Here is a 72,089-nt window from a genome sequence, read left to right as displayed (position 1 = left end):
GGGAGCTAAGGCTCGGGCTTCGGTCGGAGCGCCGGGAGAGGACTGGGGTTGGCGGCGTGAACACAGCCTGAAGGGGGCTAGTGCACCACAGCTAGCCGGGAGGGAGTCTGGGAAAAAGTATGGAGCTGCCAAAGAGGCAAGAGACCATTGTTTCAGGGTGCACGAGGAGACAGGTTTCCTTCCCCGTCTGCCCACACAAGGCAGAGCACCACCTAAGGGAGCTCCAGAGATGGGCATGAGATGCTAAGGCTGCTGCTGCCGCCACAAAGAATCCTGTGTGCGAGCACTGGTTACTACCCACAGCCTGCAGCCCGCTACTGCCAGGGTCCCGAGATGTGGGCACAACATCCCTAGAAGAACGCACAGCGCACCTCAGGCTGATGCTGGCCTCTGCCGCTGCAGGCTCGCCCCGCATTCCAATTAAGACTACCGTACCCCTCCCTCTCCCCAGCCTGAGAAAGCAAGAGAGCCCTAATCAGTCACTGCTTTAACCCCATCCTCTCTGGGTGGGGAACAGATGCCTGAGGGTGACCTACACGCAGAGGCGGGTCCAAATCCAAAGCTGAACCCCAGGAGCTGTGCAAACAAGGAAGAGAAAGGGAAATCTCTCCCAGCAGCCCCAGGAGCAGCGGATTAAATCCCAACAGCCAACTTGATGAACCCTACATCTGTGGAATACCTGAATAGACAATGAATGTTTGCAAAATCGAGGCAGTATGTAAAGCAATTATACTCTAATAAAGATGTAAAAAAAAACAATGAGGCAGTGGACTTTGGGAGCAACTGTAGATTTGTGGTTTGCTATCTGTAACTGATTTGTTTCTGACTTTTATGTTTATCTTAGTATAGTTTTTAGCACTTGTTATCATTGGTGGATTGTTTAATGGTTTGGTTGTTCTCTTTTTAAATTTTTTATTATTTTTTTATTTTATTATTATATTTCTTATTTTATTTTATTTTATTCTTCTTTTTTTTCTTCCTTTTTTTCTGAGCTGTGTGGCTTGACAGTGTCTTGGTGCTCTGGCCGAGTGTCAGGCCTGAACCTCCGAGGTGGGAGAGCCGAGTCCAGGACGTTGGATGACCAGAGACCTCCTGGCCACATGTAATATCAATCGGCGAGAGCTCTCCCAGAGATCTCCGTCTGAACACTAAGATGCAGCCCCACCCAACAGCCAGCAAGCTCCCATGCTGAATGCCCCAGGTCAAACAACTAGCAAGACAGGAACACAACCCCACCTATTAGCAGAGAGTCTCCCTAAAATCATACTAAGTTTGCAGACACCCCAAAACACACCACTGAACATGGTCCTCCCCAGCAGAAAGACAAGATCCCACACAGCAGAAACAGGCACCAGGCCCCTGCACCAGGAAGGCTACATAAGCCACTGAACCAACCTAATCCACTGGGGGCAGACACAAAAAACAATGGGAACTATGAACCTGCAGCCTACGAAAAGGAGACCCCAAACACTAAGTTAAACAAAATGAGAAGACAGAGAAATACGCAGCAGTTGAAGGAGCAAGGTAAAAACCCACCAGACCAAACAAATGAAAAGGAAATAGGCAGTCTACCTGAAAAAGAATTCAGAGTAACAATAGTAAAGATGATCCAAAATCTTGGAAATAGAATGGAGAAAATACAAGAAACGTTTAACAAGGTCCTAGAAGAACTAAAGAGCAAACAAACAATGATGATCAACACAATAAATGAAATTTAAAATTCTCTAGAAGGAATCAATAGCTGAGGCAGAAGAACGGACAAGTCACCAGGAAGATAAAATAATGGAAATAACTGCCTAAGAGTAGAATGAAGAAAAAAAAGAATGAAAAGAATTGAGGACAGTGTCAGAGACCTCTGGGACAACAATGAATGCACCAACATTCGAATTACAGGGGTCTCAGAAGAAGAAGAGTAAAAGAAAGGGTCTGAAAAATATTTGAAGGGATTATAGTTGAAAACTTCCCTAACATGGGAGAGGAAATAGTCAATCAAGCCAAGGAAGTGCAAAGAATCCCATACAGGATAAATCCAAGGAGAAACACACCAAGACACATATTAATCAAACTATCAAAATTTAAATACAATCAAAAAATATTAAAAGCAGCAATGGAAAAGCAGCAAATAACATACTGATAAGGTTAACAGCTAATCTTTCAGCAGAAACTCTGCAAGCCAGAAGACAGTGGCAGGACAAATTTAAAATGATGAAAGGGAAAAACCTACAACCAAGATTACTCTACCCAGCAAGGATCTCATTCAGATTTGACAGAGAAATTAAAACCATTACAGACAAGCAAAAGTTAAGAGAATCTAGCACCACCAAACCAGCTTTACAACAAATGTTAAAGGAACTTCTCTAAACAGGAAAAACAACAGAAGGAAAAGACGTACAAAAACAAACCTAAATCAATTAAGAAAATAGTAATAGGAACATACATATTGATAACTACCTTAAATGTAAAAGGATTAAATGCTCCACCCAAAAGACACAGGCTTGCTGAATGGATACAAAAACAAGACCCATATATATGCTGTCTACAAGCAATTCACTTCAGACCTAGGGACACACACAGACTGAAAGAGAGGGGATGGAAAAAAAGATTCCATGCAAAAGGAAATCAAAAGAAAGCTGGAGTACAATTCTCATATCAGACAAAATAGACTTTAAAATAAAGACTATTACAAGAGACAAAGAAGGACACTACATAATGATCAAGATCAATCCAAGTAGAAGATATAACAATTGTAAATATTTATGCACCTAACATAGGAGCACCTCAATACATTAGACAAATATTAACAGCCATAAAAGGGGAAATCGACAGTAACACAATCATGGTAGTGGACTTTAACACCCCACTTTCACCAATGGACAGATCATCCAAAATGAAAATAAATAAGGAAACACAAGCTTTAAAGGACACATCAGACCAGAAGGAATTAATTGATATTTATAGGACATTCCATCCAAAAACAACACAATACACTTTCTTCTCAAGTACTCATGGAACATTCTCCAGGATAGATCATATCTTGGGTCACAAATCAATCCCTGGTAAATTTAAGAAAACTGAAATCGTATCAAGTATCTTTTCCGACCACAATGCTATGAGACTAGATATCAATTACAGGAAAAAATCTGTAAAAAATACGAATACATGGAGGCTAAACAATACACTACTAAATAAGCAAGAGATCACTGAAAAAATCAAAGAGGAAATAAAAGAATACCTAGAAACAAATCACAATGAAAATACGATGACCCAAAACCTATGGGATGCAGCAAAAGCAGTGCTAAGAGGGAAGTTTATAGCAATACAATCCTACCTCAAGAAACAAGAAACATCTCAAATAAACAACCTAACTCTACACCTAAAGCAATTAGAGAAAGAAGAACAAAAAAATCCCTAAAGTTAACAGAAGGAAAGAAATCACAAAGATCAGATCACAAATAAATGAAAAAGAAATGAAGAAAACAAGAGTAAAGATCAATAAAACTTAAATCTGGTTCTTTGAGAAGATAAACAAAATTGATAAACCATTAGCAACTCATCAAGAAAAAAAGGGAGAGGACTCAAATCAATAGAATTAGAAATGAAAAAGGAGAGGTAACAACTGACACTGCAGAAATACAAAGGATCATGAGAGATTACTACAAGCAACTATATGCCAATAAAATGGACAACCTAGAAGAAATGAACAAATTCTTACAAAAGCACAACCTTCTGAGACTGAACCAGGAAGAAGCAGAAAATATGAACAGACCAAACACAAGCACTGAAATTGAAACTGTGATTAAAAATCTTCCAACAAACAAAAGCCCAGGGCCAGATGGCTTCACAGACAAATTCTATCAAACATTTACAGAAGAGTTAACACCTATCATCAAGCTCTTCCAAAATACAGCAGAGGGAGGAACACTACCAAACTCATTCTACAAGGCCACCATCACCGTGATACCAAAACCAGACAAAGATGTCACAAAGAAAGAAAACTACAGGCCAATATCACTGATGAACATGGATGCAAAAATCATCATCAAAATACTAGCAAACAGAATCCAACAGCACATTACAAGGATCATACAGAGGAGGAGCTTCAAGATGGCAGAAGAGTAAGATGTGGAGATCACCTTCCTCCCCACAAACAAATCAGAAATTCATCTACATGTGGAACAACCCCTACAGAGCACCTACTGAACGTTGGCAGAAGACCTCAGAACTCCCAAAGAGCAAGAAACTCCCCACATACCTGGGTAGGGCAAAAGAAAAAACAAAGACAAAAGAACACGGACAGGACTTGCACCAGCGGGAGGGAGCCGTGGAGGAGAAAAGGTTTCCACACACTAGGAGCCCTTTCGTGGGCAGAGACTGCGGGTGGCAGAGGAGGGAAGCTTCGGAGCCAGAGAGGAGAGCGCAGCAAGAGGGGTGCAGAGGGCAAAGCGGAGAGATTCCCGCACAGAGGATCGGTGCCGACCAGCACTCACCAGACCGACAGGCTTGTCTGCTCTCCCGCCAGGGCAGGCAGGGGCTGGGAGCTGAGCTCGGGCTTCAGAGGTCAGATCCCAGGGAGAGGACCCTGGTTGGTTGCATGAACACAGCCTGAAGGGGGCTTGTGCACCACAGCTAGCCAGGCGGGAGTCCGGGAAAAAGTCTGGAGCTACCAAAGCGGCAAGAGACTTTTCTTGCCTCTTTGTTCCCTGGTGCACGAGAAGAGGGGATTAAGGGCGCCACTTAAAGGAGCTCCAGAGATGGGCGCAAGCCACGGCTATCAGAGCTGACCCCAGAGATGGGCATGAGACACTAAGGCTGCTGCTGCCGCCACCAAGAAGCCTGTGTGCGAGCACAGGTCACTATCCACACTCCCCCAACTGGGAGCCTGTGCAGCCTGCCACTGCCAGGGTCCCGTGATCCAGGGACAACTTCCCCGGGAGAACGCATGGTGTGCCTCAGACTGGTGCAACATCACGCCGGCCTCTGCCACCGCAGGCTCGCACTGAACCCCATACCCCTCCCTCCCCGCGGCCTGAGTGAGCCAGAGCCCCCGAATCAGCTGCTACTTTAATCCAGTCCTACCTGAGCAAAGAACAGATGCCCTCAGGTGACCTACATGCAGAGGCAGGGCCAAATCCAAAGCTGAACCCCGGGCTGTGAGAACAAAGAATAGAAAGGGAAATATCTCCCAGCAGCCTCAGGAGCAGTGGATTAAACCTCCACAATCAACTTGATGTATCTGCATCTGTGGAATACCTGAATAGACAACAAATCATCCCAAATTGAGGAGGTGGACTTTGGGAGCAACGATATAAATATTTTTGTACCTTTTTCTTTCTTTTTGAGTGTGTATGTGTATGCTTCTGTGTGTGATTTTTGTCTGTATAGCTTTGCTTTTACCATTTGTCCTAGGGCTCTGTCTGTCCCGTTTTTTTGGGGGGAGTTTTTTGTTCCTTTTTTTTTAGTATAGTTTTTAGTGCTTGTTATCATTGGTGGATTTGGTTTTTGGTTTGCTTGCTCTCTTCTTTCTTTTTTTTTATTACTTTATAAATTTTTCTTTTTAATAATTAATTTTTATTTTTTATTTTAATAACTTTATTTTATTTTATCTTCTTTCTTTCCTTTTTTTTTTTCCTTTTATTCTGAGCCATGAGGATGACAGGCTTTTGGTACTCCATCCAGGTGTCAGGGCTGTGCCTCTGAGGTGGGAGAGCCACCTTCAGGACACTGGTCCACAAGAGACTTCCCAGCTCCACGTACTATCAAATGGTGAAAATCTCCCAGAGATCTCCATCTCAACGCCAAGACCAAGCTCCACTCAACGACCAACAAGCTCCACTGCTGGACACCCTGTCTCAAACAACTAGCAGGACAGGAACACAACCCCACCCATTAGCAGAGAGGCTGCCTGAAATCATAATAAGGCCACAGACACCCCAAAACACACCACCAGACATGGAAATGCCCACCAGAAAGACAAGATCCAGCCTCATCCACCAAAACACAGGCACTAGTCCCCTCCACCAGGAAGCCTACACAACCCACTGAAACAACCTTAGCCACTGGGGGCAGACACTAAAAAAAACGGGAATTACGAAACTGCAGCCTGCAAAAAGGAAACCCCAAACACAGTAAGATAAGCAAAATGAGAAGAAAGAGAAACACACAGCAGATGAAGGAGCAAGGTAAAAACACACCACACCTAACAAATGAAGAGGAAGTAGGCAGTCTACCTAAAAAAGAATTCAGAATAATGATAATAAAGATGATCCAAAATCTTGGAAACAGAATGGAGAAAATACAAGAAATGTTTAACAAGGATGTAGAAGAACTAAAGAGCAAACAAACAGTGATGAACAACTCAATAAAATGAAATTTAAAATTCTCTATATGGGATCAATAGCAGAATAACTGAGGCAGAAGAACAGATAAGTGACCTGGAAGATAATCTAGTGGAAATAACTACTGCAGAGCAGAATAAAGGAAAAAAATGAAATGAATTGAGGACAGAGACCTCTGGGACAACATTAAACACACCAACATTCCAATTACAGGGGTTCCAGAAGAAGAAGAGAAAAAGAAATGGACAGAGAAAATATCTGAAGAGATTATAATTGAAAACTTCCCTAATATGAGAAAGGAAACAGTTAATCAAGTCCAGGAAGCACAGAGAGTCCCATACAGGATAAATCCAAGGAGAAACATGCCAAAACACATATTAATCAAACTATCAAAAATTAAATATAAACAAAAAATATTAAAAGCAGCAAGGGAAAAACAACAAATAACATACAAGGGAAACCCCATAAGGTTAACAGCTGATCTTTCAGCAGAAACTCTGCACCCAGAAGGGACTCACAGGACATATTTAAAGTGATGAAGGGGAAAAACCTACAACGAAGATTACTCTACCCAGCAAGGATCTCATTCAGATTTGATGGAGAAATTAAAACCTTTACAGACAAGCAAAAGCTAAGAAAATTCAGCACCACCAAACCAGCTTTACAACAAATGCTAAAGGAACTTCTCTAGGCAAGAAACACAAGAAAAGGAAAAGACCTATAATAACAAACCCAAAATAATTCAGAAAATGGTAATAAGGACATACATATCGATAATTACCTTAAATCTAAACGGACTAAATGCTCCAACCAAAAGACATAGACTGGCTGAATGGATACAAAAACAAGACCCGTATATATGCTGTCTACAAGAGACCCATTTCAGACCTAGGGACACATACAGACTGAAAGGGAGGGGACGGAAAAAGATATTCCATGCAAATGGAAATCAAAAGAAAGCTGGAGTAGCAATTCTCATATCAGACAAAATAGACTTTAAAACAAAGACTATTACAAGAGACAAAGAAGGACATTACGTAATGATCAAGGGATCAATCCAAGTAGAAGATATAACAATTGTAAATATTTATGCACCCAATACAGGAGCACCTCAATATATAAGGCAAATGCTAACAGCCATAAAAGGGAAATTGACAGTAACACAATCATAGTAGGGGACTTTAACACCCCACTTTCACCAATGGACAGAGCATCCAAAATAAAAATAAATAAGGAAACATAAGTTTTAAATGATACATTAAACAAGATGGACTTAATTGACATTTATAGGACATTCCATCCCAAAACAACAGAATACACTTTCTTCTCAAGTGCTCATGGAACATTCTCCAGGAGAGATCATATCTTGGGTCACAAATCAACCCTTGGTAAATTTAAGAAAATTGAAATCGTATCAAGTATCTTTTCCGACCACAATCCTGTAATTGATTTCCTAGATATCAATTACAGGAAAAATGTATAAAAAATACAAACACATGTAGGCTAAAAACTACACTACTTAATAACCAAGAGATCACTGAAGAAATCAAAGAGGAAATCAAAAAATACCTAGAAAAAAATCACAATGAAAACATGACGACCCAAAATGTATGGGATGCAGCAAAAGCAGTGCTAAGAGGGAAGTTTATAGCAATACAATCCTACCTCAAGAAACAAGAAACATCTCAAATAAACTACCTAACCTTACACCTAAAGCAATTAGAGAAAAAAGAACAAAAAACCCGAAAGTTAGCAGAAGGAAAGAAATCATAAAAATCAGATCAGAAATAAATGAAAAAGAAATGAAGGAAACTACAGCAAAGATCAATAAAACTAAAAGCTAGTTCTTTGAGAGGATAAACTAAATTGATAAACCATTAGCCAGACTCATCAAGAAAAAAGGGAGAGGACTCAAATCAATAGAATTAGAAATGAAAAAGGAGAAGTAACAACTGACACTGCAGAAATACAAAGGATCATGAGAGATTCCTACAAGCAACTATGTGCCAATAAAATGAACAACCTGGAAAAAATGGACAAATTCTTAGAAATGCACAACCCTCTGAGACTGAACCAGGAAGAAATAGAAAATATGAACAGACCAATCACAAGCACTGAAATTGAAACTGTGATTAAAAATCTTCCAACAAACAAGCCCAGGACCAGATGGCTTCACAGGCGAATTCTATCAAATATTTAGAGAAGAGCTAACCCCTATCCTTCTCAAACTCTTTCTAAATATAGCAGAGGGAGGAACACTCCCAAACTCATTCTACAAGCCCACCATCACCCTGATACCAAAACCAGACAAAGATGTCACAAAGAAAGAAAACTACAGGCCAATATCACTGATGAACATAGATGCAAAAATCCTCAATAAAATACTGGCAAACAGAATCCAACAGCACATTAAAAGCATCATACACCATGATCAAGTGGGGTTTATCCCAGGAATGCAAGGATTCTTCAATATACGCAAATCAATCAACGTGATACACCACATTAACAAATTGAAGAAGAAAAACCATATGATCATCTCAATAGATGCAAAGAAAGCTTCTGACAAAATTCATTACCCATTTATGATAAAAACTCTCCAGAAAGTGGGCATAGAGGGAACCTACCTCAACATAATAAAGGCCATATATGAAAAACCCACAGCCAACATCGTCCTCAATGGTGAAAAACTGAAAGCATTTCCACTAAGATCAGGAACAAGACAAGGTTGCCCACTCTCACCACTATTATTCAACAGAGTTTTGGAAGTTTTAGTCACAGCAGTCAGAGAAGAAAAAGAAATAAAAGGAATCCAAATCAGAAAAGAAGAAGTAAAGCTGTCACTGTTTGCAGATGACATGACACTATACATAGAGAATCCTAAAGATGCTACCACAAAACTACTAGAGCTAATCAATGAATTTGGCGAAGTAGCAGGATACAAAATTAATGCACAGAAATCTCTTGCATTCCTATACACCAACGATGAAAAATCTGAAAGTGAAATTAAGAAAACACTCCCATTTACCACTGCAACAGAAAGAATAAAATATCTAGGAATAAACCTACCTAAGGAGACAAAAGACCTGTATGAGGAAAATTATAAGACACTGATGAAAAACATAAGAGATGATACAAATAGATGGAGAGATATACCATGTTCTTGGATTGGAAGAATCAACACTGTGAAAATGGCTATACTACCCAAAGCAATCTACAGATTCATTGCAATCCCTATCAAACTACCACTGGCATTTTTCACAGAACTAGAACAAAATATCTCACAATTTGTATGGAAACACCAAAGACCCCAAATAGCCAAAGCAATCCTGAGAACGAAAAACGGAGCTGGAGGAATCAGGCTCCCTGACTTCAGACTATACTACAAAGCTACTGTAATCAACATAGTATGGTACTGTCACAAAAACAGAACTACAGATCAATGGAACAGGATAGAAAGACCAGAGATAAACCTACGAACATATGTTCACCTTATCTTTGATAAAGGAGGCAAGAATATACAGTGGAGAAAAGACAGCCTCTTCAATAAGTGGTGCTGGGAAAACTGGATAGCTACATGTAAAAGAATGAAATTAGAACACTCCCTGACACCATACACAGAAATAAACTCAAAATGGATTAAAGACCTAAATGTAAGGCCAGACACTACCAAACTTGAGAGGGAAACATAGGCAGAACACTCTATGACATAAATCCCAGCAAGATCCTTTTTGACACACCTCCTAAAGAAATGGAAATAAAAATAAACAAATGGGACCTAATGAAACTTAAAAGCTTTTGCACAGCAAAGGAAACCATGAACAAGATGAAAAGAAAACCCTCAGAATGGAAGAAAATATTTGCAAATGGAGCAACTGACAAAGGATTAATCTCCAAAATTTACAAGTAGCTCATGCAGCTCAATATCAAAAAAACAAACAACCGAATCCAAAAATGGGCAGAAGACCTAAAAGGACATTTCTCCAAAGAAGATATACAGATTGCCAACAAATACATGAAAAGATGCTGAACATCGCTAATCATTGGAGAAGTGCAAATCAAAACCACAATGAGGTATCGCCTCATACCTGTCAGAATGGCCATCATCAAAAAATCTACAAACAATAAGTGCTGGAGAGGGTGTGGAGAAAAGGGAACCCTGTTGCACTGTTAGTGGGAATGTAAATTAATAAAGCCACTATGGAGAACAGTATGGAAGTTCCTTATAAAACTAAAAATAGAACTACCACATGACCCAGAAATACTACTACTGGGCATATACCCTGAGAAAATTATAATTCAAAAAGAGACAGGCCCCACAATATTCATTGCAGCACTATTTACAATAGCCAGGACATGGAAGCAACCTAAGTGTCCTTCACCAGATGAATGGATAAAGAAGATGTGGCACATATATACAATGGAATATTACTCATCCATGAAAAGAAACTAAATTGCGTTATCTGTAGTGAGGTGGATATACCTACCGTCAGTCATACAGAGTGAAGTAAGTCAGAAAGAGAAAAACACATCCTGTATGCTAACACATATATATGGAATCTAAAAAAAAAAAAAATGGTTCTGATGAACCTAGGGGCAGGACAGGAATAAAGATGCAGACGTAAAGAATGGACTTGAGGACATGGGGAGGGGGGGAGGGTAAGCTGGGACGAAGTGAGAGAGCATTGACATATATACACTACCAACTGTAAAATATGTAGCTAGTGGGAAGCAGCTGCATAGGACAGAGCGATCTGCTCAGTGCTTTGTGACCACCTAGAGGGGTGGGATAGGGAGGCGCAAGAGGGAGGGCATATATGTATACATATAACTGATTCACTTTGTTATACAGCAGAAACTAACACAACACTGTAAAGCAATTTTACTCCAATAAAAATATTTTTTTTAAAAAAAGCAAAAAAAAAAATTGCTTGGCTTTGAGGAAAGCAGATTACCCTCCATAATATGGGTGGGCCTTACCTAATCAATTGAAGTTCTTAATAGAACAATGCCCCACCTCCCCTGGGCAAGAAGAAATTCTGCCTGTAGATAGCCTTTAGAGTTGAACTGCACTATGGCTCTTCCCTAGGTCTCCAGCCTGATATCCCTCCTTGTATGTATGTACTATATATATAAACATATATATATATGTATATATATACACACACACACATAGAGAGAGAGTGAGAGAGTACCACATGATGGACTCAGGGTGTGGCCCCATCTGTGTTAACAGTATCAAGGAAAGCCTCCTCTTTTGAAGTCCCACGTTTGGCACCTTCCCCTGGCATCCCCTCAACGTCACTCGTTCTGGTTTGTTCTCTGAGAAATCACCCAGTTCAGCTGGCTTTAGAGGTTACCTGTGAACCTCCCCAAGATCAAAAGTCAATCTTCAGATTGGAGCAACACCAGTTCGGATGGGGTCATGCTCATGTCAAAAGCAGCAAGAAAGTGCCACCGTAAGAAATGGCAGCCAACTGGTGGGAATGTAAACAGGTGCAGCCACTATGTAAAACATCATGGTGACTCCTCAAAAAACTAAAAACAGAAGTACCATATGGTCCAGGAATCCCACTCCTGGGCATATATCTGGACAAAACTTTAGTTTAAAAAGAGTCATGCACCCCTATGTTCATAGCAGCACTATTCACAGTAGCCAAGACATGGAAACAACCTAAATGTCCATCAACAGATGAATGGATAAAGAAAATGTGGTTTACATATACAATGGAATACTACTCAGCCATAAAAAGAATGAAATAATGCCATTTGCAGCAACATGGATGGACCTAGAGATTATCATATTGGTACTAAGTGAAGTAAGTCAGTAAGAGAAAGACAAATACCATATGATATCACTTATATGCGGAATCTAAAATATGACACAAATGAACTTATCTATGAAACAGAAACAGACTCACAGACATAGAGAAAAGTCTTGTGGTTGCCAAGGGGGGAAGGGGTTGGGAGAGGGATAGACTGGGAGTTTGGGATTAGTAGATGAAAACTATAATAATAGGCTGGATAAACAATAAGGTCCGACTGTATAGAACAGGGAACTATATTCAATATCCTGTGATAAACCATAATGGAAAAGAATATGAAAAAGAATGTGTGTGTGTGTATATATATATTTAACTAAATCACTTTGCTGTATAGCAGAAATTAACACAACACTGTAAATCAAGTATTACTTCAATAAAATAAATTTTTTAAAAAAGAAAGAAATAGAAGTCACACCGCCTCAGGGACAGCAGGCCACCTAGTTGCTCATGCACTTGCTAACTGGAAACTTCCGACACCAAAAAGTCCTGCTCCTGTTTTTAAAGTCCTGCTCCTTAATTCCAAGGCCATCCTCTTCCCATTGGACTCAGCCTGGACCCAAGCATGTCAGGCAATTCCGCCTGGTCTTGCCTTTGCTCATGCTTTCCCTCTACATGGAATGCTTTCTTCCCTTCTTCTACCAGAAAACTATTCATCCTTCCAACCTTGCCTCAAATGTTACATTTTTGTCCAGTCTTTCCTGACCCCAGCCAGAAAGAAATTAATTACTCCTTTAACTGTGTTCCCAGAGGCATCTGTATTTCTTCTGAAGATTAAAAAGGACACAAAAAACATGGTCATATTGGCCAAACATTCAAACGCCAGCCCAATGAAAGTTGTTTAGAAAACTAGTATAAATATGAGAAGGTGCAAGTTTTACTGGTTCTATTCTATTTTGCTTTCAGTTCCAGTCTTTATACATGCAATTTGTAAACAGAGGTTCACAGCACTGAATAACTCCAAATGATACGATGCTTTTTAGAGATTAGTTAGCTCCTAAATCAGACATAACCCTTAAATACAAGAAATCCCAGTTAGAAAAACTTATGGTGCAGTGTTGGTGTGGTGGGTACTGGTCATTTTTCTCAAGACAGCAGGGTGTGAACTCCATGATTTTAATAGTTTATATTATAACCAACTTAATTACCTCTATGCTTTAGAGCCTTCATCCACGAAAGTGAGTGGAATTGTACTGTCTTGAAAATAGTTCAAGCAACTATCAATTTATTCCAGTGGAATGTCTGAATAAAATGTCCCCTCTTGCTGGGAATTTTCAAAACTAACACAGGTCAGATCCATTTAAATGGCAGAGAAGTTGTTCTCCCTCAGGCTGATTTTAGCACATATCATGTGCTCAACTTAAGAGGTGATCTGCACACGAAATCATAAAACTGAGCTCCTCATGGAAAGAGATGTCCGATGGGATTAACAACGGACTGTGGTAAGAACTACCATAAACACTGATTTTTGCAAAGTTCATCTCTCGCCTGGAGCCCCCAGGGGACAGTAATAACAATAACACAGATAACATCTGTGCAATAACACAGATGATTCATAGAAATATCACATTGCAGAAGTAGCAAGTTATGTAGAGTAGGAAACAATTTTTTAAAATTATTTTAAAAAGCAAAATTGATCAAAATATTGCTCAGGAATACAAACATGAAAGCTTTTAAAATAACTTCAAAGAGAATGATAAATCCCAAAGTAAGACTAGTGCTTACCAAAGAAAGAAGGGCTAGGAATTGCACACAAGTGGAGGGATTGTTTGGGGTTAGATTCTATTAGGTTTAGGTGCACATATTCTGGTTAAGCTGGGTTCCAGTTAAGTTGCCTGGTTCCAGTTAAGGAGGTAATATAAGAATATAGGGCTTCCCTGGTGGCGCAGTGGTTGACAGTCCGCCTGCTGATGCAGGGGACATGGGTTCATGCCCCGGTCCGGGAAGATCCCACATGCCGCGGAGCGGCTGGGCCCGTGAGCCATGGCCGCTGAGCCTGCGCGTCCAGAGCCTGTGCTCCGCAACGCGAGAGGCCACAACAGTGCGAGGCCCGCGTACCTCAAAAGAAAAAAGAATATGCATTTATTTTTATAACTTAACACGTCTGCTTCCATATTCTGTATGTATCAAATGCTACAAGATAAAAACATTTGAAAGAAAAATGTTATACTTCTTAGCATGATAAGCAGCAGTCCGTTATATACAAATATACAAGGAAAATATTAGAAATGCAGCAGATAAATTGTCAGGTAACAAAGAACAATTTACAAAAGACAAAATGCAACTGGAAAATAAACACGGAAAAAGATTTGATCTTAACTAACAACCAAATAATTGCCAATTAAAGCCAATTAACACCTTTAAAAACATTCAGTATCAGCTATTGTATAGTTTAATTTGTATCACTTAAAATCCTGGAAGTACCTCATGCTGGGATACTTTTGAATATCAAAACATTTTAGCAGTCTAAAAACACACGGTTGAGTTTTGAATAATGCAGAGGTTAGGGGACCAACCATCCAGGCAGCTGAAAATCAGCATATAACCTATGGTCCTCCATATCCATGGTTCCTCCATATCTGGGGTTCCAGATCCACAGATTCAACCAACCTTGGATTGTGTAGCACTGTAGTATTTAACACTGAAAAAAAAAATCCACATATAAGTGGACCCATGCAGCGCAAACCCATGTTGTTCAAGGGTCAACTGTATTTAATCTCAATATCCTACCCTGAATAATCCTTACTTTTGTAGTTTATTTACAATAGTGAAAAGTAATGTTCAATGATATAAAAAATATTGTAAATCATCATATGTCTCCTCAAAGGAATGTTTACAGGCATTAAAGCTGATAGTTTTGAAGATTATATAACAACAAAAACACAATGTTAATAAACATTAGGTGAAAAAGAATACTAAGATGTGTGTATATCATGATGACAGCTATATTTTTTAAAAAAAAAACAAGCCTGGGCTTCCCTGCTGGCGCAGTGGTTGAGAGTCGCCTGCCGATGCAGGGGACACGGGTTCGTGCCCCGGTCCGGGAAGATCCCACATGCCGTGGAGCAGCTGGGCCTGTGAGCCATGGCCACTGAGCCTGCGCGTCCGGAGCCTGTGCTCCGCAACCGGGGAGGCCACAACAGTGAGAGGCCCGCGTACCGCAAAAAAAAAAAAAAAGAAAAGAAAAAAAAGAAACAAGCCTATAAAAAGGAATGGAATTAAATACAGCGGCCCTCCATAACCAACAACTGAATTTTACTGATCTAGTTGGTTGAATCCATGGAAGTGAAACCAAGGATACAGAGGACCAATGGTACCATGCACTTTAGGGATCAGAGCATCTGCAGAGTTTCATATGAGCATAGGAGAGCTGGGGCAGGGTGGGGTGGGGGTCCTGGAACTAATCCCACAGGGATACCGAGGGACAACTGTACTTCAAAATTATAATAGTAGCTTTGTTGTGTTGATAAGACTACAAGTAACTCTTTACTTTTCTCTATATGCCAACATTATCACATGTGAATTATATTTCTTTTATAACTTAAGGAAGTCAACAGGAAAATGAAAAACTAATGCTCAAATATTAAGCTTACCTTTTCCAAACAAATTAGTTTTCCCTTCCCCCCAAAGTCCTAGGAACATTACCCAGGTTAGTACTAAAGAAAAGCAAGCATCATGAAAAAATAAAGTGAATTTAAAACCCCATAAGAATTTAAAAAGAGAGAAAGCTAAATTTAGCTGAAACTGTGGATAAAATTTCTAGAGAAATATTTCCCTGAATTCAAATAAAAGGACAATATGAAGAAAAAAATTGCAAAACATTTTCTCCCCACACAGATTGGTTCATTTTTTTTTTTTTTGGAGAAAAGAACACCAAATCCTAAGGCACATTTTCCAAATGAGAAATTACATCAATTTGAACTTGACTTTTGAGATACAGACATTTTAAAACAACAGGACACAAAGGTAGGGAGTTGGTGTGCTTATCTATTAGCAGACAGCTGCTTATAATTTTGGTTTAGAGCTGGAACACTATTCTTGGAAAAACCAATTGCATTCAATTTATAACAGATGTAACCAAGTGTTTATTACAGTAAAATGCTAGTTTCCATAAGTCAAAAGTTCAATGAATAAACAAGCCCTGTATGTAAGCAGAATGACATTTATTGTTCCGAACCAAAGAATTCACTCTAATCAGTGGTGGACGTTAATTATTCCATTGACTACAGTGTTCTGCTTTTACTCTACTTGGAAGAAACTGGTGGTGGGGACAACTAGCTCCTTTGCTATGTTATATTTAATTATGTCTTATTCACATAGATCCCAAACATGATTGCAATCAAAAAGTTAAACGTGGGAAAATACGTAAACATGTCACTTCAATCAACATTTCACCCACGTAACAGTCTTTAAAGAGGCAAAAAGGTAGAATTCAAGACCTCGTTCATGGTTTCTGTAGTCTTTACCTTGAACATCAAATCGTGCCAGCCTTCCTGCCAAAACGGCTTTCTATGTGCCTTTAATGGATGTCCCCAGCTCTGCGGTTCTCCACTTAAACCCTTTTCACAGACCACTCTCAGAGCAAGTTTCCACAAAGACTAGACTATCAGTCACACTGGAGGCTCCTCAGAAAACTAAAAACAGAGTTGCCGTATGATCCAGCAATCCCACTCCTGGGCATATACCCAGACAAAACCATAATTTGAAAAGATACATGCACCCCTGTGTTCATAACAGCACTATTTACAATAGCCAAGACATGGAAATAACCTAAATGTCCATCGACAGATGAATGGATAAGGAAGATGTCGTTTATATATACAATGGAATACTACTCAACCGTAAAAAAGAATGAAATAATGTCATTTGCAGCAACATGGATGGACCTAGAGATTATCATTTTGGTGCTAAGTGAAGTAAGTCAGAAAGGGAAAGACAGATACCATATGATATCACTTATATGTGGAATCTAAAATGGACACGAACTTATCTATGAAACAGAAACAGACTCATAGACATAGAGAACAGACTTGTGGTTGCCAAGGGGGAGGGGTCTGGGGGAGGGATGGAGTGGGAGTTTGGGATAAGCAGATACAAACTATTATATATATGTATAACTGGATCACTTTGCTGTACACCAGAAACTAACACAACATTGTAAATCAACAGTGCTTCAATAAAATAAATTTTAAAACACATCTTCAGTTTTCGGTCTCACTCCATGGAATAGGATGAACCAGGGTGCTGATGGCAGGATAGCAAGAGTCCAAATTCAGTTTTGAAAGGAAGAAAAATGCCAGAAACATAGAAGCAGTATAGTTGAAGCCATAAGAGTGAAGAAAACCTGTGAGGTCAGGAGCACTGTGGAAGAAACACTTTTGTAAAATACTGGGTGTATGGAGGCTCCCATGGTATAGAACTGAGGCAGACCCAATGGCTTCAAGTGCTGGAAGAATGAACTTGGAGAGCTTCATTTGCACAAGGTTATGGTCAGATATGCAAGTCCTGGGTGTGGAACAGACTGAAGGCAAAAGTCATCAGATAAACATGGCATATCTTCCTGGTGCATCAATTAACTCCATGACAAGCAATCAAAGCATAACTCATATTACAAATAATTACACACATTATGGTGGGGAATACAAAATTTACATAAAGTTTTAAATCGCAACACAAAAGCTTTGATGGGCTTTTTGGAACCATTTAGGGCTAATAACCACACAAGTTATGGCATTATGCCTTCATTCTCTTCAACCTTTAGGGATACTTAGGGATAAAATTTGAGACAATCTGCTAGGTTATCCAGTCTGGCAACAGAGATTTTCCACAATCAGCTCCTTGTTCACCTTCTGACCTCATCTTCCACTACTGATAAATCAAGTATCACCGTGAAAAACAGCTTGGATAGCATCTTAAGAACGCTAAAAATTCTAATTCTACTAATTTCATAATAGTTTTGAAAAACATAGAAGTATGATATAGTCTTCTGTATAACTTCAAATATTCACAACTAGAAGCCAGTCTCAACAACTGAGAAACCTGAGAAGGAGTAAATGTGCAAAAACAAATCTCAACAACAAAAAGTGATGATACAAGTTGCATGCATTAAAGCTCGTGCATTTATTTTCCCTTGGTGGACAGACCACCATGCCATTACTATTAGTCTCTCTTTAAATTTTTATAGAAAAGCCTAATATAGTAATATTGTTTCATTTCCCCAGGTCACAGCAGCTAGGAAACAGATAATCAAATAATCCGAGGAGGAATGGGCATACTGCTGGGAGGAAACACACTAACAGAAACTGGAAGTAGCAGTTTACGGGGTCAGCTAGGGTTAGAAACTGTAATAGGCCAGATACAATCATGCAGGAAGCACAGAAGCACAGGGCCGTTCAGTGCAGAAGCAGATGGAAAACATTAAAAGCCCTAAGGAAGTGGCATGGGACATGAGAAGCAGACAGGCTAAAACAGCCACTTGACCCCACATTATAATTTAAATTCATCATTTTCTGCTGGCGAGTCTAAGAATGGGCATGTGAACCAATCCAGGCCAACGAGGTGTGCGCTGAAGTCTACTGAAGGGCTGTCTGGTGACATTCAAGAATTCCTTTCACCACTTGCCACCAGTCTGAGAATGGGGCCAACACACTGTACAGGGCAGAATTAAGGGAGGAACACAGGAACAGCTAGATCCAAGATTCAAGACCCAAAACCTGCCCATTAGGAACTGGAATATATGAATTATATTATGGAAGCCAATTTCCATTGGGATTTCTGTTACATGCAGTCAGTCCAAAGCTTCTTATTACACAGACTAAGCTCAATTCCCAGCTTTGGCATGGGGTGATCTGGAGTAAGGCACTTAATTTCTTTGAGCCTCGGTTTCCTCATTAATAATTGTGAGGATTTAACGAGAAAACAGAGCTAAAGCATACTGCATCACTTGCGGTCTGTTACTCCAAACGATGGCTCACCATGAAAACCAAGACTATAAATAGACGATATTTAAGAACCTAGATACATCTGGAAAATATTTTTATCCAGAATTATTTGAGTTTTAAAATAATTAAAAAATACTGGCAAAATGTTTTTCTTTAGCATGACAATGAGCATTTATTCTAATCCAAGAGCTAATGACTGGCTTCATGGAAAAGTGCTAACACCATTTACATATGCATATATATATATATATATATATATATATATACACACACACACACATATATATAATTTTAATTGTAAAATACATATAAAATTTCCGATTTTAACCATTTTTAAGTGTACAGTTCCGTGGCATTAAGTACATTCACATTGTTATGCAACCACTACCAACAACCATCTCCAGAACTTTTCAACTTTCCCATCTGAAATTCTGTGCCCATTGAACACTAACTCCCCACTCCCCCTGCCCCCCAGCCCATGGCATCCACCATTCTACTTCTGTCCGTTGAATTTGACTACTTTAAGTACCTCACATAAGTGGAATCACACAGTATTTGCTTTTTTGTAACTGGCATCTTTCACCTTAGCACAGTGTCCTCAAGGTTCATGCATGTTGTAGTACGTATCAGAATTTCCTTCTTTTTAAACACTGAGTAATATTCCATTGCATATATATATGTATAGATGTGTGTGTGTGTACACACACACACACACCACATTTTATTTATCTATTCCTCTGTTCACTGGAATTTGGGTTGCAACAGCAAAATATTTTTAAGGCATAAAAGGTAAATCTGAATACAAACAAGAATAATAAAAGAAGACAAAATATAGGAAACCTTCTGTGCCTGATTTCATGGAAAAGCAAAATTTCAAAATTTTATTAGAAGCACCCACTACATGTGCTAGGGTTGATTTCTTTTAAACTCCAACAGGTGGGTTTATGCTAATTTACTGTATTGTCTCAGAAGGCAGGTAGTCTAATTTCTAAATGAGGGAAATTTTTCTGGAAAATTTGAACAACTTATTTATACTGAAGGTAAACATACTCAGAGAACATTTTTAATTACCTCCGTTAGTTCAAACTGGTTTAGGTAACCAAGAACATGGATTATTTATTTACTTATACTTTTATACACATTGAAAAGGAATAGCTTACACCAGCAGTGAAAGCAATAGCAGTAGTTCATCACATGTTTTTTTAAAAAGGAATAAAAGATGTTATTTATAACAGTAACCCTAACTCCTACAGATGATAACGCTTTACCTATTATTTTACCCACATGCTGTGCAATGCATGGGGTTTGTCACAGCCAGTCGGGTGAAAGGTGACAGCTCTAAGATATTAAATTAAAATAATCCTGGGGACAGGAAGCTCTAACCCACTTTCCAACTTGCCCAGTGCTTGCACTTTTGGGGCAGAGTGGTCAGAATGGGATGATGGCAATTTGGAATTCCCAGAGTCACTTTGGAAATTCCACCTGACTTTTCAAGGGTACTCTCTCAGAGAAACTAGCTAATTTCCCAGGTGTTTTACAAAGTTCTCACATATTTCATTCTAAAAATGATTTTTTAGTGGGCCTAGAAAAACAGTACTTAAAGATGACAAAAGCCTATACAAAATTGGGTGCACAGATGCTATTAATGCCCTGAATCCAAAAATATTCTTAGGTTCTTCGATACATTAAAAAGGTGTCAGTAGGATTCATACCTTTCATTTTAATTTTCTAAGCAAAACCTAGACTCACAGATTTTTTTATCCCTTAGAGAACATGAGCCATTTCTTTTTTTTTTTTTTTTTTTTTTTTTTTTCCGGTACGCGGGCCTCTCACTGCTGTGGCCTCTCCCATTGCGGATCACAGGCTCCGGACGCGCAGGCTCAGCGGCCATGGCTCACGGGCCCAGCCGCTCCGCGACATGCGGGATCTTCCTGGACCGGGGCACGAACCCGCGTCCCCTGCATCTGCAGGCGGACTCTCAACCACTGCGCCACCAGGGAAGCCCTTGAGCCATTTCTATATGGATGTCCTATGCATGTTCGTGGAATAATTCTAGGCTTAAAGTAGTTAATATACTTACATTGAATTTTTATCTGTGAAATTTAGGAGGGATTTTCCTACCCCAGAACAGAATATTCTTACAGTAGTTCCAAGATGTAGCTGTGAGATTCCAATATCCTTTTTTTTATTTAACCAAGCAGAAAATTGAAAGCAAAGGAAGTGTTTAGAGCAAGTGAAAAACAAAATAGAGAGGAAGTAACCAACTTTTGAATTCCTGGTACCTCCACATCCACCTCTGGGTTAAGTTCTTTCTACGATGCTCCAGTACTTCAGCTCAGTCCCTCTGCATGTCTCACCTCGTTGTCCCCCGCCCACCCCCGCCAATTCAATTTCATTAATCTAGTCACCTCAGCCTCGAAGTCCAGCTCAAAACTCATTTCCACAGAGATTTCTTTAAATAACCTTCAATATTCTAAAGGGATTTTACTCAATATTTCTCCAGGATTTAAACTAACACAACACTGTAAATCAACTATATTTCAAAAAAATTTTTTTTAACTTCTCCAGGATTTAGATATTTCATTATTATTTACTGTATATTATTATAAAATCTTGGTAAGTGAACACTTTTTAAAATTTTAAAATTAATTTCATCAAGTGACACACATAGTTTAGCAAGTTAAATGCTATTGCAAAGTATAAAACAAAAATACTATGACACTGTCCAACCTCTCCACAAACCCCCATTCCTCTGTCCTGGAGGCAAACACTTCTGAATTTTTTGACTGTTTAAACTGGCATGTATGTATTTCTTTATTCCTACATAATATGTAAATATGGCTATTTCCTAATCTATTGAGGTGAAATTCACATAGCATTAAGTTAACCATTTTAAAGTGAATAATTTATTGGCATTCAGTACATTTACAATGGTGTGCAACCATCACCTCTAGTTGCAAAACATTTCCATCATCCCATCACGCCTACCCATTACACAGTTGCTCCCCCTTCATCCTTCCCCCTGGTCCCTAGCAAACACCAACCTGAATTTGGTCGCTATGGATTTACCTATTCTGAATATTTCACTGAAACGGAAACACATAATATGTAACCTTTGGGGTCTGACTTGTTTCACACACCATAACGTGCTCTGCAGGTTCATCCATGCTGTAGCATGCATCACTACCGCACTCCTAATTATGGCTGAATAACATTCTATGGTATATATATACCACGATTGTGTAACCATGCATCCACTGATGGACATTTGGGTTGTTCCCACCTTTTGCCTATTGTAAATAATACTGCTGTGAATGTGTGTACATATATTTGTTTGAACCCCTGTTTTCAGTTCTTTTGGGTATATACCTAGGAGTGGAACTACAGGGTCATATGGTAATTCTATGTTCAATTTTTTGAGGAGCCGTCAAACACAAACAACTATTTTGCATGCACATTCTAACTAAAGTTTCTTGAAGAGGAGGAAATCCTTGTCTTTAATTATGTTTGTATTTTGCTTTCTTTCTTTCCATCCTTCCCTCTCTCTCTTTCTGTATCTCTCTCTCCAAGTTATATGGCTCCTGGTTTTTTTTTAAAAAAAAAAAAAGTATAGATAGGAACTTTCCATCTCTGTAAATTTATTTCAAATCAGACCAGTCTTGATGTTTCTCCATCCACATACTCTTCTCCCCAGATAAAGGATTTATCAGTAAGTAAAAAATAATGCAATTTAAAAACTATTTTAAGCTTGTGATGAATAACAAAGCAAACAAAAAATTATTTAAACATGGAAAAAAACTTGGGACAAATCCTGAATCACAGAACATTTCCCTGTGACGCAAAACTTGCTTATAAACAAGTGACCCCTCAGAATATTTCTGCTATCCTGTAAACCACGTTTAAATAGTTTGAAAAAGAAAAATGAGAAATGAAACTATTCTTATAAGGACTAAGATATTTAATACATGAAAGGCCATGTCAAAGGCAGTCACTGATTTTAACTACTGGCACCACAATTTGTAGTGAGTATATAATAAGTGGGAGGAAGTGAAAACTCACATTTATTCTGCCCCTACTGAATCATTCACTAGTAGGCTAAAACGGAAAGAAAGAGGATTTAGGATAACCAGTAGGGAAGCCCCATCATAACGGCTTTGGACACTAAAACACAGCTCCAGAAAGCCAGAAAACCCATATGAAAAACTTTTTGAAAAGATACACATATTTTAAGGGGATTTATATGTAATTCTCTGTGATCATTGCTATGAGGGTCTGGGTCTCATTATCAGGATAACTGCACTTTTCCTGTTTTCAGATTGTAGACGCAGTGAATGACATCACTGATGACATGTTTACCTTTGCATTGGCTGCACGTGAGTTCAGGGCCCGATTTTCTGATCCACATCTCCAAGGGTAGAGGATTTCGTAGCATACATTTTGTATACTGATCTCATCATAAGTTCATTTTTTTTCTTATCCCTATTTCTACTCTCATTCTATGTATCTTCTTTGCTCTGACTTAGAATCTATTAGGAACAATGTAACAATAAAGAAATCAGCCTCTCTAGCCATTCCACTCCCAAGTGGACTTTGATTCTAGGACTCTAACCTTAATTGGCACATTTCCAGCAGTCTGTAATTATTCAATAGGTTTGGGTGATCTTAGGGTAACCTGTATTATCATGCTTGAGAGCATGGGCACAACTTACTGTGCCTCATTTCGCTTAGTTATCAGTGGACAAAATTCTTACCTCCTCATGTGGTTGTGGAGCATAACTTACCATAATTCATGTGAAGAGTTTAGCACATGGCCTGGATGATAGTAAGTGCTCAATAAAAATCAGCTCTTATTGGCTATTGTGTCCTCCTGTGAGCTTAATTTAGAACAAACATTTGTATATACATAATTCAAACTACTTCATTTTAAAATGCACTAGCACAGGGGTAACCAAGTATTTCTTAATACCAAGAAGCATTTTAAGTTCACCAACCTAGAGGTGAAAATAAGGTGAAGAAGTAAAGATAACGAGTGCAGAGAACTCTTCCAAAAAGTCAGGTTGTGAAGAGAAGGGGCAAACTAGGTGGGAGGTTTTAGTATTCAAGGAGAATTTAACTGTATATATTGAATTAATTTATAATTTATAATCCAAAATTTTTACATATTGCATAGATTTAGCACAAGGGATGCTTATCACAAAAGGATGATGAGTTTACCTATTTAGAACTACTACAAAATGTGTGCATAAGAATCCAATACCAAAGGGATTCAATGATCCAAAACTAAGCCTTATATTGTAAATCAGAGTTTTGTTTCAGATGGATTTAAAGAAAGGTATTGCTCATTTATTTCATAAGGAGAAGGTTTCCAAATGCCCTGAGCAAATTTTGTTTCATTTTGTGTGCACAGAGTCTATATTTCCTATATTTTAATGACATATCCTCATCTAATGGAAATATGAGCGTAAGTTTCCTATATACAGCATTAGTCAGAATGCTTCCATAAAAGCTATTTAAGGCATAAAAAGAACAATAATGTCTTTCAAAAATTGAAACATACATTTATATCATTTGTGTCACAGTTTCTGCTTTCTCATCACTTGCAAATTGGGGCAAAGTGTTCCCCTTTAAAACAAAACCCTTTCTTTTTTAAAGATCATGAATTTCAGAGGTCATTTTGGCAGACTGAGTAATGACATTTATCTTTTAAATGAAGTGTTGTAAAAGTTAAAGCTTTGCCTTTTTCTTTCACAGGCAGGTTTAATTGTTAAAATTTGGGTAATGTGACTACTTCCTTTAGAATCAGTTCTACCTTATTTTTAAGAAGATAATATTTATAGATGAGACAAAGTAAATATATATGTTTTGACACTGAAATTCCCAAAGTTACATGTTAGCCCTATGCTTAATGCTCATTTTAAATCTCTCTGGTATATATTTGAAACTTCACATTGTGAGCCACAAAATACTAAAGGTAAACTCTTAGAAGCTACACTGAAGAGACTCTAAAATTGATACAACTTTTACCATTCTGTCACATAATACTCAATAGTAAAGAGGAAGTAAGATAAAAAAGGAATCTCCTTGTTAAGAAATCATCAACGTTTTTTAAAAAATAAAATTTTAAAAGCTTCTGAGCCACAGAATTTAAAAAATGAACAAAATTAGAATCTAAGGCTTATATTTTTCAAATGAACATTTGGAAACAGTGGTTAATTATTCTGGAAATAGAGTCAATTTTAAAAAACAGATCCTTTAATAGTAATTATATCAAGAAATTTGGGGACCTATAGGAGGGGGATCAAGATAGCAGAGTAAGGGCTGCCCTGGTGGCGTAGTGGTTGAGAGTCCGCCTGCCGATGCAGGGGACACGGGTTCGTGCCCCGGTCCGGGAAGATCCCACATGCCGCAGAGCGGCTGGGCCCGTGAGCCATGGCCGCTGAGCCTGCGCGTCCGGAGCCTGTGCTCCGCAACGGGAGAGGCCACAACTGTGAGAGGTCCGCGTACCACAAAAAAAAAAATGATAGCAGAGTAAGACGACATGGAGCTCACCTCCCCGGACCAAAAAAAAGAGAAAATAAGAATAGCAGGCTTGGGCTTTCCTGGTGGCGCAGTGGTTGGGAGTCCGCCTGCCGATGCAGGGGACACGGGTTCGTGCCCCTGTCCGGGAGGATCCCACATGCCGCGGAGCGGCTGGGCCCGTGAGCCATGGCCGCTGAGCCTGCGCGTCCGGAGCCTGTGCTCCGCAACGGGAGAGGCCACAACAGTGACAGGCTCGCGTACCGCAAAAAAAAAAAAAAAAAAAGAATAGCTGGCTCAATAACATAAATTATTTAGGACATAATATGGACAAAATCTGGTCACAGTACTTTCATCCAATTTAGTTACTCTTTCACTCACTTCACTGACTTAACAAATTTAGGGCTAGCCACCAAAGGGATAAAATGAAGTCTCTCTCCTCTACCATCAAAAGGGAGAGACAGTCATGCAAATAGCAGCTGTAATACAATAAAATAACTGTTATAATCGAAGTGGGAACCTAGTGCTAGGGGAGCATAGGGAAAAAAAGGTAGCTTGGGGTAAGAGGAACCACCCAAGCCTGAACTGACAGGTCTTTGCAACTAATTGCATATGGAGGTGAAGTTAAAGAAGAAATCGAAGAAAAGTTTAGGTAGCTGACTGGGACAATCTCTTAAGTAAGGATATATAGAAAGGGGAGCAGATCTGGAAGAGTGCAGATCTGGAGGGATGATGATTTCAGATTGGTACGGATTAAGCGTGAGGTGCCTATGAAACAGCTGGGTGGGGTACCTAACAATCAGCATAGATACAAGTCTGCATTTAGAAGGAAGTTCTGAGCTGAACAGATTTGAGAGTAGGTTTGAAGTCAAGGATATAAATAAAATTGCCTAGAGGTACCAAAAAATAGGAGATCATGAGGCATTAATTTTGCTGGGGAATAGAGTAAACTAAATGGACTAATTTTTAGAATGCCTTCAAGTCCAGAATCACATCACATATTCCAGTGCGAATTACAGCTAAACTTTATTAGAGATACTAAAGAGTTTTAGTGGGTGTCTTGTGAAAGAATAACTACTACTGATAACAAGAATAATGATAATAACATCAGCATGCAAATCAACACAGGTTCCTAGACAGAGAAATTAGGCAGAACCTTAAAAATGGAATTACACAGGGAATTCCCTGGCACTCCAGAGGTTAAGACTCAGCGCTTTCACTGCAATCCCTGGTCGGGGAACTAAGGTCCCAGCAAGCTGTGCCGTGCAGCCAAAAAAAAGAAAAAAAAGGGACTACATTAGAGCAAAACTTCCATATTAACTGAAAACATGATTTGCACAATGGTTACTACTATTGACACCGTCATTCCTATGAGGCTGGTAAACATGCAAAGGACTTTTAAAATGTTTGCATGACTGATGCATGTTTAGAGAAGAACAGTATTTAGACCTACGTCTGTTCAATGATAGTCTGCCTGAGTAGGCATCAGACTAATCTGTTGCAAGTACAAAAACAAAATCTCAAATGATAAAATAACACTGAAACCATTAGTGACTGTAAACGGAAACTAATAGCTCTTGATATGGGCCTTGAGGTCTTAGAAATGGAGAAATAATGCAAAGAGCCAAATGAACACAGGTTTACAGACCAGAACATGTGCTAGATGGGCTTGCAAGAGCCACCTGGGTACCTGAGCAGGTAAACGCGACCCAAAGTATGATAGCTTCAAACTGTTCAAACATTCAGTGATGCTCTAGCAACTTGCTACCTGCCCTTCTAACTCCTGCTACCTCAGTTAATCCATGACACATCCCTCCCTTGCTATTTTCCAAACGCTTAGTTCATGGTTAGAAACCTCTCCACTCAATTTACAGACATTCCTACTGACCCCCTGGTGTTAACTTCGGCTGTCCCCGACCTTCATCCTCTGAGAGCACATACAGAACCAAATATTCCGGCTACTACACTCCACCCTAACCACTGCATCCTCTTTGCTGCTTCTGGCAGAACATAAGCAATTCTATACTCTTAAGAGGCAATTAAAGATTGAACTAATAGGTGACATGCAAATCGTCTAAAAACACCTGACTGAGAGCAAAAGAAATAAGGCATGCTGGCTGAGTTGATTCCTGCATTATTTAGTTAAATGGTATTTACAACTATTAATAATTAGATAACAGTTACCTGCGCAACTTCATCAAATTTTAAAAAGTAGAAATCATGGCATGATAACATTTTATCTCTCCCAGTAAACACAGAAGTTCAAAGGCCCTATGAAAATAAAATTCAACTGCTTCTGACATTTGCAATGAATATTAATTTCGCTTAAATTATTTGTTAAAAGCTTCAAAGACAAATGTCCTTGAAATAATGTAGGTTCAAAATAGATACCTGGTAAATTGTAGTTAAGTAGTAACACAATCATTTTAAATTTATCCATTAATATTCAATTCCACATCCATCTCCAATCTCTTGGGTACCAAGTTCACTGAACAACTGTGCAGTGACTTAAAGAGTTTGCCAGTATGTCCACTGACTGGGCCCATAATGGTGGCTACAGCCCCAAGGTCAAGAGAACAAAGGGACTGGGGGTTGCAGGGAGGAATGTTTATGTTCCTCTCCCCACGTTCCTCCCTCAAACTAGAGAGAAGCAAACTTCTGTCATCGTTTCCTCTTCACCCTCTGTGCTAGATACTGTTGGTACCCTGTATACTTCAGCCTGGACCTTCGGAGGAGTCTAGAAACTACCTTTCTCCCTTGCCTGCAGGGTCCCTCTGAGAGTCTATCACTGAGAGGGCCTCCAATGAGATTTGGAAGGTGAAAGTTTTGGGGTTTGTTTTTGCCTTTTTTTTGGAGCAGAGGAAAGTTTATTGCAGGGCCATGCAAGGAGACGCGGTGGTTCATGCTCTAATAAAACCCCCGAGCTCCCCGAACTGTTTCCACAAAGCATTTTTAAAAGCCAGGTGAGGGAGGGGGGTCGCAAGGTATGTGATCGGGTCGCGCACAGTTCTCTGATTGGCTGATGGTGAGGAATAGGGCATTGTCACAGGGGCTAACGTTATCAGTCCTTAGGCTCCAGGAACCCTGGGGGGCTGGGTGCTCATGGCCATCAAGTACTTAACATCTGCCATTTGGCGGGGACAGGTTTCACATCTGTTAAACAACTCAGGAAATGGGCAGAAAGTTATTTTTTGTGTTGGCGGCTGCAGGCAGACAGCAGAAGGGAGGAATGCCCTATAGAACGGCACCCTTCTGAGAGTTCTGCTTCCAGATTTCCTAAGAGTGGTCACCGTGTGCTTGGCTCTCCCATCTTGCCATGGCTGTGTAAGTCTCGAATTCTCGGAGTTAAACTTCTTCCCACTGAAACACTTTAATTAGTTTCTGTTTTCCCTCACTCACTCTTTCCCAAAAGAGGGGAGTAGTTGGTTTGACCTGCTGAAGTTTGCCATTAACTGGACAATAGCTTACTAGCGGGCAGGGTTACTTCATCTTTCACTTTCTGGGATGGGACCCAGAGGGCTGTGCTTTGTTTCTTGTTCCCTTCTGGTAAACACATCTGAGCAGGTCCCCAAACCTTCTGTATTCGTTTCTTAGGGCTGCTGTAACAAAAATCACAGACGGAGTGGCTTAAAGCACCGCAACTCTATTATCTTAAGAGTTCTTTTGGTCAGAAGTCTCACTGGGTCAAAATCAAACTGTCAGCAGGGCTGCAATCCTTCTGGAGGCTCTAGGGGAAAATCAATTTCCTTGCCTTTTCCAACTTCTGTAGACTGTCCACATTCCTTGGTGCGTGGCCCTACATCACTTCAACCTCTGCTTCTGTCATCACATCTCCTTCTGTGACCCTCCTGCCTCACTCATGTGAAGACCATCATGATTATATTGTGTCCATCCGGAGAATAATACCCAAGATAATAATAAAACCCAAGATAATCTCCCCATCTCAAGATCCTTAACACAATCAAAGCCACAAAGTCCCTTTTGCCTTGTAAGTTAAAATATTCCCAGTTTGGGGGAATTAGGATGTAGACAGTTTCGGGGATGAGGTGGCCATTATTCCACTTATGACACTTTCTTTCTGGAAGCAGCCTGCCAGCCTCATCCATGTTCAAGCAAGTGGTCTTGGAGTCTGTCTGAAGAGCTGGTCCCTCTCTCCCTCTGCAAGCACACCTGAGCTTGTGGGGTCCAATTCTAAATAACGAGTAGAAGTAAAAAGTCCCACTTTGGATGAGCCTAAAGCATATATTCTAATACAGATTTCACAAACCTCTGCACTGAGGATTCTACAGACAAGCAAAATCACTGTTTATATTTTCCATCAGGCTCGCACTCTTGCTCGGCTGGTTTGCTTTATCGATCAGAACCTTTGAGAATGAGAAGGGTAGATGGTGCCCTGGTCCCCTAGACTCATTAAACCCACTCCGTAGACATTTGATGAACTACCTGACAGTTTTTTTTTTTTTTTTTTTTTTGCGGTACGAGGGCCTCTCACTGTTGTGGCCTCTCCCGTTGCGGAGCACAGGCTCCAGACGCGCAGGCTCAGCGGCCATGGCTCACGGGCCCAGCCGCTCCGCGGCATGTGGGATCTTCCCGGACCGGGGCACAAACCCGTGTCCCCTGCATCGGCAGGCGGACTCTCAACCACTGCGCCACCAGGGAAGCCCCTGACGGTTCTTTTGTAACAGACTATGCACTGTATATATTCCACAATTCGAATTTTATACAACAAATTTTTCAAAACCAAGGCACACCTGCGTAAATCTACATTTGAGTAAAAGTTCAATGTAACTTGAATCATCTGCAAAATATAAAGAATTTTTCAGAAATACCCTCACCAACTGAGTTATTTGTAGTGGGGTGGATGGACCTAGAGACTGTCATGCAAAGTGAAGTAAGTCAGAAAGAGAAAAACAAATACCGTATACTAACACATATATATGGAATCTAAAAAAAAAAAAAAAAAAAAAAAAGTGGTTGTGAAGAACCTAAGGGCAGGACAGGAATAAAGACGCAGACATAGAGAATGGACTTGAGGACACGGGGAGGGGGAAGGGTAAGCTGGGACGAAGTGAGAGAGTGGCATGGAGATATACACACTACCAAATGTAAAACAGATAGCTAATGGGAAGCAGCCACATAGCACAGGGAGATCAGCTCGGTGCTTTGTGTCCACCTAGAGGGGTGGGATAGGGAGGGTGCGAGGGAGGGAGACGCAAGAGGGAGGAGATATGGGGATATATGTATATGTATAGCTGATTCACTTTGTTATAAAGCAGAAACTAACACACCATTGTAAAGCAATTATACTACAATTAAGATGTTAAAAAAAAATACCCTCACCACTGGACACTAAAATACCGTAAAATCATAGCACCCAGTAAGTTTCAACTTCATATCAGCACAGAATGAAAAGCCTGTGAAGGCTCATCAAGGAGGCTACTCTACTCTTTCACATTGGATTAACCAGCATACACCGTACTGTTCACACCGCTGATTTCCTCAGCCAATACAATCCTCCTTAGCTATAAATAAAGCCGTCTCCATCACATTCATAATTGAATATTTAAATCAATATCAGATGCAGAAATGTCCTTGGTGACAGCAGAGCAACTGTGTTTAAAGAGCATAATACCTGCCAGCGCAGGAGCTTCATCATCTTTTTAACTGAGAATAGCATTATTTGATTAGAACACATCGAAGGATTAATGGAAATTTTAAAATCGTACGATGGCAAAGCTAGAAATTACACTGGCCTGAATTATAATGCAGCTCAGGGAGTCTCTGGCCTAGAAAAATGCTGCCTGCATAAGGTGACAGAAAGCCTACCCCACTCCTGCCACTGCATTTTCTTAGTCCTTCAGCCATCCATTCGTTCACTCACGTTCATTCATACCTTCATTCACTCATTCTGCATCTATCACGTACCCAACACTGGGGATATGAAAATAAACAATACACAGACCCTGCCTTCAATTTGCTCACTCTCTACCAGAGGAGAAAAACATTCAATTCACTCTCTGCACAATATAAAAAGAGCTATAACAGAGGTCACGAGAAGCAAGAGGAGGGGTCAGGAATTCTGCCCAGAGAGTTCCCAGCAAGAGGCAGCACAGCCTCATATCGCCATGTGCCAAACAGAGATACGACAGCACTTGAGGCAGAATAAGGGCTATCTAGTAATAAGGGCTAGAGAGACATAATAAGTTTCACAGAAGAGGTAATATTTGACACCTGCTTTGAAGAATAGGTAAGCACATGTCCATCAGGAAAGAAGAAAGCGCATTTCAGGTGGAAGGAAGTTTCTTTTTCTCCATGAATTTTCACCCACTACTGGTGGGTGAGGCAGCATCTGGTCAAAACACCTGGAGAACAAGTCATGAACACCTTAACCTAAAACTTTGCACTTCTCAGTACATCTGTTTCCAGAATAACCCATCTCCCTTGGAGGGGATCCACATGACCCTCCTTCTCTAGTCTAAACACACCCAACTTCCTCTTGGAATTCCCACCAATGCCTTAAAGGTCACATCTGCAAGTCCTGTCGATTCTAACTGCAAACCAAATCTCTAGTCTGTCCGCCTTTCCTCACCCATCTCACCTCTGCAGAGTCACACCTGGATGCTCCACCTCGACCCCACTTAATCTCTCCAAAAGTAGCACGTCATCTTCGTAACACACAAATCTTTTTGAGTTGCTCCCCTCCTGAAAACTGTTCACACTGCACTTGGAATAAATCCACACTCCTTGCCAGCCCCCAGGACTCTGTGATGAAGCCCCACCCAACTCTTCCACCTCGGTTCTCACTGTCTTCTCACTCATTGCTCCAACCAGAGCTGCCATCTTTGAAGCCTCCAAACAAGCTCTCTCCTACCCCAAGGCCTCTGTATATCAGGCGTCCTCTACCTGAAACCTCCTTCCCCTCATTCTTTACTTGACCAGAAACTCCTTATCCTTTAGAGCTCAGCTTGAGGGATAGTGCTGACCAGTGGAAAGAGCACCCAAAAGGGAGGTGGGCAGGTCTGCCTTGTGTACTGGCCCTGACGTCTCAGGCTACATGAGAAGGAAGTCGTCCCGTGTTTCTGGGCCTGTGTGTCCACTAGAAAATTAGGGGATGGGACCAAATGCGTGCTCATGTTTCTCCCATCCCCATTCTTCTTTTTCTACTGTTCAACTTAATCTTGTTGCCCTCTTACTCCCTTCTCCCCATCACCAGCCTAAAACCATTTTTCCTTCCCTCACTCTACTCCATTTCCCTCTCATCTCCACTTTGAGTTTCATAAAATGAAAGAGCTAAAATGGAAAGAGCAGAAATAATGAGTGATAGCACAACAGACATGGAAAAAGTGCTTCACAAAATCTAATACCATTTTATGATACAAACACTCAACAACCAGGAAGGGAAACGGAACTTCCTCAACCTGATCAAAGGCACCTTCAAAAAACTCACAGTTAACATTATACTTGATGGTGAAAGACTGAATACCTTCCCCCTAAGATCAAGGACAAGACAGGGATGCCTACTCTCATCCCTTCAATTTAAACTTGAACTACAGGTTCTAGACAGAGCAAATAGGAAGGAAGCAAGCAAGCATCCAGATTGAAAAGGAAGAAACACTAAAGAATAATTTTTTAAAATATATGCAACACTTATACCCTTAAAATTACAAAACATTGTTCAAAATATTAAGGAAGACCTCAATAAATAGACAGCCATGTCATGTTCATGTATCAGAAGAATTAATATTGTTAAGATGGCATTACTCTCTAAATTGATCGACAGATTTAACACAATTCCTACCAAAATCCCAGCTGGATTTTTTTAGCAGAATTTGACAAACAAATCCTAAAATTAATATGGAAATTTAAGGGAGCCAGATAGCCAAAACAATCTCAAAAACTAAGAACCAAACTGGAGGACTCACACTTTCCAATTTAAAAACTTACTACAAAGCCACAGCAGTCAAGGCAATGCATAAGAACAGACACTTAGATAGATCAATGTAATAAAATTGAGAGTCAAGAAATAAATCCCACATTATAGTCAATTAATTTCAGCAAGGGTGCCAAGATAACTCAACCCTTTTCAACAAATGATGCCGGAACAATTGAATATCCACATACAAAAGAATAAAATTGGACACCTTCCTCACACTATGCACAAAAATTAACTCAAAATGGATTAGACCTAAATTAAGCAAGAGCTAAAATTACAAAACACTTAGAAGAAAACGTAAGAATAAATCTTAATGAATTTGAATTTGTTGCACAAGTGATGAAAGAAAAAACAGATAGATTATACCTCCTCAAAATGTCAAAACTTCTGTGCTGCAAACTAAACCATCAGAAAAGTGAAAAGACAACCCACGTAAAGGGAGAAAATATTTGCAAATCATATATCTGACAAGGGACTTGTATTTAGACAATTTACAAACCAATAATAAAACGACAAATGACTTTAAAAATTGACAGTATATTTGCATAGACTTTACTTCTCCAAAGAATATATACAAATGCTCGATAAGCATATGAAAAGATGCTCAACGTCATTAGTCAATAAGGAAATGTAAAATCAAAACCATGATGAGATACCACTTCACATCATTAGGATGGCTATAATCAAAAAAAGAGACAAGTGTTGGTGAGGATGTGGAGAAAATAGAACCCTCATATACTGCTGGTGGGAATGTAAAATGATGCAGGCCCTCTGAAAACCAGTTTGGCAGTTCTGCAAAATGCTAAACATAAGAGTTATCATATCACACAATAACTCCACTCCTAGATATTTACCCAAGTGAAATTAAAACATATATACATATAAAGACTTGTGTGTGACTTTTCATAACAGTGTTACTCATGTTAGCCAAAAACGGGAAACAACCCAGATATCCATCAACTGATGGATGGACAAATAAAATGCGGTATATCCGTACAATGCACCAGGAGATGAAGTACTGATACGTGCTACAACATGGATGAGCCCTGAAAACAGTATGCTAAATGAAAGCAGCCATTCACAAAGGCTATACATTATATGACTCCATTTATATGAAATGTCCAGAATAAGTAAATCCATAGAGACAGAAAGTAGGTTAGTGGCTTCCAGGGGCTGGAAGGTAGAGGGGGAATGGTAATTGTCTGGTAAAGGTACGGGAATTTCTTTTAGGGGAGATGGAAATGTTCTAAAATTTGAATGTGACAACTGTTGCACAATCCTATGAATACACTAAAAAAAACTGAACTGTATACTTTAAATGGATGTATTTTAAAATACATTAACTTATATATCAACAAAACTGTTTTTTAAAAAAGGAAGGAAGAAAAAAGATGCCGAGACCATGCTTCTCCTTAGTCATCACTGAGATCACCATTCGCGGTGTCCTCACCTCCTCCCACCCCAACCCCCAAAGCCCTCATTCTTCCAACAGAGACCCAAGCTTGGCTCCTATGCTGAAATGCTCAGGATAACCTCACTCAGTCTGGGCTTTTCCTTTGAAATGTATGTATATATATATACATACATATATGTATGTGTATATCACATGATTTATGTTATATACAGAAATTCTAAATTATAAATTTATAAATTTCAAATTTCTAAAGTTCATATTTCCAAAGGCATACCCTGATCATCTATTCCAGGGGTCAGCAGACCCAGAGGCACAATCTAACCCTCAGCTTGTGTTTTGTTTTTTGTACTGCCCTTTAGTTAAGGATAGTTTTTACATTTTCAAATGGTTGTTTAAGAAAAAAAAAAGAATACGTGACAAAAACCAAGCATGGATTGCAAAGTCTAAAGTATTTATTTACTATCTGGGCCTCTGTAGAACAGATTTGCTGACTCCAGAATGTATACATTTTTTTTCTACTATTCACAGAGTTAAAAAGAAGAGGGATGTTTATGGTTTCCTTTGCTGTGCAAAAAGCTTTTAAGTTTAATTAGGTCCCATTCACTTATTTTTGTTTTTATTGTAATTACTCTAGGAGGTGGGTCATAAAAGATCTTGCTGTGATTTATGTCAAAGAGTGTTTTGCCTATGTTTTCCTCTAAGAGTTTATAGTGTCTTGTCTTACATTTAAGTCTTTAATCCATTTTGAGTTTATTTTTGTGTATGGTGTTAGGGAGTGTTCTAATTTCATTCTTTTACATGTAGTTGTCCAGTTTTCCCAGCACCATTTATTGAAGAGGATGTCTTATCTCCATTGTATACTCTTGCCTCTTTTGTCATAGATTAGGTGACCATAGGTGCATGGGTTTATCTCTGGGCTTTCTATCCTGTACCATTGATCTATATTTCTGGTTTTGTACCAGTACCATACTGTCTTGATTACTGTAGCTTTGTAGTATAGTCTGAAGTCAGAGAGCCTCATTCCTCCAGCTCCATTTTAATGAAATATTACTCAGCCACAAAAAGAAATGAAATTGTGTCATTTGTAGAGATGTGGATGGAACTAGAGTCTATCATATAGAGTGAAGTAGGTCAGAAAGAGAAAAACAAATATTGTATATTAATGCATATATGTGGAATCCAGAAAATTGGTACAGATGAACCTATTTGCAGGGCAGGAATAGAAATGCAGATGTAGAGAATGGATGTGTGGACATGGGGGGGAAGGGGAGGGTGGGATGAACTGGGAGATTAGATTTGACATAAATACTCTACCATGTGTAAAACAGATAGCTAGTGGGAACCTTCTGTATAGCACAGGGAGCTCAGCTCGGTGCTCTGTGAAGACCTAGATGGGTGGGATGGAGGGGGAGGGAGGTCCAAGAGGGAGGGGATATACGTATACATATAGCTGATTCACTTCACTATACAGCAGAAACTAACACAACATTGTACAGCAATTATACTTCAATAAAAAATAAATAATTAAATAAAATTTAAAATTTTTAAAAAGGAGAGAGATGGGGGTGTGTAAGACAAAGGACAAGAGGAAAACTTGTATCTTTTTTTTACATCATTGTTTGCAATAAGAAGAGTAGAATACAGATGACAGCTTGTACAGACTTCATTAGAGTCAATTGTTAAATTTTGAAGGGTTCTGAGAGCCAGTTGACGTCATGCTGAAATAAGCTATGGCAGAAATATTTACAACACAGGAGTCAACAAGTGCAACAACTCAGAGCTTTTTGCTTCTCCAGGAAGCCAGCACACCTCTAAATGAAAACCTTCTGTAAATGTTCTCACCTCTCTTCTTTTCAGAAATCAAAGGGTAGGGAAGAAGCTTTGAATCTGCTTTTGGGTCTACAGGGAATGCGTTCATGCAACACCATGGAACAAAGCTAGAAATGGGTAGGGAAGTACTCAGGGCAAGGTACGAGGTCCTCCAAAGAAAAGAAACCTCAGAATCTCACAGTGACTGTCTCTCATCCCCCTTCTCCCTGTCCCTACTGTGCTGTGACCCCCATTCTCTGCATGAGTGACCAGGACAGTCTCCACTCCCAGGTCTCTGCAGACTGTTGTGAGGGGAAGGGCCAGCTAACTGCCCGGACTGTAGGTAAAACCAGCTCCTGGCATTAACCAAGGCAATGGATTGCCAAGAGAGTAGAGCTTAAATGTTCTCACCACAGAAAAGAAATGGCAAATATGTGACACGATGGAGGCGTTAGCTAATCCTATGGTGATAATCATTTTTCAATATATGTGTATCAATGGACTGTCAATAGAGTAGAGCTTAAATGTTCTCACCACCAAAAAGAAAAAAAAGAAAGAAAAGAAAGAAAAAGGCAATTATGTGATGTGATGGAGGTGTTAACTAATGCTATGGTGGTAATCATTTGTCAATATATAAGTGTATCAAATCAACACACTGTATACCTTAAATGTACACAATGTTATACGTCAATTATCTCAATAAAGCTGGGGAAAAAGGCAACAGAGAAGATTTCCTGATCACCAGAGGCAGCACGGGTCACACTCTGTGTAAAGGCGTTTGAGAGACCTGAACGCTGGGGTTTAACCATAGAATGAGGCCAAAAGGAAGGAGAGGCGATGAAGACTGTGGGAAGGAGAGAAGGAGGACGAAGTAGGAAGGAAAGGATCATTGTTTTGTTACTTCTACAAAGGGGGTGCCAGATGCCAGCATCCAATATTAGGGATCTGGTGAGCAAAGGACACAGGTGTGTTTGAGAAAGGTGGGATCAGGACTATCAGCAAGTTTCCAGCAAGCTAAGCACCCTTCTCCTCTGCAGAACAGGGCCACAGCAGAGCCCTCAGGGTGGCAGACTAGGAGAACACCTTATTCCTTCCAAAACCATGAGTGCCACTGATGGGTGGATATAGGAACACTGAGATTTGCCTTGTGTGCATCTTAATTCTCAAGGATGTCTACATACTTAATGTTGATTATATACTTTTATTTACGCTTTATTAATTTAACATGAGTTTATAAATTGATTTTTAAAAGTTGGTAAATACAGGTGATCCAACATTATCTATTTAATAGAATAACTATATATATTTATTATATGTATATATAATATACAGTATGTATAATTTTAATATATAGTATAATTATATACTATAATACATATAGCATATGTATTTTACATATAATATATATACTACATATTATATGTATAATTAATATATATAATCGCTTGGTCTGTTGACTATACCAATGAAGAGTCAAGGAAGAGATTACTTACAAATTGCCCGCCTAGATCTTTTGGCTGTAACACGATGGAAATTAGAATTTTATTAACCAGAAATTAATACTCATTTTCTCATATGAAGAAACAAACTATAGTATCATTTTTTAATGCTCAGCAATGAATTAAATAGGCTTTTCCCAAGGCAGCTGGGAACCTAAATTCCACATGTAACATTGTCTCTAGGAGAAAAAAATTTCCAAACAACCTACTTATTAAAAACATTTAGAACAAAGCGTGTTTGTAAAACAGGCACAAAAAAATTGTGTACACAGTTGTTTGGAAAGCTAAAAGTCACCCCCTCTTTCCTTTCAGTGTTACGATAGTTTGGGTTTCTATCCTAGAGTCCCCAACACACACTCACAGTCTCTTGAAAAGTTGCTCTGGCTGCATGTCTCACAGTTGTAAGAAAATGGATTTCTCACGGCTCTACTTCAAGGTTCTTGGCCCCATTTTTGCTGCTTTGGTAACTTTTCCTGGCTCCAGAAAAGCTACTCTAAAGTAATGCAAATTGGACAAGGTCACAGAGCATGCTAAGAACAGATCTGGTAACCCGCAAGTACTAAACCCAAGGTGTTCCTTCTATTTCTAGAGCAAAACATGGGCACAACATAACATTATTTTTCTGTTAAGGCAAAACCATTATGAACACTCAGGATTGCAAATACTATCTGTTGAGTAAACTCGTAAAGTGTGACTGCTCTGAGCTAGTAGGAATTATGAGCTATAGGGTCTAGTATGGTAATTTTATAGAAATATAATAGTGTACCCAACTTTAACACACAGGGACAATATCTGCTCACAATGTCCTGGTAGAACCGTAAAAAACATCCTATCAGCTCAGCCAACAGTGCATTTAAACAGGCACAGCCTATTCTTAAGCTGTGTTTTTATAATTGAGGAGTGGTATTTAGCACACAGGCAATTCTAAGCCCTGGGGATAGCTTTACTGGGGTCCATTTTAATTAATTATTATTTTTTCATGTAGTACCTCATCGGTTAATTGATATGGCCTCATAACTCGTCCTCAGCTAAAATTCGTTGGGCCAGGAGGCAACCAATGAGAACAGTCGTGTTAAGACAAGCAAGAAGCAAACCCAGCATTAAGAGACAAGAAAAGTAGTTAAAACTCAACCTCGGTGGCCAACTAGTGACCTACACAGTCTCTCTCTGTCCCTTCTCATGTTTCTGCTCTCGGTCCTGACTTCATCAGATGACTCCATTAAGAAAGAATGTTCCAGAAACAGCTGTGTTGTCCAGTTTGGCCCTGATCTCCACTTTTGGCCCCCAGAATACTACTCTTCCTATCCTCCCACTGCCACTGCCATTTAAGAACTACAATGTCGTCCCTTAGGGGAAGAAGATCCCCGCCCCACTCCAGAAGGGACCGCATGGAGTTCGGGATAGACTGTGATGCTCTCATCCTGAAGATGGAGCTTACAGCAGCCGCCTTCCAGAAGCCCCAGGACAGAGGGTATGTCACGGAAAGAATTATGCCATATCTTAGAGAGTTAACAGCATTTATTTCCTAATTATTTCCAGCAGCACATATAAACAACCCCTGGGGCTCCGTCAAGGTCATTTCTAAAAATAACAGCTAAAGATCCTGGGAGAGCAGGGCTTCTGACCACAGTCTGGGTTAAAGGAGGGACAAAAAGTCCAGGAGACCAGAAATGACAACATAACAATCACGTCTGATACTAATTAAGCATGTACCACGTGCCAGGCGCTGTGATTAGAACTCAACATGCATTTTTATTTAATCTTAACAAGACCCTACGCTACAGGAACTATTTTCTCCTCAATTTATTTACTTGACAAACATTTACTGAACACCTACTATGTGCCACACATTGTTCTAGGCACTAGGAATACAGAACTGAACAAAGCAGACAAAATCTTTACCTTCATGGAGCTTGCCTTCTAGCGGGGGAAACACAAGACAGAAGCAGGTAGAATTTATGGTCATAATAGTCACAAGAGCTAAAAGGAAATTAGTGTAGAAAAGGGGGATAAAACCTTATAGGGGTGTCATCTCAAATACGGTAGCCAGGAGAGGCCTCAGTGAGAAGGGGAATTTGAGAAAAGAGGGAGGGAAGGAGTGAGTCAAGCAGGTGACTGGGAAAGAACATTCCAGAAAAAGGGTACAGCAAGTTCAAAGTTGCTTAGAAGAGAGCATATGTGGTGCGTTGTAGGAACAGGAAGGTGGTCAGTGTGATGGAAGTACAGTTATGGGGGGGCGGGGAGTACAAGAAGCCAGAGAGTTAGAAGGGGCCAGACAGTGTAGAGCCTTACTCATTTAATGTACTGGAAGGACTTTTTCTTTTCCTCAGAGAAGAGATGGGAAGACATGGGAAAAGATAAGCAGAGGAGTAGTATGACGTGACTCATGTGCTCACAGTACAGCTCTGGCTGTGTGTGGAACCTAGACTTTGAGGTGGGGCCAAGATGGAAGCCAAGAGAGAAGCTAGGAGACCACCGCAGTAACCCAGCTGGGAAATGGTGGAGGCCCAGTCCAGGCTGGTGGCAAGGGAGACAGTAAGAACTGGTCAGATTTGGAATGTATCATGAAGGCACAGCTACAGGATTTGTAAATGAATTCGATGCTGACTGTAAAGAAGAGGCGTGAAGGACGACTCCAAGGCTTTTGGCCCAAGCAACCAGAAAAATGGAGCTGCCCCTTGCGGAAAGGAGTAAATGCGAGAAGCAGGTCTGGGGAAGGGGCACACCAGGGGCTCATCCATCCAGAAAGGGACACTGGCAAAGGGAGCAGTATTTTAGGTTTAGAATCTCTAAAAGGATATGGCTCTCATATTAAGAATTCCAATTCTACCTAAGTGACGCCTCCTTCACTCAATCATTATTATACTCACTTGCTCATTCATTCATTCCTTTATTCAACAAATGTTTATTGAGTGTCCACTCTGTACCCAACAGTGTGCTAAGTCTCAGACATGCAGTCAGCAAGAAATATTCCACTCTTTTTCTTACAAAACTTATAGTCTAAAGGGGAAACAATAAACAAATAATTATGCAAATACATCTATACCCATATGTAGGTAATTACCTATAAACAAAAGTCTAATAATAAATAAAAAGTAACTTGCCCAGGGGCTTCCCTGGTGGCGCAGTGGTTAAGAATCTGCCTGCCAGTGCAGGGGACACGGGTTCGAATCCTGGTTGAGGAAGACCCCACATGCCGCAGAGCAACTAAGCCCATGAGCCACAAGTACTGAGCCTGCGCTCTAGAGCCCGTGAGCCACAACTGCTGAGCCCGCATGCTGCAACTACTGAAGCCTGCGCGCCTAGAGCCAGTGCTCCACAAGAGAAGCCACCGCAATGAGAAGCCTGCCCACCGCAACAGAGTAGCCCCCGCTCGCCGCAACTAGAGAAAGCCTGTGCACAGCAATGAAGACCCAGTGCAGCCAAAAATAAACAATTAATTAAGTTAAAAAAAAAAGAAAGTAACTTGCCCATGTAGCTGGGGAGAGACAGGGTTGGAATATAAGCACAAGTTGTCTTCCGCCAGAGCCCACAGGCAATAATCCAGCTGGGAAATAATGGAAGTTCAGTCCAGGCTGGTGGCAAGGGATCGACCTCCAGCCAGAGGCGCTCAGTGGAGACAGAACACAAGCAGCCAAGGAGAATCAAACTCAATTCCTGAAGTCCTTACCCTACAGTATCACTGTCACAGAGCCCTTTCTGGAGTGGAGTTCCCTCCTCTTTAAAATGATCTATACAGAGACCAGAAGATCTCTAAAGCCCCTTCCAGCTCCAAACTATGATTCTGGGACACGCATTTGTGTCAAAATGTAGGAAACGAGATATGGCGAGCACCCAATGGAAACTTATTTCACAATTCTGCCGAGGCACAGACCCGTGTGTGGGGCTGGGAGGCACGGAACCCTGAGCAATTCCTTTGCTGCTCTGTCCTGTGAAAGACCTGGAAAGGCAGCAGGAACAGTGAGAGTTGGGGGCTGGCAGGTCGGATTCCTCTCAGAGATGGAGCCAGGAGGAGAGTGTGACCTGGAGAGAATAAGAGGAAAGAGGAAATCCAAGGATAGCAGCAGATCTATTAATTTGCCCCTGTGTTTAAGTGCCTTGAGGGCGTGCTTTCCTTTCAAGCCTGGAAGGGACGATATGTGGGACTCTTGTGCATCTGAATGGGATCCTGGGAAATTCAGAACCTTAACCGTTTTAGCTCCTCATTTTCTCATCTGCAGAAATGGGGCTAGATAATTTCCAAGCTCAGTAATCTATGACCCCACACTCCTAACTCTCAGCATTTCTGTACCCTGACTACATTTCTAAAATAAAGGTTCTGCCCTCTAGAATGTACTCCTTGTTCACCTGTAAGATTCCTTCAGTCATTCAAGCTAACAGTATGATTATGGTAATAATCCAAATTAAACAAGCACAACAGAAGAAACTGCAGTGTTCGGTTAAAGAATCCCAAACTTTAGCTACTTTTTTAGTATTTACTTACATTTACTTCTAAACATAATTTTAATCACCATGCATTGTCCACGATCACAATACTCTTTCTAGCACTCTGACAATGTCTTAAAACATCTACAAAATACCTAATAATGGAAAATACGGATTTTTTTCTATTCGTTAACTACAAATTGCTCGTTGGTGCACTAAATTAATGACATCAACTACAGAATACAATGCCCAAAATAAAATAGAACTCTACATTGACATATTCTGATTTTAAATGCCTAATTAAATCATTCAAGTAAAATAATCTTATTTTGTAAGTAGAAAAAGTGAGGTTTACAAAAATTTTAGAGTGGCTCCAAATCACATTTCACTGAGAAGGTTCTAAATCCGGGATTACTGCCTGTAAACTCATGACTCAAATCACTGAATTGTTATTACCATTAATAAATACTGATTTTTAAAAAGTAAGTAGTAGTTCTGTTGTACATGTAAAAGAATATATGACGCTGGTAAATATAATAAAATTAAATTAATGGGAAAAAAAGTCTTTATCACTCATCTTGGAATCTGAGTGCACCATGAGTTACTTTACAGTCTGTTACCACCTTCTACCTGAGTGCAATGGTAACCTCCGTTCAAATAATTAAACCAAGGACAGTCTTGCATATATATGCTTAATCTTCATTGGTAAAATCTATGTATAAATATTTTAATCAAGTTTAAATTAAATATGGTTAAAGCACAGGGGTAGAAATGTGCACATGAAGCAGCAAAATATTAGGAGATGTTTGAAGGAATGATCTGGGTAATTCTGAAGTATTTTTTCACCAACCTGTCCCACTATCCTAGACATATCCAAATCACCATATTATCAACATATTCACATGAGCATGGCATTATGACCTCCATGGTAAATTAACAGAGACCCTGCTATAAAAAAGTTATAGTCTAAATAAATATCCAAAGAAATGTGTGTATTTCATAGAAAGAGAAACTGAGTTGGGTGATGCTAATTTCCATTGTGTAAAAATGGGAAACAAAACCTGTTTGTTAAAGAATATATACTTTCAAATGTTTATGAACCCTAGCTTCTTTTCTTTCTTGCCCTCTCCAGCTCTATTTCTCCTCCTTCCAAGTCATTCTTTTTCTTCTTTACATGTTCCCCCAATTCTTTTTCTTCTTTACATGTTCCCCCAATAATACTTTTCACTATTTATAATTCATCCATTCATCCATCCATTTAATGGATCTTATTGATGACCTACTATGTGCCTGGCAAAGGGTTGTCCTCTGGCCATCAAAGATGAATAACAACGGCCCTGACTTCAGGGAAGTCGAAATCTAGCAGATGTTGGACCCCATGGTTAAGGAGCTGGAAGTGAGTCATTATGAAAATCAGATATCACCTGCCCTTACCTGTAGAACTTGTATTTTTTCCATCTTCTTTCGAGACCACATCTCTTACAGACTGTAAGCTCCCTGAGTACTGGGACCATACATCAATCACTTCTATTACCCCAGCATCTAACACAATGCCTGGCACATAGTGGGTCTCATAAATTATTTTGCATTATTAAACGAAAGAATCTGAGTAAATGAAAATGGGTAAACACTATGCATCATGAATGACCTCAAAACACTGGAATTTAATTAACTACCTCCCTCTCCCCACAAAGTGCATCCTTGGTAGCAGAAGCTGAGTGGGATTCTGGTTTCTTAAGCACAGACGGTCCTAGTCTGGAAAATGATGCCTTCGTTGCCTTCCCAGAATAATCGCATGCCATTAAATATAAAATTCCCTGAGAACCTTCCCCAGTTGAGAAGAGGGTGGGCAATGTGCCCGCACCGCCCTCCTCTGCCCTCCTCAGGGCTCTGCTCCAGGGAGGAGCGCAGCTTCCACGAACTTTTCTCCCCGTTCGAAGTTTAGTCAGTTAAAGAATAAAAGCTCCTTCAGGAGGCCGGTTAGAGAAGACAAGAGCTGAACGTACACCGAAAACAAGTGAACAGAACGCCGAGGGTGTCTTTTGAGTACACCGGGTCTCCCCGGCCCTCGCGGCTGCTGGGAACAGCCTGACGACTGCGGGGACGCGCGGCAGCGCGGGCGGGGGGCGCAGCTGGGAGGCCCGAGCGCTCTCGCCCTCGGAGAAGCCGCCTAATTACAATTAGCCACCGAGACTCCAAAAGCACACAACAGCTGCTGTAGGGGCCCGGAGCGTCACACCCGCCTTCTCCCTGGACCGCTGTCTCCCCCGTCGAGGCTGGGGCATCTCAGAAGACCCCAACTTCCCACTCCGAGCCCCTGGATCCGGACTCCCTGGCGCCCCGGCGTCCCGACCCTTCAGCGTCGCTGCCTGGGGCCGGGTTCTGCCTCCTCCTGCCCTCGTCTTCCAGCATCCGGCAGCGATGCTCCTCGCGCAGCCCCGAGCGAGAAGCCACGCCATCTCCGAGGCGCACCCGTTTCCAACCTCTGAGAAGCCCCTGGCTCGCCACTCCAGGGGGGCACGCCACTCCAGGGGGGCATGCCAAGGTCACCAGCGTAGGTGTGACAACCAACCTCCACCTTCACTCTCTCCAAATCCCTCCCTTTCCGAGATCTCCAGGGCCAGGTTCCTTTCGCGTCCCTCCCCGCAGCTGGGGGTCTCCTCCTCTGACACCCCCTCGCCCCACAGGGATCGCACCCTGCCTTGGCCCTCCGGGTCCTCGCCCGTCCGGTGACGCTCACCTTCTCTCCCGGGCGAGGCTCCCCTGTAAGTCCGCTATCCTCAGCGAGCTAGGGTAGGAGATAAACCTCCCACTCGCTCCAGGGAGCGGCGGGGAAACCGACGCAAACTTCTGCTGCACTTACTTCGGGCCGAGGCTGCCGCCCCCTCGCCTCTCCTCGCTCTCCCACAGGCAGCTGCTCCACGGCGGTGACCTGGAGCTGACGCGCTCGCATTCCCCGTACCAGCGCCGCCGCGAAATGCTCAGGGCTGGGGGGGGGGGTGTCTCTCCCGGGCGAGCGCGCCCGGAGCCGGAGTCCTGGTGCCGAGGTCCGGCCGCCGCGCCGGGCGGCGAGCTGAGCGGCTGCCGCCGCCAGCCGCTCAGGGAGGCTGCGCACGGCGCCGCGCGCACGACTCCTCGGCTGGGTCGTTTCTGTCCGAGTTGCAGTTTCAGTGCCTGCCAGGACTGCAGCACCCTCTCCGTCCTCCCCCGGAAACGACTTTCAATTCACCTGGCGGCTCGCGAGGCTCCCCCGCGAGCTAGCAGCGCGACAGCGGGTGCAGAGGAGAGGGAGGTGCGCAGCAGTGGCGGCCGCCCCAGTGCGCCTCCAGCCTCCAGGGCGAGGAGCGCGCGGCCCTCTTCAGCCGCTCTCCTTGGGACTGCAGTCCTGACGTCACCCCACCCCCACCCCCCGCCCGGCGGAGAAGCGGCGCAGAGGGTGGGGTGCGCTGAGCGAGGACGCGGGAGTGTGAGTGCGTGTGTGCGCCCGCGCACGTGTGCCTCGCCAGCCCGGGGCCGGTCGGAACCGCAGCTGAATCCTATAACGAGCCAGAAACCGAGCTCCCTGCAAACAGGAGCCGAAGGGCGGCCGTGAGCAGCCGGGGGCGCTCGCTTCCAGGTTGGGGCGGGGATACTACGGACGCCGAGTTTGGATGCGACCGAAGGAACTGGATTAACGCGAAAGGGGCGTCGGGAGAGCGGGAGTTGGGCACTGTCTTTCCCCAAAGTTGGTGGATGCACGAGACGCATTTAAAAAGCTGCGCTAGAGGTTTGTGAGGAGGAGGGGAGTAGACCGGGAGGGAGAGTTGATTTTCACGCTCCAGTAGGAAGGAGGTGGGATAGGGAGCTCTCAGAGTACTCCTGGCCCCCACTGCCGCCGCAGGGCCCTAGAAGGGAGCCCGCTTTGGTGCGCTCTCCTCTTCGGAGCACACCTCCAGCCCGCTGCCGCTGTGCACTGAGAAGTTGCTGCCCAGGGATCAAAGGGGCCGGGCCTTCTCCACTTAATTCCCCGCCCCGCGTGACCCTCGGGGAGTTTCCGCCAGAAGCTGGGCCAAAGCACCCGGAACCAGAGAAAGGGGTCAGGCCAAGGCCGGGCTCCGGATGCCCCACACCCTGCCCTTGGGTGTTGGGTCTGAAGCCACGGTGGCTAGAACACCGAGCCGAGTTCCTCGAGATCATCAGGGTGAGTCTTTGCCACCCTCCAGGAACTTACTCACGAAGGGGGCCTGAGTAGCCACCTAACTTCGCTCGTTCTCTCACGGTATCCTGGGCCCAAAATGGAAGAGACTTTCTGCGGAGGCGCCAAATGAAGGGTCTTTAAGAGGTTCTAGGATAGCTAAAGATTGTCCCTGGAGAGTTTGTCCTCAGCAGCGACCCAGCCGTCTCATGGAGCAGAGTGCGCAGCTCTGTGCGCCCACGGCGCTCTGTACTCTGCGGCGGTGCCCAGCCTGGGGCCGCCTGTAGCCTCGGGGCGGGAGGAAAATGTGCAGGAGCTCCTGCCCGGGCCGGATCCGCTATCAGCAGCGAGGCGTCAGACACGCATTGCAGTGACCAAGAGAGCAGCCAGCAATTTTGCTCCGGTGTAGTGGCAGTGGTTTTTAACAGCAAGCATCTTCCTTCCTGAATCCAGAACACTGATCGCCGAGATGCCTCCTTCATGAAAATACTTGTTTAAAATGGAAAAGGTGAAGGTAGGAAGCGGGAAGTAAACAGAATGGGTGAAAAAGATCCCCGGTCCACAAACACACTTTTAACTTCAACTTCTCAAAGTTACTAAAAGTAATATAAGACCTGGTTGAAGCAGCTGAAAGTTTCATTGCAATCTTGAATCTCAAAGGAAGTTGAACAAAATAGACGGAAGCGTGGGATCTTGGTCTACTGCCTTACGTTTAATAATCTTAGGAATTCCCACATTTGAAAATTAGAATTCTAGCTAATTAGGCAATGTTATGGATACCCTTAACTACAGGTTGGAGTCAACAAAGATACAGCATTGTTCCTAATTAGAACACAGAATAAGGGAATTTCAGAGAAGGACGTCGGGTACCAGCCTCCAAGTCCTCTTGCAACCGACCTATTTTTTAATATATAAATTTAAAAACACCCTGTCACCATGAAGGAATTACATAACCAAGTCCTAGTGATGGATGTTTCAGAAACAGCAATTCCTCAGTGGGAATCACTGTTCCTGAAAATGTTAATTCAGATTAATAGTGTGGGAATAAGCAAGTCATTGGCCAAAAAAAAAGGTTTGAAAACAAGATGGTGAACTGGCAGCTATGCTGGTACATATGAACTTTCTAAGTTGGGCCGCAAGTTTGTTTCTAAGTGTTCAATGTCAACAGCTAATTAGTGATGCTGTATTAGCAGTTCCAACAACCTGGCAGACATAGCCACAGTAAGTAATGGCTATTTGATGTGGCAGGCCTAAGTACTCCTTCCTCTGCAGGGTTAACTTTTTTCACATTCTAATGTGACTGGTTGTTTGCATATCTGTCTTGCTTCTAAATTTATAGTCTTCAGGGCAGTAATTTTGTCTTCCTTTCCATGGGACCCAGTGCAGTGCCTGGTAAATGACAGGCACTTAATAAATGCATGTTGATTTAATTAATTGTTTTTTAAAGAGTATAAAATAACTACATTTTAAAAATGTTTAAACTGACTCATATATATAATATACATATTTATATATGAAATAGAAAGGAGAGGAGCAAGAAGGGGAGGGGAGAAGAGGAAAAATAACTCTCAAAAGAATAACTGTCATAGCTGAGTGGGCGTTTAAATTATCCAGAGAAATATCACCTGCTGCTCTTATTCTATGAGAATTCTTTCATGTTTGTCTATTGACATGTACATTTAAAAGTTTTGTGTCTGGAGAGTGAAGTAAGTCAGAAAGAGAAAGACAAATACCGTATGCTAACACATATATATGGAATTTAAGAAAAAAATGTCATGAAGAACCTAGGGGTAAGACAGGAATAAAGACACAGACCTACTAGAGAATGGACTTGAGGATGCGGGGAGGGGGAAGGGTGAGCTGTGACAAAGCGAGAGAGAGGCATGGACATATATACACTACCATACGTGAGGTGGATAGCTAGTGGGAAGCAGCCGCATAGCACAGGGAGATCAGCTCGGTGCTTTGTGACCGCCTGGAGGGGTGGGATAGGGAGGGTGGGAGGGAGGGAGATGCAAGAGGGAAGAGATATGGGAACATATGTATATGTATAACTGATTCACTTTGTTATAAAGCAGAAACTAACACACCATTGTAAAGCAATTATACCCCAATAAAGATGTTAAAAAAAAAAAAAGTTTTGTGTTTGGAACTCAGAAGTGCTGTCCAAAGTGCATTACAAATATTATCCTATTCTTCAGAATGCAGCATATCCTTTATGTTGGGTGTATGCATTTCTGATAAGGTAAGAAACATTGTTAGCTCAACTCACCCTGGACTTTGCCTTAATCAATGTGGTAGTTCACAAAAGTTCATGCACTGCCAATATGGGCCAATAGGCTGCAGACCAAAGTTTGTATGACGTGCCCCCAAATAGAGGCACTATAGTTGACAAGGCAATTCAACTATCAGGCACATTTCAGAGACCAGGTGGAAAATTAGCCACACACACACACACACGCATGCACGCACACACACCAATCCATAGCTACCATAGAGCCAGAACATCAAGTTTACAAAGAAGGAATAGCTCTATTGGGAGTAGGGGTGGTGGTGTTCCAGGGGAGGGACACTATTTTAATATAGCAGTGGCTTTTCATAACATACTCTGTAACGATTAATGTCTCTAAATCAAACCCTCTAGCAAATACATGTTGGCAAAGCTATGGAGACCCATAATTCTGGCCTTCCAGAAGCTATCTCCTGAGCAAAACAAGCTCAATACACCTTCTCACTTTCTGCCCCCCGCAAAAAGAAATGGCAAGAATAAGGATAAAAATTATTTCACATAAGACTTACCTAAAAACCAGTTAACACATATATCTTAAATATACTGTTATCTATATATCTCAGTTATAGATTATGGTCAAAATGATTTTAATAAATCTGTTCAATTATGTAATACATTTTCTAGAGAAACATTTAAAAAGAGCCTAAATAGCTCATCATAAAGAGAACATTATCAAAAATTTTAAACACTGTCTTTAGAACATAGCAAATTTGGTATTAAACACTGGAATTTTCCCACAACTTCTCTCAAGACTTGGATTTGCTCTCAATATTTCATGCTTCATGATATATTAATAGCTTTGTATTTGAACTTCTTGTGTAGTGCCCTCTAATCTTAATAGAGTTAACCCCAAAGACAAAATCTAAGTGGCTGATTTCTTTTAAGAAGTTGAAGTCCTAAACTGATAACTTCAAATTTCAAAACTGTCACAACCAAGACAGGTAGTTGTCATGTAATTACATTAATTTATAGCAAATACTCCTAAAGTATTATTACAGATTAGCAATAAGTTTGTGATGAAAGTTGGATTTTTGGCTGGTATTATTATATTAAAAAATAATGATATTTTCCTTATACATGTGTTCATATAGTGTAATTATACTTCACCATAGATTTCTAAATAGCACATAGAGCATTCCCTAGGGATGTTTTTTCATGAATTATGGAGTACTCATCCTAAATGGGCTGTATTGGCACCAAAGAACACTTTGGTCACATTATAAAGCCTAAAGAGCAATAGTAAAGAGACAATTTGTTGTTGTTTTCAGTTCACATTTGAAGGAGGGCTTTCACAGGGGTAGGTTTCTTATAGCGTAGATTTTTATAAGGGGCACTCCTGTATGTGGATTTGCTTATATGTGAAAACAGTGCTGCTAGTTACAAAGGCTTCATTTTTCCCATCACAGGTATCAAGGCAAGAAAAATCCTAGCCAAGAGAATGGATGTAGAAGGTCAAGTGCCTATTAGACTTCATTCCTGCCTTCAAACAGCCTGCAATCTGGTATCTTTCTATTTTTCTGCTTTCTTTGTGAAGCCCCTAGGAGCGGTGCTTTGGGATCTAGGAATCCATACAGCTAGACCTGGGCCAGTCGGGTACAGCTGAATTTACAGAAACCAATTGAATTTATTAACAGGTTTCAGGAAGTATCTCTAAGTGGATTTAGTTACAGTATTTGATTCTCCCTGGACTGTTAAGAGCAATTTCAGCCTAAGTCTAGAAGGACACGCACTTTTTATCCTTTGGTCCTTCAAGAACACTTATTTCGTTAACCCCATTTTCTGCCTGGCCCCCTTCCACTTTTGCACAGAGTAGCTTTTTTTCATTTACATTGTCTAAGTCAGGCAGTTAGAACTGAGGCACCTCTGGGCCGAGCCCTTGTCTGCCTGCATGTTTATCAAGCATTATATACACTTACTGCACTCTATAAATAATAATAACAGTAATCACCTTCTATGCAAAATTAGAATGTGAGCATATTCATCCAGTCTAGTATGCTGATTTGCTTTAGTGCATCATAATTACCTCATGAAACCAATGGTATAATGGGCACTACATTACACAACCTTCCAAAAATATGTTACTATATATTCTGGCAGGGAGATGCACCTGCGGGTTTTTCTCCACCCACCTCTAAGATACAGAAAAGACAGGGTGATACTTAAGTTGTATTCATGTTGCAAAGTATTCAAAGTAATCTCCTTTTCAGGCTTTTCCATCCAAAGAGCCAGCGAGTACTAAGTATGGTTAAGATGTATTTGTCCAGGAGGAGTAAGTTGAACAGGAAGATGGGAATGTATAATTTGTCCCACATAAAGGACATGAGAATTATAGATTGCCATGCACTTATTGCAGGAAACGTAGGGCCTGGGGGCATTTATATAAGTGTTAACCATTGATAACTGCCAATGGCCACCATTGTAAGCTGGTTGAACTTTCATTGTTCGATTAAACAGCAATCAGAAAATTAGCCTTGACTTCACTGTAAAAACAGGGAACTTCCTCCCATGTTCAAACTCAGAGGAAAGAGCAAAGAAATTGCTGGAAACATTGTCTAAAATACTTCCTGGTTTGTAATATGCAGAGCTGCCACCTCTTCCTGCAACAAACTTACCAGGTTGAGGCAATTAAGCTGGAACTGCAGCTTAAATCATTAAGCAGACAGGTCATACGCCCAAAATACCTGTGACATTTGAAAATATATAGTGTTGAAAGAGCTGTACTACATAAAATTGAAAAACACACACGATTTTACTACCTAAGAAGAGGAAGCTCCCTTGCTTTTTGCCCAGAGGTTTTCTTCTGATGCAATAATGTTATTTTAATGTGTCAGGATGGAAACCTTGGTCAGAGACTTCTGCAGTCACAGATTCCAGTGTCTCTGGCTGTATTTTTAGTCTTCTGAATTAATTGGATACAGCACCATATAGTAAGAAATCCCTTTGACACTGCTGCAGAAATATACATAAGGCGTAGTTCCCAGAAAGAGCCGCTGGCTGGCCATGGAGCAGAGAGACGGGCAAAGGCACCAAATCTGCACAAACCCGGCTCTTTCTCTCCAGCAGAGCAAAACCCATTGATTTTTACAGTACATGGAGCTGACTTGGGAGGATGTTATCATTTGAAACATTATCTAGTCCACCATAGTAATCATTAGGTTTGTATGTCTTCACTCAAAACTGCTTAAAAAAAAAAAAAAAAGATGCTTGACCTAGTCTTCAGATTTGTGTGTAAAAGACCATGGCAAATGAGAAATGCAAGTCAAACTGTCTCCAGGACATTCCCATTATTTACAATAGCCCTGACATGGAGGCAACCTAAGTGTCCATCATCGGATGAGTGGATAAAGAAGATGTGGCACATATATGCAATGGAATATTAGCCATAAAAAGAAACGGGGTTGAGCTGTTTGCAATGAAGTGGATAGACCTAGAGTCTGTCATACAGAGTGAAGTAAGTCGGAAAGAGAGGGACAGATACCGTATGCTATCACATATATATGGAATTTAAGAAAAAAAATATGTCACGAAGAACCTAGGGGTAAGACAGGAATAAAGACACAGACCTCCTAGAGAATGGACTTGAGGATATGGGGAGGGGGAAGGGTGAGCTGTGACAGAGCGAGAGAGAGGCATGGACATATATACACTGCCAAGCGTGAGGTAGATAGCTAGTGGGAAGCAGCCGCATAGCACAGGGAGATCAGCTTGGTGCTTTGTGACCGCCTGGAGGGGTGGGATAGGGAGGGTGGGAGGGAGGGAGATGTAAGAGGGAGGAGATATGGGAACATATGTATATGTATGACTGATTCACTTTGTTGTAAAGCAGAAGCTAACACACCATTGTAAAGCAATGATATAAGGAGAAATGTATAGTACCCGTTCTCTAGCAACTACTTATGAAGTTCGAAATTAGACATCTTAGTTAAGACACCATCAGAAGATATGTCCTTCTCAATGCTCCGCATCAAGGGGGAAATATTTATAGCCGGGGGGATGGGTGAGGTTAAGGTGAGAGAGGACATTTCGGGCTTGTGTGTAAGCTTATATCCCAGAGGTCTATTGGCAAGAGGGGTGTATCAGTCAAGGTTCAGGATAGGGAACAGAAATTACTCTGGGTATTTTAAGGAAGCCATGATTCAATGTCTAGAATTTGGTACCCAAAAAATCATTGGAAGATCCATTGGAAAAAGTTCTGATGGGAGGCTTGAGACTCCAGAAATGACATGCAAAAAAATACAGACTGAATTCCCAAGCCAGCCGTGATCTCTGAGACTGCCACTGGAGCTATGAGTTCAAAAATAAGTACTTCTGGGCTTCCCTGGTGGCGCAGTGGTTGACAGTCCCCCTGCCGATGCAGGGGACACGGGTTCGTGCCCCGGTCTGGGAGGATCCCGCGTGCCGCAGAGCGGCTGGGCCCGTGAGCTATGGCCGCTGGGCCTGCGCGTCCGGAGCCTGTGCTCCGCAACGGGAGAGGCCACAACAGTGGGAGGCCCGCGTACCACAAATAAATAAATAAATAAAAATAAGTACTTCTGGGACTTCCCTGGTGGCGCAGTGGTTAAGAATCTGCCTGCCAATGCAGGGCACATGGGTTCGAGCCCTGGTCTGGGAAGATCCCACATGCTGCGGAGCAACTAAGCCCGTGCACCACAACTACCGAGCCTGAGCTCTAGATCCCAGAGCCACAACTACTGAAGCCCACCCGCCTAGAGCCGGTGCTTTACAACAAAGAGAAGCCACAGCAATGAGAAGCATGCGCACCGCAAGGAAGAGTAGCCCCCGCTCGCCACAGCTAGAGAAAGCCTGCGCGCAGTAACAAAGACCCAGTGCAGCCAAAAATAAATAAATAAATTTATTTAAAAAACAAAAAGTACTTCTGCTGCGCTGCTGTTTCTGGACATTTGGAAAGAGGCCTCTGAATAGAGGTGCCTGGGCTATTGGGATGCAGATATGTGGGTGAGGGTGGCTGTCCTTGGGGGCCCTGAGTCCTTGACCGCAACTCCCTCTAGAAAACTGCAATGACGTGGTTGTGCACCAAGGCTGGTGTGATGAGGACAGATTGCCCCATGGGGCCGACCAGGCAAAGCCTTTGTAATTAGCTGGCCCTGAACAATCCCATGTAGGGTTTTGGTCTGGAGCTAGACTCCTCAGGGGCATGTAAAGAATGCTCTGTAGGTGGAGGATTAAAGCCCTATAACAGAGTTTGGGTCGGAGTGCAGGGGCGGGGGGGGGGTTATATAAATACTACAGGTATATGTATGTGTTCCTTTGTTTGTGTGTGCACTTGTGTGTGTGTATATGTCATTAACTCCCTGCTCTTGTGGTGGCCTGGAGAAACAGATTACGTATTTTTAGACTACATCCACATAAAGCTATAGGAAAAGGTATTTAAAAAAAAAAAACTCCAAGATACCCACGAAGAAAGGGTATTCTTTCAAAGTTTACTTGCTGATTTGTTCTCCAAGACTCCAGGAATGCCTTAAAGCAGCAGTCCCCAACCTTTTTGGCACCAGGGACCAGTTTCGAGGAAGACAGTTTTTCCATGGACCGGGGCAGAGGGGTATGGTTTCCAGATGATTCAAGCGCGTTACATTTATTGTGCACTTTATTTCTATTATTATTACATTGTACTGTATAATGAAATAATTATACAAGTCACCATAATGCAGACAGGAGGCGGAGCTCAGGCAGTAATGTGAGCAATGCAGAGTGACTGTAAATACAGGTGAAGCTTTGCTAGTCCGCCGCTCACCTCCTGCTGTGCGGCCCGGTTCCTAACAGGCCATAGACTGGTACCAGTCCATGGCCCGGGGGTTGGGGACCCCCGCCTTAATGTATAACAGCAATGTTAACAATGACCCTGGTGTATGGATTTTTTTCTGGAACTTCTGAATCTTTTGAAAACAGCAAAAGGAAACCAGGTGAGGGAAAAGCCCCAAGACCCAAGCACTAACTCTTTTTGAAACACTTCAGAGGTGGTCCATGTCTGCTCATGTGCTAATCACATTTGGCCCCCTTTCTCCATTTTCTCTATGACTCTCTGGAAAAAGATGCAGTTTGGACAAAGGGAAATAGGTCATTTCTTCTCAAACTTTTGATGGAGACTTTCTGCATCCCTTAAGCTATTTTTTGTTTTTGTATCTTGTCTTCCTGAATGCCACCTACGTACACATTTTTGAAACTAAAGTGAATCAGAGGGACATGGAGATGGATGTATATCCTAGATTAAAACACAGGCCTTTCTTGTCTTGAGGACTAACAAAAGGATTCTTATACATCTAATTTAGGGAGTTTCTTTTAAAATATAGCTGAAGCCCAATTATTTTATGTTGAATATTTTTAGTATTTGGCCTATATATGGGACATGTTTCTGGCTGCCTAACACTTTTGAAAACCCTTCTAATTTTGGGAAATGTTCCATTTTGTAAGTTCCACCTTTTCAGGATTAAAAAAGTGGATGTCTCACTGCCTCAACCTCCTTTGCAGCTAGAACACAGGCAGTTAACTTGGCACCAGTAGTCCTTTACACCCACAGGAGACTTCAGTTCAGAAGTGAGCTGTGTGAGAAATAACCTCTGGCTGAAGTGTCCATATTACTGGAGAGAGTGATGGAGAAGACTTTCAGCTTTTAGCAGAAGCTGTGATTGCAAGGCAAAGTATAAGAGGAATCCCTTTTGGCAGCAGGAGCAGTTGAAGCCAAGAGGACTTGCTGGCAGCCTTGCAAAGCCCAGTATACCTAATGCAGTGGCAACTGTGGCCATAATTTCTCCTAAAACCAATTCTATGGCGTGGTTTAGAAGTTTTAGTAGAACATTAGCCCTGGGCTTACTTTTCTATATTAGAATTATGTTGAATCTGTTTGATCAATTTGGAAAGAATTGATATTTTAACAATTTTAAGTCTTCCACCCCATGAACATAATCTCAGCACGGATTGTAGTTTTCAGTGTTTAGTTTTGCACGTTGTTTGTCAGATTTATCCCAATATTTTATTATTTTGGTGCTACTGTAAATGATACTGTTTTTCAATTTCAGTTTCTGATAGCTCACTGCTAATATATAGAAACACACTGACTTTTGTATGTTGATGTTGTATCCAGTAACTTCTCTAAATTCAGCTTTTAATTCTAGCAACTTTTTTTGTCCCTTTCCATCAGATTTCTCCCATAGGTAATCATGTGAATAAAACTGGTTTTACTTCTTCCTTTCTGATCTTGATGCCTTTCATTTCTTTTCCTTGCCTGGCTGCAATGGCTAAAAAGTCCATATGATGATGAATAGAAGTGGTGACAGTGGACATCCTTGCCTTGTTTCTTTTCTTAGGAGGAAAGTACTCAGTCTTTTACCATCTGTGTGATGTCAACCAAAGATATTTTTATATACTCCCTTTATCAAGTTGAGAAAAAAAATTTTTAATCAGGAATGGAATTTTGTCAAATACTTTTTCTGTGTATGTTGAGATATTCAGATGGTGTTTCTTTTTCACTTGTTTATATGATGAATTATTTTCATATATTTTCAGATGTTAAACCAATTCTGCATTCCTGGGATAAGCCTCACTTGGTCATAATATATTATCTTTTCTTCATATACGTTGTTAGATTTGATTTCTAGTTTGGTTAAGAATTTTACATCTATGTCTACCAGGGGTATTGCTCTGTAGTTTTCTTTTCTGTGATGTATTTGTCTGGCTTTGGTATACACGTAATGTTATTTACATAAAATGGTCTGGGAACTATGCCCTATGCTTCAGTATTCTGGAAGAATTCATATAGAATTGGTACTACTTACCCCTTAAGTATTTAGTAAAATTTACCAATGAAAATGGAATTTTCTTTTTAGGGAGAATTTTAACTATACATGCAATTACTTTGATACATATAGGGCTATTCAAGTTATCTACTTCTTCTTGGGTAAGCTTTAATAGTTCATGTCTTCCAAGAGATTTGTTCATTTCCTCAAAATTGTCAAATTTACTGGCATAAAGTTGTTCATAATATTTCCTTATTATCCACTTATTATCTGTAAAATCTGTAGTTATGTAACCTCTTGTATTCCTGATATTGGTCATTTGTGTCTCCTCTTTTTTGTTTCTGATAAATATGGCTTGGAGTTCAATTTATCTGTCTTTTCAAAGAACCAGCTTTTGGTTTCACTGATTTCTTTCTATTATTTTTCTGTCTTCCACTCTAATCTTCAATTATGTCCAATCTCCTGTTCACTTTGGGTTTAATTTGCTCTTCTTTTTCTGGTTTCTTAAGGTGGAAACTGAGGTCAATGATTTGAGACCTTTTTTATTATCTAATAATATGGACATTTAGTGCTATAAATCTCCCTCTAATTACTACTTTAATGGCATCCCACATATTTTGATACTTTCTGTTTGTACTCACATCCAATATAAAATACTTTGTAATCTCTTTTTGATCTCTTGACTGACTCATGGATTATTTAGAAATGTGTTATTTCATTTCTAAATATTCAGATATTTTCCAGAGATCTTTCAGTTATACATTTCTAATTTAATTCCATTGTGATCAGAGAACTTGAGACTTTTTTATGACCCAAAACACAATCTATCTTAGCAAATACGTGCCTTTGAAAGGAATGTGTATTCTGTTGCTGTTGAATCAAGTGTTTTATAAATATAAATTAGGTCAAATTGATTTATAGTGTTATTCAAATCATCTACATTCTTACTGATATTCTATTTGTTCTATCAATTAGATTTAATTCTCTGATTATATTTGTGGATTTGTCTATTTCTCTGTGCAGTTCTATCAGTTTTTGCCTCGTGTATTTTGAAGTTCTTTTATTAGATATATAAACATTTAGGACTGTTACCTAGTCTTGATGAATTGAAGTCTCTATCATTATGAAATAATCCCATTTATCCAACATAGTATTCTTTGTCCCGAAGTCTGCTTTGATATTAATATAACCACTCAAGCATTCCTTAGATTAGTATTAGCATGGTATATTCTTTTCCATTCTTTTACTTTTAACCTGTTTGTGTTGGTTTCTTGTAGACAGCCAATAGTTGAGTCCCACTTTTTTAGCCAATCTGAAAGTTTCTGCCTTTTAATTACGGTATTTAAACCCTTTAGTTTTATGTGATTACTTATATGTTTAGACTTAAATTTACCATCTTGCTATTTGTCTCATCTGTTTATGTGCCTTTTCTTCATTTCCTGCATTCTTTTGAATTAATGAAAAATTGTAATAGTTCCATTTTATCTCCTTTGTTGGCTTATTAGACATAACTGTTTTGTTATTTAGCAGTTTTTTAGGGGCTTTACTATCATCTAAATATCTTTATCTTTAACTTCAAGTGATGTTATACCATGTCACATATGGTGAAAGAACCTTACAACTTCCATTTCTCCACCCTGTCTCTTGTGCTATTGTTGTCATTCATTTTATTTCTACATGTTTTAAATATATGTAAACATAATTGTTTTAACAATTCATTGTTACCGTTTTGCTTTACATAGTCAATTTTCCTGTACAAGATTTAAGTAAACAGGAAAAAGGCCTTTTATTTTTAAGCACACAGTTACTATTTCCAGTGCTCTTCATTCCTTTGTATACATCCATATTTCCATCTGATATTTTCATTCTGTTTGAAGGACTTCTTTGAACATTTCTTGTAGTGTATCTCTGTTGGTAATGAATTCTTTCAGCATTTTTATGTCTGAAAAAGTCCTTATTTTATGTTTGTATTTAAAAGTTATCTTCACTGAGTATAGAATTCTCATTGATAATTTTTCTTCCACTACTTTTGAGATATTGCTCCACTGCCATCTCACTTGTACTGCTTCTATTGAAAAATCTGCTGTAATTCTTATCATCATTCCCTTCTACTTAATATCTTTTTTTCTCTGGCTCCTTTTGAGATTTTCTCCTGATTGTAGATCGTAGTTTGGAGAGTTTGATTATGATGTGCTTTGGTGTAGTTTTCTTCATAGATTTTTTGTTTTGGCTTGGTTTGCTTTGGTTTTTTGTTTTGCTTGCTTAGTTGATCATCTTGGATATACAGATTTCTAGATTTGAAAAAATTTCAATCATTATTTCTTTAAATATTTTTATCTCAACCTCTGTGTGCTTTCTTCTGTAGACTTCAAGTTCACACATGATAGGCCATTGCAGTGGTACTACATCCCAATAATTCTCCTGGTCTTCTTATTTGTTGTTGTTATTGTTTTCTCTTTTTTGTCTGTTTTTCATTTTGCATAGTTTCTTTTGGTATGCCACCAAGTTTCATAATCATTTCTTCTGCAATGTTTAATCTGCCAATAATCCTTTCAGTGAATTTTTTCCTCTCTGAGATTTTAGTTATCATCCTTAGAAATATGATTTGAGCTTTTTTATTTATAGCGTATCTCTACTTGTTCAGTCTTTCCTCCAGCTTTTTGAACATCTGGAATACAGTTATAACTATCTTAATGTCCTTGTCTGCTAATTCTAGCATCTATTTCAATTCTGGGTCCACTTCGATTGATTTAAGTTTTATCCTCATTACGGATCATATTTTCTTGCCTCTTTGCATGCCTGGTAATTTTTGATTGAGTGGCGGGCATTAAGAATTTTACCTTGTTGTGTGCTGTTTTGTATTCCTATAAATCTACTTAAGCTTTGTACTTGGATACAGTTAAATTATTGTAAAACTGTTTGGTTTGTTTGGATCTGGCTTTTCTGACTTGTTAAGCAGAGTACTGTCTAGTCTAAGGCTAATTATTCCCCATTTCTTAGGCAGGATCTTCCTGAGTGTTCTACCCAGTGACCCCAGAATTATGAGTCTTTTCATTTTGGCTGATGGCAACAGAAACTATTTCAGGCCCCATATAAACACCAAGTATGTTCACTCCAATCTTTTTAAGTGTTCTTTCCCCTGCTTTGGGGAGTTTTCTCATATACATGTGTTTATCAGTGTCCTGCAGAATATTCAAAAGGTACCATTTGGCGATCTCTGGAGTTCCCTCTCTGCACAGCCTTCTCCTCTCTGGTATTCTGTTCTGCAAACTTTAGCAGACATAACATCTCCAGATTCCCAACACCATCATGCATAATACTCACCTCATTTGTTTCCCATTTCTCAGGGAAAACGGTTCTTCATTAACTATTGTTGAAATCTTGAAAACCATTGTTTAATACATCATTTTTAGGGTTTTTGGGGTTTTTTTTTAGTTGTTTCTTCCAGGAAACAATGCCTGTTACTCCATCTTGACCAGGAGCAGAAGTTAAGGTCTGCTGGATAATGCATGCTGACTTAGAACACCTTTGCAAAGTTCTCTTGACTGTTTCTAGGAGGCTTCAAAAGGTGTCTTGTATGTGTCCTCCACAATTATCTGGGATGTTCCACCAGGGATCCAGTCTCATGTGTAACAATCCCAATCAAAATCCCAGAGGAATTTTTACAGATGTCAACAAGCTGACATAAAATGTATATGGAAAGGCAAAAGAAGTAGAAGAACCAAAACACTTTTGAAAAATAAAAACAAATTTGGAGGCCACATATTACCTGATTTGAAGGTTCACTCTAAAACTACAATAAGGCTGTGACATATTGGTGAAAGGATGGATGAATGGAATAGGATATAAAGTACAGAAATAGACTCACACAAATACAGACAATTTATTTCTGATAAAGGTGCAAGGAAATCCAACAGTGAGAGAATCATCTTTTCAACAAATGTTGCTGGGAAAATCAGACATACATACATGAAAAGAAATAAACCTTGACCTATACCTAACATCTTTACAAAAATTAATTCAAAATGGATTATAGATCTAAATGTAAGATGTAAATCTATAGAACTTTTATAAAAAAACATAGGAAATCTTTATGACCTTGATTAGACAAAGGATTCTTAGATATGACACTGAAAGTACAATCTGTACAAGAATGAATTGATAAATTGTATCTCCTTAAAACTAAGAACTTCTGCTCTGTAAAAGCCAGTATTAAAGAAATGAAAAACCAAGCCACAGACTAGGAGAAAATATTTGCAAATCAGACATCTATAAATGCACTGATATGTCCAGAATAAATAAAGAAATCTTGAAATTCAACAATAAGAAAATAAACAGCCCTATAAAAATGCACAAAATATTTCAAAAGATACTCCACCAAATAAGATATATAGATGGCAAATAAGTGTGTGAAAAGATATTTAGCATTATTAGTCATTAGGAAAATGCAAACTGAAATCACCATGTGATACCACTATTCACCTAGTAGAATGACTTCAGAAACAAACAAACAGGGACTTCACTGGTGGCACAGTGGTTAAGAATCCACCTGCCAATGCAGGGGACACAGGTTCAAGCCCTGGTCCAGGAAGATCCCACATGCCGCAGAGCAACTAAGCCTGTGCACCACAACTACTAAGCCTGCGCTCTACAGCCCGTGAGCCACAACTACTGAGCCTACATGCCGCAACTACTGAAGCCCACGCACCTAGAGCTTGTGCTCTGCAACAAGAGAAGCCACCGCAATGAGAAGCCCACACACCGCAATGAAGAGTAGCCCCCACTCGTCGCAACTAGAGAAAGCCCACGCACAGCAACAAAGACCCAACGCAGCCAATAAATAAATTAATTAAATCTATTTTTTTAAAAAAAGAAACAAACAAATCCTAATAATATCCTGGTGAGGTTGTAAAGCAACTGGAGCTCTCACACATTGCTGATGAAAATGCAAAATGGTACAGCCACTTTGAAAGCAGTTTGTCAGTTTATTACAAAGTTAAATATACATTTACCATATGACCTAGCCATCTCACTCCTAGGGGGTAGGATTGAAATGAAAACCTATTTTCATAAAAAGGCCCATATGAAAATGTTTGTAGCAGCTTTATTCATAATCACCAAAAACTGGAAACAATCAAGATGTCCTTCAACAGAGGAATAGATGAACCATCTGTGGTACATCCATATAGTGGAATGTTAATCAGCAAACAAAGGAATGAACTGTTTGTTGATGTATGTAACAGGATGGATGATTCTCAAATGCATTATGCCAAATGAAAGTAACTGGACGTGAAAAAGTAAAGAAGAATGATTCCATTTATATGATATTCTAGAAAAGTAAAACCTTAGGAATGGTAAAGATATCAGTGGTTGCTAGTGGTTAGGGCTTGCAGGAGAGATTGACTACAAAGGACAAGCAGGAAGCTATTTTGGAGGATGAAGGAGCTGTTTTATTTCTCAATTGCAGTGGTGGTTTGAAACTCTTTGCATTCATCAAAACTCATAGAATAAAACCCGAAAAGAGTGAATACTACCTTATGTAAATTAAAAAATAAAATTTAAAAGACTATATACTGAATATCGAGACACCCACCACTTTTCCATGACTCAACTCCAAGAATGCAGGCAACTAGGCATATTCCCCAAGGCTGGAGACTAGAGAATTCTTTTCTCTTGAGATATAAAAAGACTGAGTGGAGGATGAACGGAATATTTGCATATACTGACATTTGATAATACACACTGAAACAGCTGGGCCTCTGCTAGGAAACTCACATGGAGCCCTAGTCAATATGGCCTGCCTTTACACACACATATTCCAAACAGCTTCTTAATATAAAGAAGCCATGGGCAATCAAGGGAAATAACACAATCCGGAAAGTGGAAAAAAATTTTAAAACATGCATTTATTTAATCTCCTCAAAGAGCTAAGAGAAAATACTGACTCCATAAAAAATAATAAAAGACACAGATAACAATAAAGAATTCACGGAAATTAAAAACAGGATAGACAAAAAATAAATTAATAAAATAACAGAAGGGCTGGAAGATAAATTGAGGAATACCTCCCAGAAAGTAGAATTTAAGATAAAGAGACACAAAACAGGAAAGAAAAATTCTGGAAAGTTGTGTGATTAATTCAAGCTTCCACATCCAAATAATCGCTAATACAGAAAAGGAAAACAAAGAAAACACAGGTGAGGAGATTTGGGTAATAACAAATACAAAATAATTTCCTGGGATTGAAATAATGAACCAAGCAAAATAAACAAGAAAGGACCCAAGCAAAACTTGTCATAATTTTTAAAACTCCAGAGATTTTTTTTTTTAATCCAGAAAGCTTCCAGGGAAAAAAAACTTGTTAATTCAAAGGATAAAGAATTAGAATAACATTAGACTTTGTATCAGAGACATTGGAAACTAGAAGACAATGGAGCAATACCTTCAGAATTGTGAAAAAAAAAAATTAGGATCCATACCCAGGCAATCTACCAGAAGTACAAAGGTGATATAAACACATTTGCAGACATTCAAGGTCTCAGAAATGTTACTTGCCAATTCCCATGCACTCTTTCTCAGGAAGCTACTGGATGATACTGTGCAGCAAAATAAGCGAGTAAACAAGGAAACCAGAGAGCAAATGTAAGGAACAGGGGATCTAAGACAGTAGTGAGGCACAGGGGAGTCCCAGGATGCCATGTCTGCAATAAGCCAGATCATATCATCCAGAATAGGAGAGAGGGCTAGATGCATTGAAAAACTATGCCTCCAGGGGGAAACACACTAGAATTGGTAGGTTACCTGCTATGTTTCCCCTTATAGAAAAGTAATTAAAATAGTATCATGGGTTTTATAGTTCTTGTGAAGAGTTTCAGAAAAATTTGTGATGGGAACATGAAAAAAAATTAAAAAGCAAGTAATAATGAATCAAATGTCAATTCCAAGGAACATAGAAAGTTTCATTAAAAAGAAAATACAGTCTTGGAACAAGATTTTCCTCAGGTGTGAATGATACTTTCATAGCTATGAAAATGTAACATTGGTTATTGATCTTATTGAAAAGTTATATAAATATATTGGGAAGATGGAGGAAGTTGAGGGTTCGGGTGGTCTTATCAGAGTTTCAAATGCTCATCTTTCATACCAAGAAGTCAGCAATCAGTGCCTAAAACTGAAAAATCGAACTGAGAGTAGCATTTTAAATTATATAGGCAGTTATCAGAAGAAATAGCTAAAAGAAATAAAGAGCGTGCTTCTGAGAAACCCAACTCAGATATTAGAGCAAGGGAGTACAGTTTTTTATTAGATGTGTTAATTTCTTTAAACTTCATGTGTGTTTTACTTTGCTGAAAATAGAATTTAAACATTTTTAACAGAAATTGCCTGTTGTGAGAATGTCAGAGTGGAAGTCTGCAAGTTAATATTTTTGGAGAAAAGAGAAAGCTGTTTTCTGTTTTGAAAATCTGCCTGGGCATAGAACTCTCTTAGTTATTCTAGAAAGACAGAAGCTCAGCATGAATCTTAACTTTCACACCTTCTTCTTATAGCATTGTTTTTTTCAAGGGTGCAAACTTTATATTTTAAACTTTGCTTTTTAACTATTTTCTTTTTTGTAATATTTTATTTTTTTAAACATCTTTATTGGAGTACAATTACTTTACAATGGTATGTTTCTGCTTTATAACAAAGTCAATCAGCTATACATATACATATATCCCCATATCTCCTCCCTCTTGTGTCTCCATCCCTCCCACCCTCCTTATCCCACCCCTCTAGGTAGTCACAAAGCACCAAGCTGATCTCCCTAAGCTATGTGGCTGCTTCCCACTAAATATTTATTTTACATTTGGTAGTATATATAAGTCCATGCCACTCTCTCACTTTGTCCCAGCTTACCCTTCCCCCTCACCATGTCCTCAAGTCCATTCTCTAAGTCTGCATCTTTATTCCTGCCCTGCCCGTAGGTTCTTCAGAACCTTTTTTTTTTTTTTTTTTGGATTCCATATATAAGTGTTAGCATACGGTATTTTTCTCTTTCTGACTTACTTTACTCTGTATCACAGACTCTAGGTCCATCCATCTCACTATAAATAACTTGATTTCATTTCATTTTATGGCTGAGTAATATTCCACTGTATATATGTGCCAAATCTTCTTTATCCATTCATCCGATGACGGACACTTAGGTTGCTTCCATGTTCCAGTTATTGTAAATAGAGCTGCAATGAACATTGTGGTACATGACTCTCTTTTTTTTTTTTTTGCAGTACGCGGGGATCTCACTGTTGTGGCCTCTCCCGTTGCAGAGCACAGGCTCCGGACACGCAGGCTCAGTGGCCACGGCTCACGGGCTCAGCCACTCCGTGGCATGTGGGATCTTCCCGGACCGGGGCACGAACCCGTGTCCCCTGCATCGGCAGGCAGACTCTCAACCACTGCACCACTAGGGAAGCCCCATGACTCTTTTTGAATTATGGTTTTCTCAGGGTATATGCCCAGTAGTGGGATTACTGGGTCGTATGGTAGTTCTATTTTTAGTTTTTTAAGGAATTTCCATACTGTTCTCCATAGTGGCTGTATCAATTTACATTCGCACCAGCAGTGCAAGAGGGTTCCCTTTTCTCCACACCCTCTCCAGCATTTATTCTTTGTAGATTTTTTGATGATGGCCGCTCTGACCTGTGTGAAGTGATACCTCATTGTAGTTTGGATTTGCATTTCTTTAATGATTAGTGATGTTGAGCAATCTTTCATGTGTTCGTTGGCAATCTGTATATCTTCTTTGGAGAAATGTCCTTTTAGGTCTTCTGCCCATTTTTGGATTGGGTTGTTTGTTTTTTTGGTACTGAGCTGCATGAGCTGCTTGTAAATTTTGGAGATTAATCCTTTGTCAGTTGCATCATTTGCAAATATCTTCTCCCATTCTTAGGGCTGTCTTTTCGTCTTGTTTATGGTTTCCTTTGCTGTGCGAGAGCTTTTAAGTTTCATTAGGTCCCATTTGTTTATTTTTGTTTTTATTTCCATTTCTCTAGGTGGTGGGTCAAAAAGGATCTTGCTGTGATTTATGTCATAGAGTGTTCTGCCTGTGTTTTCCTCTAAAAGTTTTATACTATCTGGCCTTATTAGGTCGTTAATCCATTTTAAGTTTATTTTTGTGTATGGTGTTAGGGAGTGTTCTAATTTCATTTTTTACATGTAGCTGTCCAGTTTTCCCAGCACCACTTATTGAAGAGGCTGTCTTTTCTCCATTGTATATTCTCACCTCCTTTATCAAAAATAAGGTGACCATATGTGCGTGGGTTTATCTCTGGGCTTTCTATCCTTTGCATTGATCGATATTTCTGTTTTTGTGCCAGTACCATACTATCTTGATTACTGTAGCTTTGTAGTATAGTCTGAAGTCAGGGAGCCTGATTCCTCCAGGTCCATTTTTCTTTCTCAGTATTGCTTTGGCTATTTGGGGTGTTTTGTGTTTCCATACAAATGGTGAAATTTTTTGTTCTAGTTCTGTGAAAAATGCCAGTGGTAGTTTGACAGGGATTGCACTGAATCTGTAGACTGCTTTGGGTAGTATAGTCATTTTCACAATGTTGATTCTTCCAATTCAAAAACATGGTATACCTCTCCATCTGTTCGCATCATCTTTAATTTCTTTCCTCAGTATCTTATAGTTTTCTGCATACAGGTCTTTTGTCTCCTTAAGTAGGCTAATTCCTAGGTATTTTATTCTTTTGGTTGCAATGATAAATGGGAGTGTTTCCTTAATTTCTCTTTCAGATTTTTCATCATTAGTGTATAAGAATGCAAGAGACTTCTGTGCATTAATTTTGTATCCTGCTACTTTACCAAATTCATTTATTAGCTCTAGTAGTCTCCTGGTAGCATCTTTAGGATTCTCTTCATCTGCAAACAGTGACAGCTTTACCTCTTCTTTTCTGATTTGGATTCCTTTTATTTCTTTTTCTTCTCTGATTGCTGTGGCTAAAACTTCCAAAACTATGTTGAATAATACTGGTGAGAGCGGGCAACCCTATCTTTTTCCTGATCTTAGTGGAAATGGTTTCAGTTTTTCACCATTGAGAACGATGTTGGCTGTGGATTTGTCATATATGGCCTTTATTATGATGAGGCAAGTTCCCTCTATGCCTACTCTCTGGGGAGTTTTTATTATAAGTGGGTGTTAAATTTTGTCAAAAGCTTTTTCTGCATCTATTGAGATGATCATATGGTTTTTCTCCTTCAATTTGTTAATACTGTGTATCACGTTGATTGATTTGCGTATATTGAAGAATCCTTGCATTCCTGGGATAAACCCCACTTGATCATGGTGTATGATCCTTTTAATGTGCTGTTGGATTCTGTTTGCTAGTATTTTGTTGAGGATTTTTGTATCTATGTTCATCAGTGATATTGGCCTGTAGTTTTCTTTCTTTGTGACATCTGTGTCTGGTTTTGGTATCAGGGTGATGGTGGCCTTGTAGAATGAGTTTGGGAGTGCTCCTCCCTCTGCTATATTTTGGAAGAGTTTGAGAAGGATAGGTGTTAGCTCTTCTCTAAATGTTTGATAGAATTTGCCTGTGAAGCCTTCTGGTCCTGGGCTTTTGTTTGTTGGAAGATTTTTAATCACAGTCTCAATTTCAGTGCTTGTTATTGGTCTGTTTATATTTTCTGTTTCTTCCTGGTTCAGTCTTGGAAGGTTATGCTTTTCTAAGAATTTGTCCATTTTTTCCAGGTTGTCCATTTTATTGGCATATAGTTGCCTGTAGTAATCTCTCATTATCATTTGTATTTCTGCAGTGTCAGTTGTCACTTCTCCTTTTTCATTTCTAATTCTACTGATTTGAGTCTTCTCCCTGTTTTCTTGATGAGTCTGGCTCATGGTTTATCAATTTTGTTTACCTTCTCAAAGAATCAGCTTTTAGTTTTATTGATCTTTGCTATTGTTTCCTTCACTTCTTTGTCATTTATTTCTGATCTGATCTGTGTGATTTCTTTCCTTCTGCTAACTTTGTGTTTTGTTCTTCTTTCTCTAATTGCTTTATGTTTAAGGTTAGATTGTTTATTTGAGATGTTTCTTGTTTCTTGAGGTAGGATTGTATTGCTATAAACTTCCCTCTTAGAACTTCTTTTGCTGCATCCCGTAGGTTTTCGGTCATCGTATTTTCATTGTGATTTGTTCCTAGGTATTTTTTTTGTTTCCTCTTTGATTTCTTCAGTGATCTCTTGCTTATTTAGTAATGTATTGTTTAGCCTCCATGTATATGTACTTTTTACATATTTTTCCTGTAATTGATATCCAGTCTCATAGCCTTGTGATACTTGATACAATACTTGTGATACTTGATATAATTTCAATTTTCTTAAATTTACTGACGCTTCATTTGTGACCCATGATATGATCTATCCTGGAGAATGTTCCATGAGCACTTGAGAAGAAAGTGTATTCTGTTGTTTTTGGATGGAATGTCCTATAAATGTCAATTAAGTCCATCTGGTCTAATGTGTCCTTTAAAGCTTGTGTTTCCTTATTTATTTTCATTTTGGATGATCTGTCCATTGGTGAAAGTAGGATGTTAAAGTCCCCTAATATGATTGTTTTACTGTCGATTTCCCCTTTTCTGACTGTTAGCATTTGCCTTATGTATTGAGGTGCTCCTATGTTGGGTGCATAAATGTTTACAATTATTATATCTTCTTCTTGGATTGATCCCTTGATCATTATGTAGTGTCCTTCTTTGTCTCCTGTAATAGTCTTTGTTTTAAAGTCTATTTTGTCTGATATGAGAATTGCTACTGCAGCTTCCTTTGATTTCCATTTGCATGGAATATCTTTTTCCATCCCCTCACTTTCAGTCTGTATCTGTCCCTAGGTCTGAAGTGCGTCTCTTGTAGACAACATATATATGGGTCTTGTTTTTGTATCCATTCAGCCAGTCTATGTCTTTTGGTTGGAGCACTTAATCCTTTTACATTTAAGGTAATTATCAATATGTATGTTCCTATTACCATTTTCTTAATTGTTTTGGGTTTGTTACTGTAGGTCTTTACCTTCTCTTGTGTTTCTTGCCTAGAGAAGTTCCTTTACCATTTGTTGTGACCCTCATTTGGTTGTGCTGAATTTTCTTAGCTTTTGCTTGTCTGTAAAGGTTTTAATTTCTCTGTCGAACCTGAATGAGATCCTTGCTGGGTAGTGTAATTTTGATTGTAGATTTTTCCCTTTCATCACTTTATATATGTCCTGCCACTCCCTTCTGGCTTGCAGAGTATCTGCTGAAAGATGAGCTGTTAACCTTATGGGGATTCCCTGGTATGTTATTTGTTGTTTTTCCCTTGCTGCTTTTAATATTTTTTCTTTGTATTTAATTTTTGATAGTTTGATTAATATGTGTCTTTGCGTGTTTCTCCTTGGAGTTATCCTGTATGGGACTCTCTGTGCTTCTTGGACTTGATTAACTATTTCCTTTCCCATATTAGGGAAGTTTTCAACTATAATCTCTTCAAATATTTTCTCAGTCCCTTTTTTTCTCTCTTCTTCTTCTTGGACCCCTATAATTTGAATGTTGGTGCATTTGTTATCCTAGAGGTCTCTGAGACTGTCCTCAATTCTTTTCATTCTTTTTTCTTTATTCTGCTCTGCAGCAGTTATTTCCACTATTTTATCTTCCAGGTCACTTATCCGTTCTTCTGCCTCAGTTATTCTGCGATTAATTCCTTCTAGAGAATTTTTAATTTCACTTATTCTGTTGTTCATCGTTTTTTTGCTCTATAGTTCTTTTAGGTCCTTGTTAAACGTTTCTTTTATTTTCTCCATTCTATTTCCAAGATTTTGGATCATCTTTCCTGTCGTTACTCTGAATTCTTTTTCAGGTAGACTGCCTATTTCCTCTTCAAATTTTTGGTCTGGTGGGTTTTTACCTTGCTCCTTCATCTGCTCTGTTTCTCTGTCTTCTCATTTTGCTTATCTTACTGTGTTTGGGGTCTCCTTTTCACAGGCTGCAGGTTCCTAGTTCCTGTTGTTTTTGGTGTCTGCCCCCAGTGGCTAAGGTTGGTTCAGTGGGTTGTGTAGGCTTCCTGGTGGAGGGGACTAGTGGCTCTGTTCTGGTGGATGAGGCTGGATCTTGTCTTTCTGGCAGGCAGGTCTGCGTACGGTGGTGTGTTTTGAGGTGTTTGTGACCTTACTATGATTTTAGGCAGCCTCTCTGCTAATGGGTGGGGTTGTGTTCCTTTCTTGCTAGTTGTTTGGCTTGGCGTGTCCAGCACTGTAGGTTGCTCGTCATTGAGTGGATTTGGGTCTTAGCGTTGAGATGGAGATCTCTGGGATAGCTTTCACTGTTTGATATTACGTGGAGCTGGGAGGTCTCTGATGGACCAATGTCCTAAACTCGGCTCTCCCACCTCAGAGGCACATGCCTGACACCCTGCCGCAGCACCAAGACCCTGTCAGCCACACGGCTCAGAAGAAAAGGGAGAAAAAAAGAAAGAAAGAAAAAAAGAAAATAAAGTCATTAAAATAAAAAATAATCATTAAAAATAAAGAAAAATTTTAAAGTAATTTAAAAAGTAAAGGAAGAAAAAAGAGAGCCACCAAACCAAAAAACAAATCCACCAATGATAACAAGCACTAAAAAGTATACTAAAAAAAAGGACAGACAGAACCCTAGGACAAATGGTAAAAGCAAAGCTATACAGCCAAAATCACACAAAGAAGCATACACATACACGCTCACAAAACGCGAAAAAGGAAAATATATATATATATGTAAAAGAAAAGAGATCAACCAAACCAATAAACAAATCTACCAATGATAATAAACTCTTAAATACTAAACTAAGATAAACATATAACCAAAAACAAATTAGATGCAGAAAGAAAACCCCAAGTCTACAGTTGCTACCAAAGTCCACCGCCTCAATTTTGGGATGATTTGTTGTCTATTTAGGTATTCCACAGATGCAGAGAACATCAAGTTGATTGTGGAGATTTAATCTGCTGCTCCTAAGGCTGCTGGGAGAAATTTCCCTCTCTCTTCTGTGTTCGCAGAACTCCTGGGGTTCAGCTTTGTATCTGGCCCCGCCTCTCCGTGTAGGTCGCCTGAGGGCATCTGTTCCCCACCAAGACAGGATGGGCTTACAGTAGCAGCTGATTAGGGGGCTCTGGCTCACTCAGGCCGGAGAGAGGGAGGGGTACGGAATGTGGGGCAAGCCTACGGTGGCAGAGGCTGGCATGACATTGTAACAGCCTGAGGCGTGCCGTGTGTTCTCCCAGGGAAGTTGTCCCTGGATCATGGGACCCTAGCAGTGGCAGGCTGCACAGGCTCCCAGGAGGGGAGGTGTGGATAGTGACCTGTGCTTGTACACAGGCTTCTTGGTGGCTGCAGTAGCAGCCGTAGCGTCTCATACCCATCTCTGGTGTCTTCGCTGGTAGCCACAGCTCGCGCCCATATCTGGAGCTCGTTTAGGCGGTGCTCTGACTCCCCTCTCCTCACGCACCCCAAAACAATGGTCTCTTGCCTCTTAGGCAGTTCCAGACTTTTTCTCAGACTCCCCCCCACCCTGGCTAGCTGTGGCGCACTAGCCCCCTTAAGGCTGTGTTCACACAGCCAACCCCAGTCCTCTCCCTGGCGTCTGACCTCCGAAGCCCAAGCCTCAGCTCCCAGCCCCCACCCGCCCTGGCGGGTGAGCAGACAAGCCTCTTGGGCTGGTGAGTGCTGGTCGGCACTGATCCTCTGTGCGGTAATCTCTCCACTTTGCCCTCTGTACCCCTGTTGCTGCACTCTCCTCCCTGGCTCCCAAGCTTCCCCACCACCACCCACCGTCTCCGCCAGTGAAGGGGCTTCCTAGTGTGTGGAAACCTTTCCTCCTTCACAGCTCCCTCCCACTGGTGCAGGTCTCGTCCGTATTCTTTTGTCTCTGTTTTTTTCTTTTTTGTTTTGCCCTACCCAGGTACGTGGGGAGTTTCTTGCCTTTTGGGAGGTCTGAGGTCTTCTGCCAGCATTCAGGAGGTGTTCTGTAGGAGCTGTTCCACATGTAGATGTATTTCTGATGTATCTATGGAGAGGAAGGTGATCTCCACATTTTACTCTTCTGCCATCTTGAAGGTCTCCTCTGTAGTCTTTCAAAATATAATTATTTTCTACCAATATAGTCACCAACTCTTTAATGCCAATATTTTGCTGCCCTAGA

The sequence above is a fragment of the Lagenorhynchus albirostris genome, chromosome 1, assembly GCF_949774975.1.
Source record: "Lagenorhynchus albirostris chromosome 1, mLagAlb1.1, whole genome shotgun sequence".
NCBI classification, from domain to species: domain Eukaryota; kingdom Metazoa; phylum Chordata; class Mammalia; order Artiodactyla; family Delphinidae; genus Lagenorhynchus; species Lagenorhynchus albirostris.
The sequence above is the reverse complement of the archived record's forward strand: the minus strand, read 5'-3'. Positions refer to the sequence as shown.